This window comes from Misgurnus anguillicaudatus, chromosome 2, assembly GCF_027580225.2.
Source record: "Misgurnus anguillicaudatus chromosome 2, ASM2758022v2, whole genome shotgun sequence".
NCBI classification, from domain to species: domain Eukaryota; kingdom Metazoa; phylum Chordata; class Actinopteri; order Cypriniformes; family Cobitidae; genus Misgurnus; species Misgurnus anguillicaudatus.
Window position 1 is genome coordinate 15,605,651 of NC_073338.2, and position 72,089 is coordinate 15,677,739.

At 38.3% G+C, this 72,089-nt stretch overlaps 2 protein-coding genes and 2 long non-coding RNA genes across 4 annotated transcripts; 1 reads left to right on the top strand and 3 right to left on the bottom strand.

The window, feature by feature from the left end:
* Positions 1–431: 431 nt before the first annotated feature.
* cbln13 (cerebellin 13) lies at positions 432–11,946 on the bottom strand. The gene is made up of 6 exons (XM_073873532.1): positions 11,692–11,946; positions 3,993–4,100; positions 3,838–3,904; positions 1,338–1,433; positions 949–1,080; positions 432–841 (listed from the first exon to the last, which is right to left on the bottom strand). The coding sequence occupies exons 1-6, from the start codon at positions 11,758–11,760 to the stop codon at positions 564–566; spliced, it is 750 nt and encodes a 249-aa protein (XP_073729633.1). The 5' UTR covers positions 11,761–11,946; the 3' UTR covers positions 432–563.
* A 1,098-nt stretch (positions 11,947–13,044) lies between these two features.
* LOC129441905 (uncharacterized) lies at positions 13,045–19,324 on the bottom strand. The gene is made up of 5 exons (XM_055201677.2): positions 19,234–19,324; positions 18,214–18,316; positions 18,052–18,123; positions 15,681–15,971; positions 13,045–14,127 (listed from the first exon to the last, which is right to left on the bottom strand). The coding sequence occupies exons 1-5, from the start codon at positions 19,234–19,236 to the stop codon at positions 13,640–13,642; spliced, it is 957 nt and encodes a 318-aa protein (XP_055057652.2). The 5' UTR covers positions 19,237–19,324; the 3' UTR covers positions 13,045–13,639.
* A 13,036-nt stretch (positions 19,325–32,360) lies between these two features.
* On the bottom strand, positions 32,361–33,783 carry LOC129446339 (uncharacterized). Its single transcript, XR_012371087.1, has 2 exons — positions 33,747–33,783; positions 32,361–32,549 (listed from the first exon to the last, which is right to left on the bottom strand). It is a non-coding gene; the product is annotated as an uncharacterized lncRNA (long non-coding RNA).
* A 2,230-nt stretch (positions 33,784–36,013) lies between these two features.
* Positions 36,014–39,520, top strand: LOC129449923 (uncharacterized). Its single transcript, XR_012372230.1, has 4 exons — positions 36,014–36,575; positions 37,101–37,155; positions 37,272–37,370; positions 39,210–39,520. It is a non-coding gene; the product is annotated as an uncharacterized lncRNA (long non-coding RNA).
* The last annotated feature ends 32,569 nt before the right edge of the window (positions 39,521–72,089 follow it).

Here is a 72,089-nt window from a genome sequence, read left to right on the forward strand (position 1 = left end):
AGTCCAGCTTTTCATCTGATTTCCCGAGCAGTATTCGCCAGGTCATTTAATCCTTCTCTCAGAAGGTATTGTGTGGTAGCAAAGGACAATCCTGCAAAAAAGACCTGGAAAAAGACTCAATGCAAATTCAGCTGTAGCCACCACTGCTAATGATGCAGATACACCTATCCTGGTCACTGCTTTTTCTTTAATAGCAGTAGCAATCTTTGAAGTGCCCAAATATTCTGTCAAGGGGATATTCACTTTCTCTGAAAGTCTGGTCAATGATTTATCATCTACGCCAAATGCATATAGCACCGTACAAAGAACGCTACCACAATGCCTGCATCACATGCTACTGATAGGCCAAGCACAGGGACTACTGCTATTCCTGCAGATGCAAGAGATGCAGCCCAGATTGCCATTACCAAATAAAAAACTATGAACACGAGTCAGATTTCTAAGTAACTTTAATTTTGAGCAAAGAATGTATAAAAAAGATTTGGAAAACTGTGTATATCTGCTGAAAGGAAACATTAAGAGTGTCTGTCCCTCTGGATTCAATGTGCTAGAGGATCTGACATTTACATGGGGAAAAGCAGAAAACCACTGAAACTGGTGTAACTTCCTTTATCATCATAAACCCAGCTGTTCTCCCACAACTGTGTGTAGACTTTATCACCGCTCTCCAGTGTAAGAACAACACCATTGCTGCCATTAGCATTGCTCTCAGCTTTTAGAGAAAACACAGAACACTGAAGTTGATCATTCTTATATAGACTGACTCCCATTTGGTTACCAATGTGAGAATGAGCATAAAATCTGAAGAAATAAACTCCTTTTACTGGTGCTGTAAAAATACCTGCAAGAAAAAAACATTTAAATTCAGGAACCTTGAAAAATGTGTATTTCACTTCACATATACATGTACTTTATATCACACAAGCATGTAGGAATGACATAGATTACCATTGTTCGAGGTATATGCATTTCCGGTGTTAGTGAAGACTTTTTGGTAGACCAGAGTCCTTCGATCATCAAAGGGTCCAGTATGTTGTAATTCAGATGCCAAAAGCCCAGCTGAAAATGCAACCTTTTTGGCTGTAAACAGGTAAGCGGACTTAATGGTTTTATTTAGGGAAAGATTAAAACATAACAGTAAATTTATTTTCAGCTTAATATACATAATCTTATTACATTGCATGTTTACATTGGTTGTAAAATAGAAGTAATTCAATGTCAAAATGATAAAGGTAACTATAAAAGAAAAAGACAACAAATAACTGGAAAAATAAAGAAGTAAAAAAGATTATATTTAGATAAAATCACATGCACTGTTATTGAACTAGAGTTTTAACCTTCATTCTCTTGCTTCAATTCTTTCAGAGTTTTCTCTGTGACTCTCAATCTTTCTTCAATGTCCTTGACTTTTTCTGGTGTAATTAAATTTTGAGCTAGTGAAGAGACACAAAGCAATAAAAAACATCTTTAGAGCTCCAAGCACATTCATAGATACATTCTTACTATTTGTATATCTAATAGTGCTTGTGGTGTAAGTTAACTTTTGTTTGGATCAGGCTTATTCACAATTCAGAATTGAATTGAGAATGACTCCTGAATTCCAATTCAAATCTTGAATTTTAATTGAATTTGAATTGATGTCAAAAACAGGATCTAGAATTACAATTCGAATTTGAATTAAAGGAAGCAGAATTGCAATTCAATAGAAATTCATATACATATTATACAGCAAGTGAAGTGTTAAAAATGAAGCTTTTAGTATATGTCAGATATGATTGCATTACATATTGTATTATATTAGTTTGAACTACTTGTACAGATTACAATAAAATGAAATGTTTTCCCCTTAGCAATTAATGTTAGAAACTCTAGTCACTTAAATAATTAATTTAGATTTTTTATAATTGTAATTTTGTGGAACATGATGGAACATGACTGCATTTTCCCAAAATGCTTTACTTTAACCAAGTATTTAAAATGGTTGCCAAACAATTTTCCAAAGTAACTTTCCTAACGATAAATGTATGTGAGATTCTTTCCGTTGTGTGACTTGTGGAACTTCTTTGAATTGCCATGAATTTAATTCCACTTTCTGTCATTCCAATTCAAATTCAACTTCCTGTAGGGCCGAGTCAATTCAAATTCCAATTCATGAATTGAATGGAGGCCAATTCTGAAATTCGCGTTCCCGTCTAAAGGGTAAAAACACAACAATTCTGCTCACGGTGGCTCTCGTCACTGCACGTGTTTACGTCACAGGCATGCCCCAGTTCAGGAAAATAACAACAAACATGTCAGATTTTGCCATACGTCGGACCTTCAAGTTGCCATAACAGCTCTGAAAAATATACAAGAGTCTTTCCAACAGTTGTACGAAATATTCACAGGTAGTATTACTGATCAAAGAAGGCGCATTCATTTCCTGTATCAAATTGTTGATGCGCCAATTCATCGGAGGCAAACCAGACGGCTTTGGATGAGACCTGGGAGAACAAGGAAGAAGGTTGTACACAGGTGCGTGGACTTGTTGTTGTTGTGTGTCAGTGCTTCACATTGCCACCTAGCCGTCTGGAGTGCATACTACATCGAATAACACACACTTTGTGTCACCATATGCATGCAGATCCAACCCCAAAACGATTGTATAAACATGGAATAAAAAGTGATAATGCAGCGCCTTTTGTGCTTTTTCTTCAGATCGTTTAATGTAAATGTAGCCTAAAGCCCGGGATACATTGCACGATTATTGGCTGTCCCAGATGAAAGATTGGCATCGTGAAACAATCGTCGCGATTTCTGTGATCGTGGTGCCTCTTCATCAGTGATCCTATGTCGTATATTGAGAGAGGGGTTCAAAGGCGCCCGTTTTCCTGGTCTTGCGTCCAAAGATAGCCTACGATAGTTTTCTGACAGTGTCAGAAATTCAGCATGATCAATGCACAGTGTGTTTGCTGCTACGACCTGTGTACTGGTATTTGTTTACCACGAGCGCATGCTGGTGACGCTGCGCTAACGTGTGACGCAGCGTTCGAAGCTTCCGTGTCATCATCGTACAGTCTACATGCCTGTCGTGCCCGAGTTTAAGCGATCCATGTCGCACAGTGTGATAAGTTAATGATCTTATAGGAGTGCAAAAATCTTGCAGTGTATTCCAGGCTTAAGATCAAGTGCTGCATTTTTAAAAATATGTGCAACATCGAAATGTGTTTCTAAAGTAATTCTAGAGACGTTCGTGAATGATTCGGCCATGTCTCAGGCATCCGGTTCCACTTATATAGTGTGCCTCTTATTGTGGCGAAATCTCCAAGCCAATAAATGTGACCCGAAACGTAATTGGTTGCTTTTTGTGTCAGTCATGTGGCCTCTTGGGTGGTCCTTGGTCATTCAAGGCGACCATGGCTCAACTGACCTTCGATATGAAGAAATTTTTTAAAGGTGCAATCAGGGAGTTGTAGCGGCAGCTAGTGGTAAGAGTGTAAATTACAACCAAAGGCTCAGTCCAAAAGTCACCTGTCCTTTTCGAAGTGCATATTAAAGCTATGGTAGCCGCCACAGGACAAACACGTCATCGTCTGAGACAACGTAGGGATAAAACATGCTCTGTAGAACAGTTTGTCCGTTTATGGCTACTTTAGAAACATGACGGCGACTTCCATAAGGGGTTAATTGAACGGCTCATTTTAAGGTAATAAAAACATGTTTATTATGTACATCATCACTGAAAACATCGTTATGTATATTATATTGCATTTCTGTCAAGAGATCCTCTTAAATTTTACACATTAAACCTTTAAAGAAAAATGCTATTCCACAATCATTTGTAGAAGAAAAAATAACCTGGGTCTCCTCTGATTCCTCTGAGTCCAAGTGGCCCAGGTACTCCTGCGTTACCTGGTGGTCCCTGCACTCCTGAGAATAAAATCAAATCATTCTCCAGATCTCTGTGTTTACATGTAAAGCACTGACCCGATCACTTCAGACATTTATTCATTCACTCCTCGATCTCCCTTCTCTCCTTTAGGTCCACTGTTTTGAGCCAATAGTTGTTGTCTGAACTGAAGCAGCAGAAGGACACTGATGTACGGCTTCAACCCCAACACCTGATAGTTCACAGTGGGAAAACCTTAGACACCATTACTTTTAAATAAATAGCATTTTATTTTGTGTTTTTAAAGCAAATATTCGCAAATATTCACAAAAGAAAACTTCATGTCTCATGATAATATTGAGGAAATTAACTCCAGATATGTGTGACTTGTAAACAGGAAACGTCTGTCTCATGGCACAAGACACAACTTACATAAAGTCTTTTCCTTAACAACATTTTAAAGCTTGTTCAGTTCAGAAGCAGCTTTTATACCTTAATTTAGTTCATTATACGTAATTTGAATACTTTATTACTGTTTTATGCATATTTTACTCTTCATCGTTTCATTTAAATATGTATGCAAGTCCTCCAAGATCCTGAAGACCACAACAAACTCTTTGTTTGTGTGTATGTGCACACTTAAGCAAATAAAAGCCATTTGATTTAGATTGTAAAGATGTAATTCACTACAGTAAATTATTCAATGCACAGTCATTTAAATGTATCTCAGATGAGCTTTTCTTTTGTATTTTAACATTACAGTAAACAAGTTTAACAGCACACAGTATTTAGACTGTAGTCATTATAAGTAGGTGTTAGTTTTGCTTATAACAAAAACTTTGTGTTGCAACATTTTGATAGTTCACTTTAATAAATAAGCTCATATAACCATTCCTGTTTTTACTAAATCTTATATTGTTTTCATTTATTTTGAAATAGCATTCATTACATACCATTTTAGTGCAGAAGATCACACCCAACGATAGATGTCCAAGTTATCAAAATCACACAAGTGACTGTACAGAGGAGATTCTTGTTTAAACTGATGTTGTGAGAAACTGACCCACCTCTCAGATACACTCACAGCATAATGTGCACATTGTGCAATGCACTTTTAGACTTGACACCACACCATCACATGATAAAACTACAAAAAAAATAATGAATGAAAAAAAACATCAAGTCCTAAAGAGGATCTAATTGTCATGGTCCGATCAGCCTTGTAGATGTTTTTTTGGTTGAGTGTCTTGTGACAGAGCATGAAGTCTGGATTCAGATTCAGTCATACTTTGGGTCTTGTTGTCACGACTCGGTTAATACCGGAAAGTGGAAACAAAAGGATGAACCCAAACGCAGAGGAATGTATGAAAAATATAACTATGTATTAACAGAAATAAAAGAAACACCCGCGAGGGGGTAAAACAAGGGATAACAAAACAATGTGATGAAACACAAATAGAACACGGGAATAATTGAACAGGTCACTGAATACATCAAGACAGAAATACGACAACGCACGCACACCACACAGAGAATACGAGGGCATTAAATAGACAGCACACCAATGGGGAACAGGTGAACATAATTAATCACGTAAGACACGAGTACGTAAGGGAGTAGGGTGAAAGTGACAAGACACTGGGATGATGTGAAAACACACACGTGTTCCCACGTAAACACAATGCTGCCATAGTCTTGCCCACTAACATCCGACCTGGACTATAACCAAGGTCAGGCAAGACCATGACAGCCACAAAACACTGGGAACACGTGTCACACATACATGATGTGAAACACACGTGTTCCCACGTAAACACAACGCTGCCATGGTCTTGCCCTCTAACATTCAACCTGGATACTACCCAAGGTCAGGCAAGACCATGACAGCCACAAAACACTGGGAACATGTGGAAGCCACACACAATATGCCTCCACATGCTCCCACACAGAACATAGTACTGTCATGGTCTTGCCAGATACACTCAAACCTGAGTCTAGTGCAAAATATCTGGCCAGCCCATGACACTTGTCCGTTGCTTGTTGTGAACACATAGACTTTGAGGTTTCATGATGGCATATGTTCTTGTTTTGTGTTATATTGGAGGATGAAGATTCCAGCACTTATTGTTTGTCAAGTAGTTGAAACTGTGAGAAACTGGCCATAGAGTTGGGGTTAGGATCCATGCTGTCAATATTTGACTATTCAGTGTACGGCTGTAAAAAACAGTAACACTTTAAATGATAAAAAACAACAGCTTATTGCAAACAGTTTTAGTAAAATTTAAAGCACTTGTTTGCAGTGCAGCTGCCCAACATGATAAACATTAATTTAATAAAACTGCTAACACAATGACATAACAAATAAAGGCGATGTTACTTGTTTGTGTATATTTAACTGTAATGTTACTTAATAGTAAATATATATTTGACGGTCAGATGAATGCATTTTGTGTGAATATTACACATATTTCTAATAGTGTATTAATACTGCAGATTTGTATAGTTACTTATATCTTAAATGAAACATTATTTGATTTCTATTTCACATATGATATGATGTGGATCATTTTGGTTACAACCAACATCATCCCAAAAACCTGAATCCACTGTGAGAGCGTCACAGGTCGGGGCGGACCACAGATGTAACAAGCCACGCCCCTTCCTAGTTTCCACCTCGAGGAGGTCTCAAAGCCAACCCAATGACCAGACAACACAAGCGCAAGTATCAATTTAAAATGCAACTTTATTTAAATAAGAATTTGGGGAAAGGGAAAAGGGGGGAGTTAAAAGGTTTTCTCTTCTGTCCTCCAGGTGGGCCGGACAGGGGGAGAGGTGCCAAGTGCCAGGGATCCAAGGCACCGCTGCGGGGCGGGGGGAGACAAGGGAACAAGGCTCCTACGCCTTGTTTTCTTGATCCTGTGGCGCCCTCCTCTTCTCCTGGAGGCAGATTAAAGGAAAAGTATATTACAGGTGGGTTCAGTACAGTAACTGTCCGACACTTATCTCACGTCCGGTCAGTCCGTCCCTCGCCTCTGTCGTAGCGTTCAAGCAAGGTAGGTTCTCCCAGGCGACTGGGCTCGCCCTCTTTTTTTCCGCCAACGTGCAACTGTAAACACAGAGTATTACTTGACAGTGGCTAAGACTTTGTTTCTCTCTCACCCAGATAACTCGTAGCAGTGCGCAAGGTAAGTACTTCACAGGTGCTGAACTCGGACTCTGTCTCCTTCTGCAGGCTTATATCTGTAACACAGAGGATCACTTTGACAGGTAACTGAGACTTTTGTTCTCACCCAGGTATCTCGTAGCAGTGTGCAAGGTAAGTATTTCACAGGTGCTGCACTCGGACTCTCTCCTTCTGCAGGCTTCACTCTGGCGGCTCGTAGCAAAAAGCAGAGGTAAGTAAATAATCAATAACTACGTCTCGTGTAGTCGTTCTCTTAGCTGGTAATAACTTTAGCATTCAACAGGCAATTCGATTTCATTTACGGCTTGTGGATGGTGGACTTACGGCGACTGCACTGTCTGTAACCAGTCGGTAGGTGTACTCACAGACCTTGGTGTAGTAGAACGTTGTGGCACAAGCCTACCCAGAGGCCTCTTGTCCTTCAGGGGGACCCTTTCGCTGTCACGCCGAGCCGAACGCTTCCCTCTCCTCTCTTCCACTTACAGCCACAAAGAAATGGACAGGGACACACCTTTGAAGAGGCTCCGTGGCGGGTAAGGTTAATCCACACTACTCTCTTTACAGCAGTACAGTTTCTTTCTTCGTACACATAAAGCACGTTTTGATGTTTCTTTTATTTACTCACACAGACCAGTCACACAGACCGCCTCCACCGAGTCAATGCAAATCCAAAGAATCACCAAAAAGGGAACGCCACACCTGGTGTGTCAATACAGGGGTCACGAGCAGCATATATTAATAGTTTTGTTTCTCGACTTCCACAGCCTCCCGTTCTCCCACGGTAAGTTCAGTCAAGGGGGCTACTGACAGCGTAAACACAGCATCACACTGCACAAAATTTAAGTGTACACTCACAGCAAAGACACAGACTCACCCACAGCACTTCTCACACTCTACGTGCAAAATAAGGTCGTCGCCCCGTCTTCCTAGAACTGTCCCCGGGACCGGTTGGGTGTTGTAAGAAGGGAAGTCAATAGGTGTACGTCGCTGCCGCGGCTCCTTACTCCTCCCTGGGTCGTTACTTCCCGGCTCTCCCACCACTCTGCTCCATGGTAGGGCCGCTAACCTGATTGCTGAAGACTCACAATACGCATTGCACAGCACACTTTCCACAATAATTCTCTGTATAATAATCCAAGTACTCACAATGAACGATGATGCTCTTCCCTTCGTTCCTTTTCCTTGTATTTATAAAATTCCTTTGCTCACCATACTTCCCGGCTCACCCACCCTTCTGCTCCGTGGTAGGGCCGCTAACCTGGTTGCTCAAGACTCACACACGTTGAATGATGTACGTTCCACAATAACACGCAGTACAATGCCCCAAGTACTCACAGAGGTTAACGATTCTCTTCCTTGTTTCCTTCTCCTCAGGGCGGACAAAATCCTCTTCACTGCGTTCTTAATCCACGGCCGAAAGTCTTCCTCGACAGCACTTCTGGTGAGTCGTTTCCTCAACAAACACTCAAATACATCGATGATGCATGCAGGTTATTTCATTTGGAAACATCCACAAATGAATGATATACTCAGCCCCGTGCTCCGTATCCTTCTCCGCTTCTTTGTTCAGAAAACATCAATCCCTGCCGCTATCCAACGTGACTTCGCCCAGACCTTTACTCTGTACACCGGAACGGTTTGTCAGCACATCCGACCACACCGCAGCACTGCTACCAAAACACAACAACCACCCTTTGCGTGTTTGAAGCTCTCTTTATATCCCACGCCTTCTTCACATTGTCCAATCCCCAGGCGCTACATTTAGTTACTCACACCTGCGTTAAATCCGGCTTGATTTGACTCCCGGCATTTACCGGAAGTTCTGGTGTTTTCACTCTCTCGTCCGGGTGGGAACACCTCCGGGCGGAACCAATCTTCCCTACTTTTGGTTCCGCCCCTTGAAATCGTCACCGTGTGACATCCTCCCACGCCAATCCGTTCTAGTCCCTAGAACGCCTTCTCGTCGTCCACTCACCATAGCGTGTAGGGGGGCGGCTTCGGTTCTCCCGCTGGGATCGCCTAGGGGGCGAATTGGACTCGGCTCGGGCTGGCATGTCTTCAGGTCCCCTCGGAACGGCCTGAGCTGGCACATTCCCTGGATCTCTTGGGACCACAGCCCACCCTCCGATCCAGGGGGCTACTGGCGCTGGCTCCTTTGGAGCTTCTTCCGCAGGGCTCGGATAGTTTGGACAAGGGCGAATCATGTTGCGGTGGACCACCCGGTCGGGCCTGGGTTTCCCCTCGAGCCGGATTGTATACACTGGCAGCCCAGGTCGCTGCTGACTTTGGACTACGTACGGGGTGGTCTCCCAACGATCGCTCAACTTCCCCTTGCCTTGCCGCCGATTGTCCCGTACCAGGATTCTTTCACCGGGAAGTAGAGGAGCGTCCCGGGCCATCCGGTCATACAGTTTCTTGTTCTTGACTCCAGCTGTCTGTATCCGCTTCGTAACCTGCTCATAGGCGAAGTGTAGGCGCTAGTGGTGGCGTCCCACCCACTCTGTCAGGCTCACGTCCTCCTGGCTCACTGTCACTCCCAACATCAAGTCCGTGAGCATCCGGACATGTCTGCCAAACATCCGGTAAGTGGGGGCGTACCCCGTAGTGCTATGCACACTGTTGTTGTAAGCTTGGAGTAAGTTAGGCAAGGCACTCACCCAATCGTCTTGTCGTCTTTGTTCCAGGGTCCCCAGTAGACCTAGCAAGGTCTGGTTGAACCTCTCACATCTGCCGTTCCCCTGGGGGTGATCCGATGTCGTGTGCGTCTTCGTACAACCGTACAATTGGCACAGCTCCCAGATTACCTGTGATTCGAAGTTTGCCCCTTGATCCGAATGCAGGAACTCGGGGCATCCGAATGTCTGAAAGACAGTCCTCCATAATGCCGTGGCAGGGGTGCTCGGCGTCTGATCTAGAGTGGGGATAGCCCAGGCGTACTTTGTAAACAAGTCAGTGACCACAAGGATGTTCTGGTAGCGGTCCATGGGTCGACCCAGCGTCAAGAAATCCATGGCCATGATGTGGAGGGGGGCCTTGGCATTGATGGGGACCATCGGGGCCCTGGTTTCCTGTCGAGATTTGAACAGAGTACATCTGGGACATGCCTGAATAAAGGTACTCACCGACGCCTCCAGTCCCGGCCAGTAGAAATGCCTGCGCAGAAGGGACACAGTCCTCTCCTGTCCCTGGTGTCCCATCTGATCGTGGTACGCCGAAATGATACACTAACAGAACATTTGCATGTACACTTGAAGTATAAGTCTAGAAAACTACTAGTATACTCATGAGTTCACTTGTAGAACAGAAGAAGTAATTGTGCACTAGTTGTACACTTAAAGTTGACTACTCTTACACTTATAGTACACTTAGAAGTATACTTTTATATACTAAAAGTGGGCCAGTTTATGTGGCTAACATAGCAACATTTTTAGGGGGGCTGAGAAGAATTTTGGCTAAAGCCCCCCTAAAAATGGCATACCGACACTCCTGGACTCAAGCATTTGCGTTCTTACCACTTAATCCACTGGCTACTGTACCTACTCAATGCTTTTAGCACTATTTCCTGGCAAAGCAATTGTTCCAATTTACTTTCACCATTTAATCTGATTAGCAAAACTGTCAAATAAGGCCATCAGAAACAAAGTATTTTTGTCCAACCTTTCTGGAAGTAGGCCTCTCAAAACTTGCAACTTTGGCATTCAGATGCTGATTCTCAGATTTTAGAGATGGCACTTTTGAAACTCAATTTCAGGATGGCTGATGGCTGAAACTCAATTACAAGATGGCTGATATTTCCATGTTTAATGCCTGATGTGCATTATTAAAATGTTAAACCCACAAACATTGTGTCCAGGATTGCCTGGTACTCCACCATTAAGCAGGACAGTTTAGGTTTTGAAGTTCAGCTCCATGCTAAAGTCCAGACTGAAACATCAGAACAATAAGGTAAACTGGCTCCATCTGCTGATGTAAAGTGGGAAAATGCTTGTTTTATAAAAAAGATTTACCAATGATCTAGTTAAAGGTGCAATTTGTAGAATGATCAAAACAAAAACAATGATGCAGATTAATGACGCTCTGAAGCAGCCTGAAATTATGGGATTTTTTGTCTTAAACTCAACCGCTGATGGCCATCAATCAGATGGGACAAGAAATCATGTTGACGGATGAGGTAAAGTAATCAAGTTTTATAAATGTTGCGTTTGATGACATCATTTTATTTCATTATGTAAGGTTTCATGTAATGTTCAAAACTAAATTGTTAGTCATGTTACAGTATTAGTCCAACTCGAATGTTGTGTTAACACAGCACAGAATTAAGTGTTCAGATCAACAAACTTACAATCTACAATGATTTTTCACATATGTATTGACAGTACAATTCTTATTGTGAGTTTATGATGTAAAATTATGATAAGTACACTGTGACTGTATAGCAACAAACTCTATCCAATACAGGATTTAGTGACCATTTTGACATGACACCTTTGAGTGTTGTGTATGTTATATTGCAGTACAATACCTCTTGATGTGCACTATATCGTCCACGGGAAGACGCACTGATTACAGTCTACAAACTAATATTGTGATTGATATAATAACAGAAGATTTTTGAAGGGTACGAATCAAAACAACTCACCTGTCGCGTAAAACACAAGCAAGATCGGCATCTCTGTCTAGTTGAAGGTTGCCGTAAAGCTCTCTCCATCCAGATAATGCAACACCGATATTGATCCTCATTCTTTCTCTCTTCTTTGTCCCAAACTCTTCTTGGGTCGTTTGGTTGGCCTGTATGCTTATGGGAGCTCTCTGATGACACAACCAACGGCAGACGGTAAAGAGTAATCCTAGTCCATAAACAAGCGAGTAGCCATAGACGAACATCATAGACGAACCATTTCTCGGGATAAGGGTGTTCGTCAGTTAGGACCCCGATTGGTACCTAGCACTAATGCCTGTTCAAAAATTTGTCATTGCGATATCTCGTCTGCGTTAGCGTCTTAGCGAACTAGCAAGCTAATTATGTTGTACAAAATAGAAGCATACTAATTTTTTTAAATAAAAGTTAACAAAAAAATAATATAATAAACTAATATTCATGTTGCAGACACATCAGTACTTTGTGTCATCATCTGCTTTACAAAAACAAAACTTTTTTTTGTAAATTATTAAGATACCTTACAAAATGCATTTTTTTAATAGTTAAAGTGTAGTAATCGTGGCTTATAAATTATAATTTTAATGTGTGATTCAGCTATGTAGTAATCGTGTTTTGTATAAGTAATTTATTAACTTTACACAGTACAAAAGTTGAAAGGGTACAGTATAATAATCTAAATAATAAAATGACACAAGCAATGTGTAGATCTCCCCCCTATAGCCTTATTTATATACTACTATATGAAAACTAACATTTAAAAGACATCAATTGTAATTTTAACAACGTTCTAACTACATAAATCATAACGCGATTTTGTAAGGCGCTAAGAAAACTACCCATGAGGAGTTTTTCAGCCAATGGAAATTCCGCGGGGGTCCTAGGGGAGACCGAATTGCCAGGGTGGACCGAATTGCTCACGACACCGCCCTTGTTGTCTGCAATGTTAATCTGCAATACTGCGATTATCCACTAGATGGCACTTGCCAAATTTATGAAATTTTTCTACCTCTATATATGTTTTGATAATCATTCTGGATCTGATATCTAACAAAATTCCTTAAAAAATGCTATTATTTCAGCTTTTTGCTAAAAAAATTATTTAAAGACAAATACCCATATTTAAGAATTTATAAGAAGAGAAAAAATATAGATAGGATGGAACTCTCTTCTGTTTTGTTATTTTGTTTATTGTTTGTTTGAAAGCAGAGGGTCTGTTCTTTCATTTGATATATTTTGTATGTTTATATTTGTTTAGAAGAAACTTTTGTAGAAATCACAAAAATGCTGGTTGGCAACATTTCAAAAATATCTGGCAATGAATGAGTTAAAACCTAATTTAAATCCACTGGACGTGTTTTCGGGAACAGAGAAATTCCTTTTACAAAATGTTGCAAATAAACATTGATGTAACTCTAGAGTTTATATACATTTCCTACATGATGTGACACAGCCATACAATTTATCTGTAGTCAGAACTAAGATTTAGATAGATAGCATTTTCTTTATTGCTTAATTGAACATAAATTACCAAAATCCAACATTAGTCCCATGAGGATTGCAATGCTGCAACATATCTGCCTCATGAAAAGGTGAACAGACAAACTTGCATATATTTATGCACAGTAATTTAATAATCTTTTATATAGAAAACTATTTGTTTCAATGAAGACATCTTACTGAATAAAGTATTTGAGCATTTGAGTTGAACTAAGAACTATGATAATTTCAATAACTTAGAGAGGATGCTAATGTTTTGCAAATTCATAAACAAACATTGTTGGGACTGTAAGCAAAATGTAATTATCTTTAAATGTGACAGATCAGTTTTTATCATAATTATTCTAAAGCCCACATGACAATGCATAAAAGCCAGCCAGTTCACTGAAATTAGTTTTCTTGATTTAAGTTTGATGCACACTAAAATTCACTATTCATGTGTTGCTATGCTATTTTTTACTATTTCACACATAATAGGACGTGGTTGATAACAACTGGCAACATCCCAAAGTCCAGACTCCAATATAATTGTACCACAGTGTTGTGTTTTCTTATAATTATGAGGTTGACCAAAAGCCCAGTTGGTAAAAGTCAAGAGTTTACCATCAATGTCCACAAACTGTCCCTCTTTATCTCTGTCTGTGACTCCAATGAATGGCTTTTTACTTAAACCACTGGCTATCACTACTTTATGTAAAGCTTGATTTTCAACAGCATTTCTTGCTAAAGCAATCGTTCCACCAACTTCCTTGCAGATTTGAATCCCCTCATCAAATGTTTTCACAATCCCATCATAAACAAAATATTTCTGCCCGACTTTTCTGAATGTACCAAAACTCGCGGCTTTCTCCATCATGACAATTGTAGCAGATAGATCTTGAATTAGAGATTTTAGGTATGTGAAATCATCTCCATTGCCTGCAAACAGAACAGTAACATTTGTAACAAAATGCTTTTAAAGTCATTGTCTGAAATTTCCATGATGGGATGGTTTTAGTGTGGAACATGAAAATTATCATAATATTCCAATTGTAAAAGGGTCATATTATGCCTTTTTTAAATCTTGAAATGTAGTTGAATACTTTTTTTGGTTGATTGTTTAAAAATGTAGCTTCTCTTTGAGTAAACAGTAGTGATGGTCAACCCGGATCTTTTTAAGGATTCTGGTTATTCTGAGTCACTCACTAATATGATCCGGGTTGTGCGAGTCACTTGAGTCACTTGAATCACTTGGTCAAAATATGCCAGTGCCAATCGCTAATACTAATGCCAACCAAGCAACTCAGATCACGCATGCAGCTACGAGTCTACGACTCCTCTGCTCGCAAAAAAAGGGCTCATGTGACCTGAGGAACTTGTAAAAAAACATGCATGTCCGGCGTGGTAACATTATCAATAACATAATTGTAAAAGTTCGGTGTGTGTTTTTAGTTTCATTTCATAACGATGAATATATCAACACCACATTTAAAAGATGTCAGGCTTTGTTGAATTGGGACGTGAGAGGAACGTGTCCTGTTTCAGATTGACTTACAAGATCCACGATAGGCTTCGGTTAATGCAGCCACACAGTCACTCATCCGTGCAAGGACATGATCTTGTGAGTGAGTCTTTTCTATTTTTTTATTCATCTTGTGAGTGAGTCCCAGACAGAGCCGCCCGCTACTGCATGGGTCCTGTGAGTGACTCAGTCAACAAGAGGGGCCGTGTACGTCCGTCGGTGGCGGATCTTTACAGTAGCACTGCTGCAACAGTCCTCGTATTTAAACATTTTAAACATTTGCAGCTTCTATCCAAAACATTGTGCCAGTCAAATATTGCAACAGATTAGCCTACATGAGTCAGTGGGTTAATAACACGAGCAAGGCTCGTTTCTCCTAGTCCAGGATTCAAGCTCTATGAGTTGTGTCACTCTCTGTGTGAATCCCAGAGCCGCCGACCAACTCATTGTCGCGCGCACGCATCCCTTTGTACTCGAACTCGGAGCTGCAGGAAATTACGATCCAGAATAGCAGCTTTTGGCTCACTCGGTACCCCCAGTCGACATTTGGTGATGTAAATTAACTCGTTGTTGCAAGTTATAGAACCTATGGCAGCTTATGTAGAGTTATGTGTTGTAATTCTGTTGTAAACATTTGAAGAGCTGTGTGTTTGATCCAATTTCTAATTTTTAAAGCAAAATCTGAGAGGACTCAACTGACTTGGGTTAATGGTCACTAAGGACTCATGGTTCTCGAGTCATTTTAGGGATCGGGTTGAATGATCTGAGTTTTGAGTGACTCGCTCATCACTAGTAAACAGCATCATTAACGTTCTCACAAGTAAACACCCCAATCCCCCCAGTTTGAGAACCATTGGTAACTGAAGTTTAAGAAGCATAATATGAGCATTTAAATATCTAAACTACTTATAACTTAGCCATAATGTTTGATACCTATGTGATTCAGGCATGCTAGGTGGTCCCTGCTCACCTATTCGGCCAGGTGAACCAGGGTTACCAGGTGTGCCAGGGTTACCAGGTGTGCCAGGGGTGCCAGGTCTGCCAGGGGTGCCAGGGTTACCAGGAAAGCCAGATTGTCCCACTCCCCGCTGACCTTTAAGGCCAGGTACGCCAGGAAAACCATTTAGACCAGGTGCACCAGGTTGTCCCTGCTCACCTTTTAGGCCAGGAGAACCAAGTAAACCAGGTAGTCCCACTCCTTGTTCCCCTTTTTGGCCAGGTATGCCAGGTGGTCCCTGCACACATGTAAGGCCAGGTGAGCCTGTGAAAGTAGATAGTAGTTTAAACTGGAATCACTACTCAACCAAGGTAGCAAAGTGCAGCTGTGGCCCAATACACACCTGGGTCATCAGTCCAGATCTGGCCCACACACTATTGTTTTATTGAAAAGATGAGTGTGACCAGGATTTGGCCCAGTGATTATTGAATGAAGGGCTGTGGCATGGCATTTAGTTGAATAAAACTAGAATAAAACTAAATCAATTCACATGACTAAAATATGACTAAAACTAAATTAAATTTTAGTCAAAAGACTATGGCTGAGTCCCAATTCGCATACTATCCGTCCTAAATAGTATGCAAAACTAGAATTAGTACATCCCAAATCATAGTATGTTGAAATGAATATCCCTAAGATACCCGGATGGTCTGCTATTTCCGGTTAGAATTCGAAGTGCAGATCAATGCACACTCTAATGGCTAATATTGCCCACAATCCTTTGCATGCGGGAGGGAGGAGCTTTGTGGTGATGTAAACATGGCAGCCAGATGCAGCAGCAGAGATGCGCCCTCAGCTTTTAAGTGTAAGTAGCGGTCATTGACATTTGTATGCTTTTGTAGATGCTGTAGTAACAGTCATGGTGTGCGTAACTAGGCAACCACGTTTTCGTTCCCGTTGCATGACGTCATCGAACTATGTCCCAGAACGTGCATACTCTTTTGCTACACATTTACACGTTTTTCCTCACAAAAAAAAGTTTTTCCTCACAAAAAAGGACATTCTTTTAGGTCGTAGTATAAGTAGGCAAATTGGGACTCAGCATATGACTATGTTTAATCTGTGTTTGTTCTGCCATGTCGAAATAATATTGAGGTGTTTGATTTCTTTTCTATATTAGGAAGTAAAACCTCATAAATAAACGTTCTTGTTTTTCACTGACCTACAATATCTCTTTGTGTTGAGGACAAGTGCATCTTTAAGCCAACATTCAGTACGAGTAAAATACTTAAGTTCTTTTAAATCGGGCTACTTTAATACTTTTACTCAAGTCGTATTTAAATTAGTGACTTGTAACTTGTAGTGGACAAATTTTTACAGTAAGGTATCTGTACATTTACTCAAGTATGGCTTTCAGGTACTCTTTACACCTCTGGTCGGGACTCGAGACACAATAAGCTTGACATATGTCACCCGCAAATACGCAAATGGGGCTGCTGTGAGTGCTGGCAGCATAGGGACAGCAACCTTTAAAACACGGTGGCATGACAACACTGGCCCTTGTGACCCAAAAAAAAAACAGACTTGCCCATGTTTGTCATATTTGAAAAATATGAAATATGTAAATATTAAATGATATTGATAAATATGTAAATAAATAAAAAATTGGGGGGGGTGAAAGTGTAAATCACTTGCTTACAGTAAAGATATCTCAAAGTGATGCATATCTTCAGAAAGTAGAGATTCTAAGCTTTCAGACAGTATCTTATATGTGGTACTGGGTCTATGACAGACCATTAAAAATTAATAGGAATGTTAAATCATAAGTAATTTTGGACCATGTACAGGGTCCGCAGAGTTAAACAAGTTAAAACTTGGATTCTATTGAGTAACTTTTTTATTACTTTTGCAAAACAAGTACATTCCTCACATTCTTTCTTGTAGTTCCTTCTCACATGCCTGACTGGAAGGCTCATTATGCAAGTTTTTGTTTCCTCAGATGTCAATCACAGATTATTCACAGGCTTTCACACCTTCTCCCTAAGCAAAAACTGTCTTAGAATTTCTAAATCAATGTATTGTTTTATGTGAATTAGTAGGCAGAATGATTTTCACATCATTTTAAAGAAAAAAAACTCAAGACTACTAGATCCTGTTTTAAAAAGTCTTGTGAAAACATGTTTAGTATGGGCTTTGTGGACTTATGTCAGTGATTTAAAAATGTAGATTTTTTTCTCAAAAACACAAACATTTGCATACATGTTGCTCACATATTACTGTAGCCCAATCTTTTGCCATCATTACGTTTTTAAACAACAGAACATTTGCTACTTGAGTGGGGCCATCTTGGTATTTACTACTTATAATAACCTAATATAATTCATAATGTTAAATACCGGTTTACCTGGGTCTCCTCTGTCTCCTTTAAGTCCATGTGGTCCAGGTGGTCCTGCATTACCTGGTGGCCCCTGTAATCCTGAGAATAAAAACAAATCAGTCTCCAGATCTCTGTATTTACACGTAAAGTGTTGACTCGATCACTTCACACATTTATTCATTCACTCACCTCGATCTCCCTTCTCTCCTTTAGCTTCACTGTTTTGAGCCAATAGTTGTTGTCTGAACTGAAGCAGCAGAAGGACACTGATGTACGGCTTCAACAGCAACACCTGATAGTTTACAGTGGGAAAACCTTAGACATCATTTCAACTGAGAATATACATATTCAATTTTTATATAGTTATTCTATATTAGATTCTGTGAAAAGACAAAGAAATTAGGTTGGAAGCTAAGACCCCAACAGTGCAAAAGCGACTATTGAAACTAAAGCACCATAACTGCTCTGGAATGAAGCCTCAGCTAAATAAACTGCAACTGAACTTACATGTAGATCAATACTATTATTTTATTTACACTAATTTTAAATGGATTGCATTTATTTTTTTAAAGCAAACATTCACAAAAGAAAACATAATGTCTGTCATATTGAGAAAATAAACATCAGATATGTGTGATTTGTGCTGTAAACAGGAAACGTCTGTCTCATGGCACAAGACACAACTTACATAAAGTCTTTCATAAGCAACATTTAAAGCTTGCTCAGTTCAGAACATTAAAGACAGAATTATCCTAAACAGCTTTTTCTTTCAATGTCTTGTTTCATGTATACATGTAAGTCCTCAGAGATCCTGAAGACCACAACAAACTGCACAGTTACACTATAAAAAAGTGAAAGCTGTTCCACTCAAATGTTAAGGTGTTACTACTTTATGTACATTTTTAAGTTGATCCAACTTTTACTTTTTGCAGTGTATAGGAAAAAAAATCTATTTTAGTTCAGATTAAGAAGAACTTAATTCACCAGTTTATTATTCAATGCACAGTCATTTAAATGTATCTTAGATCATTTCAGTAAACAAGTTTAACAAGTTTTTACTGTAGTCATTAAAAGTAGACATTAGCGTTGTGTATAACAAGAAACATTTTGTGGTTCACTTTATAAGCTCATCACCATTCCTGTTTTTACTGAATCTTAAGATTGCTTGCATTTGTTTTCATTTATTTTGAAATAGCATTCATTACATACCATTATACTGCAGGAGAAGATCACACAATAGATGTCCAAGTTATCAAAATCACACAACTGACAGGACAGAGGAGGCTCTTCTTGCTTGTAATTTAAGGGGATTGTTGTTGTTGATTAAACTGACAAGAAACTGAACCACCTCTCAGATATACTGCCTGCACAATGTGCACATTGTGCAATGCACTTTCAGACTTGACACCACACCATCATATCACATTACACTTCACTCTAAGAGACATAAACACAAATCAAACCAAACTGCCACTCAAAGCGTAAATGGTTTTAATTTAATTTGTCACTCATTTTGCATGTTTGTTATTATGTTCACTGTTTAACTATGTTGCAATGGTTACAGGCAAATATGATAAACATTTATTTAATAAAACTGATAACACAATGATAAAACGAATAAAGGAGATATATTGCTTGTTTGTGTGTATATTTAACTGTATTGTTATTTAATAGTAAATATATATTTTACAGTCAGATGAAAACATGCATTCTGTTTGAATATTATACAGATTTCCAATAGTGTATAAATCCTACAGATTTGTATAATTACTTACAGTTGAAAGAAAAAGTATGTGAACCCTTTGGGCTTACTTGGATTTCTTCTTAAATTGGTCATAAAATGTGTTCTGATCTTCATCTAAGTCACAACAATAGAGAAACACAGTCTGCTTAAACTAATACCGCACAAACATTATACGTTTTCATGTTTTTATTGAACACAAAATGTAAACATTCATAGAGCAAGGTGGAAAAAGTATGTGACACGTTGGGTTTAATAACTGATTGACCCTCCTTTGGCAGCAATAACCTCAACCAAACGTTTCCTGTAGTTGCAGATCAGACCTGCACAAAGGTCAGGAGAAATTTTGGACCATTCCTCTTTACAAAAGTGTTTCAGTTCAGCAATATTCTTGGGATGTCTGGTGTGAATCGCTCTCTTGAGGTCATGCCACAGCATCTCAATCGGGTTGAGGTCAGGACTCTGACTGGGCCACTCCAGAAGGCGTATTTTCTTCTGTTGAACCCATTCTGTTGTTTCTGGGTCGTTGTCCTGTTGCATCGTCCATCCTCTCTTAAGCTTTAGTTGGCGGACAGATGGTCTTAAGTTTTCCTGCAAACTTTGGAATTCATTTTTCCATTGATGACAGTAATCCGTCCAGGGCCTGAGGCAGCAAAGCAGCCCCAAACCATGATGCCCCCTCCATATTTCACAGTTGGGATGAGGTTTTGATGTTGGTGTGCTGTGCCTTTTGTTCTCCACACATAGCGTTGTGTGTTCTTTCCAAACAACTCAAATTTGGTTTCATCTGTCCACAGAATGTTTTGCCAGGAGTGCTGTGGAACATCCAGGTGCTCTTTTGCAAACTTCAAACGTGCTGCAATGTTTTTTTTTGAACAGCAGTGGCTTCCTCCGTGGTGTCCTCCCATGAAGTCCATTCTTTTTTAATGTTTTCCTTATTGTAGATTTGTCAACAAAAATGTTAGTATGTGCCAGAGATTTCTGTAAGTCTTTAGCTGACACTCTAGGATTCTTCTTCACCTCATTGAGCATTCTGTGCTGTGCTCTTGCAGTCATCTTTACAGGACGACCACGTCTAGGGAGTGTAGCAACAGTGCTGAACTTTCTCCATTTGTAGACAATCTGTCTTACCGTGGACACATGGACATCAAGGCTTTTAGATATACTTTTGTAGCCCTTTCCAGCTTTATGTAAGTCAACAATTCTTGATCGTAGGTCTTCTGAGAGCTCTTTTGTGTGAGGCATGGTTCACATCAGACAATGCTTCTTCAGAACAGCAAACTCAAAACTGGTGTGTGTTTTTTATGGGACAGGGCAGCTTTAATCAACACATCCGATCTCATCACATTGATTGGACCCCAGGTTGGCTGACTCCTAGCTCTTGGAGAAGATAATCCTGTAATTTGTAGACTGGTGGATCCCGGAGTATGCACTCTGCGATTGTAAAATACTCTTCTGTGTAATTCTGTTCATAACCTTTCGCGAACAGCCCCCTAACTTTGGAGATTCTAACAACATCACCGATCTTGTATTTAAAACACACAGGCTTGTCTCGTCACACATCTGCAGGTCCATACAGATTTTCAAACACAACGTGTTCAATATCTTTGTTGACATCCACAGGTCTCATCTTAATACTCCTGTGATAACTGGTGTCGTTGCCCCGCGTGATATCTTGTAACACGTCAATATACCTCCTGGAGTTTGTGGCTGTTAAAAAAGCCACATCAAGTTTTTGAGACTGCGATTAAATCTTTCAACTACAGAAGATTTTAAATCTGATGTGACGGCAAAATTATGAATATTATATTTTTTAACAACTTCTTGAAAATGTTTGTTAAAAAACCTCAATGCCAGTTTTGTTCTTTAAGACCCGAGTCCATGCATATTTACTAAATACATCTATGCATGTGAGTAAAAATTTTGTGTCGTCATTTTCCTTGGAATATGCAGACATATCGACCAAATCAGCTTGAAACTGCATGTCTATCCCATAAACAATCACTCTGTTTCTTTTGTATTTAAGAGGAGCCTGTCTGTGTAATGTGTTGGCATCCTGTGAGGAGAGCCATTCTGAAACTTCCTCGTCATTTAATCGTATATCGTAATCTTTTAAAACAGCTTGTTTTAAACAATTTTTACCATCTAAAGACCCGTGGTTGGAGGGTGTGTAATAAACCTTGCTCATGAGTTCTGCTGACATGATGTCGTCTCATCAGACCACAAATAAGTAATGCGTGAGAGTTGGGTAGATAGTTTTTTTTATTCTCACACAGCAACTGTAATACAGAATATATATGCAATTACAGGGTGTCTAAATACCATAAAAAATGTATACATGAAACAGTTTTTTTATCGATCATATATTCAGCAGCTGTTGCGACAACTTCATACACGTTAAATTGCGGATTCTTTAAAATCATAGCAATGCATAAATCAAAATATGTAGACATTGTGATTACATCGCCTATGTAAATATTATCATGGCTTTTATACATCAAATCCAGAGTTTTTTAAAAATAAAAATACAAGGCTGATCTTCGGCATTAACACACATCTGGACCATGGTATCCCATGACGTAGCAATATTACGCACATCAGATATTTGTGGTTTGAGATTGGTCACATGTTTGGTGGTGGTGCTTTCACAAGCATCAGGTTTCTTCATCATGCTTGAGACATGATGCATCGATGTGTCTGGGGTCTGTGCCGGCTCATTTTAATGCTTGTAGTATGTGGGCGGAGACGGCAGCTCGTCGGTCCCCGCCATGCTTCCCCGGGGGTCAAACAATTTAACCCTTACGGAGTTGTATTGGTCGCACATCTTGCAGCATCTAAACATTTTGTCAATGTGTGAAAAAACATCTCCAAGCACACGAACATCACTCCACTGGAATATGAATTGCAGATCGTAGTGGTTGTTGTGCTCATCCTCTGGGATAGGCCATGAACGCTCACAAATCTTTGATGTGTCTCTACAGGTGAAAACATGTACGTGCTCATCAAATTTCTTTTTACAATGGTTTTGCGACCACATGATACACATGCCCCGTGTCACGCCGTTCCACTCTCCAACATACAACGGTACATCACGACATCCTTGCACATCTCTCCAGATAAATTTGTAGAACAAGGTCCAGTCTTTAGCAGGGAGAAAAAGGCTTGGATCGCTGTATGCATGTTTCTCACCAGATTCCACACTGTAAAGCTTTACAGTGCGCAATTTCTTGTCAAACTCGTAGCACCCCACTCGTTTGCCAGCCATTAGAAACTCGTATTTAACCATTTCTTCAGAATCGTGTAAAAACTCAGTCATACGCACACGATGTCCCACACCCCTCTTAGGTGCAAAAGTCAGATCCTCATCCATTTCCAAACCAGAAGCCATAGGGGTATTAAACGAACCAGCCATTGTTCAGTGGTTAAGACAGAGCCAAAGTCTTTTCATTCACTGAAAACCTATAACCTGTTTTAAACAAGCCTATTTTATAACAACCATTTATACAACGGACGCCCGCCGTGAGACACGCAGGGGTAAGGAAGGGAGGGTGAGAAGGGAGAGTGTAAGTGGGGTAACAGAAACTGGACAGCCAAAACAACAAACTTTATTCACATCAATAAATATGACAAACATTCACGCACAGGAAAACCAACGCGCTGATTGACATGTCGTAAAACACGCGCAGCTCCGGACAGCCGGCTAAAAAAACATAAAAACGTCACTCAAAACTGTCCAACGTGTACACCTTTTGATTGATAGCTCCACTACCTGTCAAAACACACTTGACAGGGGGGTCATAAATCATATTTTGACAGATGCTGGCCCGCTACAACTACTAATGACTTATAATCTAAGGCCAGGCACAGGGACTACTGCTATTCCGGCAGATGCAAGGAATGCAGCCCAGATTGCCATTACCAAATAAAAAACTACGAACACGAGTCAGATTTCTAAGTAACTTTAATTTTGAGCAAAGAATGTATAAAAAAGATTTGGAAAACTGTGTATATCTGCTGAAAGGAAACATTAAGAGTGTCTGTCCCTCTGGATTCAATGTGCTAGAGGATCTGACATTTACATGGGGAAAAGCAGAAAACCACTGAAACTGGTGAAACTTCCTTTATCATCATAAACCCAGCTGTTCTCCCACAGCTGTGTGTAGACTTTATCACCGCTCTCCAGTGTAAGAACAACACCATTGCTGCCATTAGCATTGCTCTCAGCTTTTAGAGAAAACACAGAACACTGAAGTTGATCATTCTTATATAGACTGACTCCCATTTGGTTACCAATGTGAGAATGAGCATAAAATCTGAAGAAATAAACTCCTTTTACTGGTGCTGTAAAAATACCTGCAAGAAAAAAACATTTAAATTCAGGAACCTTGCAAAATGTGTATTTCACGTCACATATACATGTACTTTATATCACACAAGCATGTAGGAATGACATAGATTACCATTGTTCGAGTTATATGCATTTCCGGTGTTAGTGAAGACATTTTTGTAGACCAGAGTCCTTCGATCATCAAAGGGTCCAGTATGTTGTAATTCAGATGCCAAAAGTCCAGCTGAAAATGCAACCTTTTTGGCTGTAAACAGGTAAGCGGACTTAGTGGTTTTGTTTTGGGAAAGATTAAAACGTTACAGCTTTATTTTCACTTACCCTTATTTTCAGCTCAAAATAATATACATAATCTTATTACATTGGTTGCAAAATAGAAGTAATTCAAAAAACGAATTAGATAACTATAACATAAAAAGACAATAACTGGAAAAATCTAGAAAAAAACATATTATATTTAGATAAAACCACATGCACTGTTATTGAACTATAGTTTTTGGCTTCATTCTCTTGCTTCAATTCTTTCAGAGTTTCCTCTGTGACTCTCAGTCTTTCTTCAATGTCTTTGACTTTTGGTGTAATTAAATCTTCAGCTAGTGAAGAGACACAGAGCAATAAAAAACATCTTTAGAGCTCCAAGCACGTTCATAGATACGTTTTTACTATTTATATCTAATAGTGCTTGATGTGTATGTTAACTTTTGTTTGGACCATGGGGAAATATTCAAGAAGATGATGATGTTAGAGTAAACATGAACCTTTGGACTTACAAGCTTTGGATTTATTTTAAGATCTTTACAAAAGTTGTTTTACTTTTAGTAAGGATATCTATACTGTACTCCAAAACATTGACAAAATTCACATGTAAAAGATAAGCATTTAAAACAGAGGGCCTTTATTCGCCAATACAGATCAAGAATTTTTGTGGCATCATTCTGCAATAGAGCGTATACATTGAAGTCACTTTTCCACGTGACCACGCCGGAACTCGCCATGTTGAGTTGCAAACGTTCATAAAAATGGCTGGGTTTCATAGCAACTGCTTGGAAAATGCCAGTAAAATGGACTATTATCAGCTTAAATTAAACTTAGTTGGACTTGAAAGCAGAGGTGGACAATACTTAGTTACATTAGTTACATTTTCAAGCATCTGTGCTTTATTAGGGTCTTTGTTTTGGATTTTTTTTTACTTCACTAAAGTTTAAAGCATAGAAATTGTATTCTTTAATATTGCATATTAGAATTTATTTAATACCTAATTACATCAAATTTGTGTACTTTTACTTGAGTAAAAATGTGTTAATGTACTTAAATATTAAATGTAAAACAAAAACTTGTAATAGAGTAAAAATTATGATAATATGCTTTGAAATGTATGTTTCCCAAAGAAAAACACGGATAAAATACAAATACTTGAATAATATTTTAGTAAAACCTCTGCTTGATAGTGACCCTAGTAACTTGTCAACCCACCTGTGATCTGTGGATGTTGGCATGAACGATCAATTTACTTCTCCTTTCAGTGTTTTTTGGCAGTCTGTAAAACGATAGCTCCGAATTCCTGTTAATCTATTTGAACAGTCTATCACACAACTGCTGTTTCCCATTTAGACGCATTTTCGCCCTGTTTTCGCTCATTTTCGCTGATTTCACATTGTACACCCATTTTGACGCTCTGTCTTTCGCCACTCAGTGGGCGTAACCGCAGTTACTTTCGCCGAAGGTGACGTCACGTGCATACCCTCTATTTAGCTTGTCATCAGCATAAACAACGCTATTGGCTATTAGCCATGTAAGTTTAGCATTGCGAATTGTCACATCCATAACAGAGAAATAACGCTGTTTCTTCTTGTAAGATAAACGAATGTTATTTGCCCTTTGAAGAGCCTTCCCTTCTTCATTTGTTGGATATACAGTAGATTGTCACAGGGATGACATCTTTTTTTAATCCCAAAACTTCATGATATCAACGTAAAGGAGAAGATTTTGAAACAATGTTGTAATGCAGCACATTTTATACTGTCAGGAGAATCTGTCAGAATTTGCATTACTAAAACAACATGGCATTACTCAATAAGATTTCAGGATTGGAAAAATAAGGTGGAGTTCCCATAGCATCAGCGTTTGACGCAATGTCAATTGAACTTTTTCAAAAGGAAACTTATAGTCTCAGCCTTAGATGTTACGGCCACAGGTTATTGGCTGAATGTCTGATGCATACCGAACAATTATCTGGAAACACTTTTTTATCGGATGTGGCAAATATTTTATCGGATGTGCCTTTCGTTTACACAGCGACAGTGTTTTTGGGGCTTAAAAACGCAAAAGAGTGAAACCACCCTCCAGGGTGGAAATCTTAAAAATGCTCTACCGTCGCGTTCCCGTCTAAAGGGTAAAAACGCAACAATTCTGCTCATGGTGGCTCTCGTAACGTACGCGTTTACGTCACAGGCATGCGCCAGTTCAGGAAAATAACAACAAACATGTCGAATTTTGCCATACGTCGGACCTTCAAGTTGCCATAGCAGCTCTGATAAATATACAAGAGTCTAGAGACGTTCGTGAATGATTCGGCCATGTCCCAGGCGTCCGGTCCCACTCATATAGTGTGCAACACACCAGTTTCTTATTGTGGCGAAATTTCCAAGCCAATAAATGTGACGCGAAACAAAACAAAACATAATTGTTGCTTTTTGTGTCAGTCATGTGTCCTCTTGGGTGGTGCTTGGCCATTCAAGGAGACCATGGCTCAACAGACCTTCGATATAAGTAACAGATAAATTAGTAATGTTTTCAAGGTGCAATCAGGGAGTTGTAGTGGCAACCAGCGGTAAGACTGTAAATTACAACCAACAGTTCAGTCCAAAGGTCACCTGTCCTTTTCGAAGCGCATATTAAAGCTATACCTAGCTGCCACAGGACAAACACATCATCCTCTGAGACAACGTAGGGATAAAACATGCTCTGTAGAACAGTTTGTCCATTTAGGGCTACTTTAGAAACATGACAGCGACTTCCATAAGGGGTTAGTTTAACGGCTCATTTTAAGGTAATAAAAACATGATTATTATGTAAGGTCTTTACAGATCATTGAAAACATCGTTATGTATATTATATTGCATTTCTGTCAAGAGATCCTCTTAAATTTTACACATTGCAAATGCTATTCCACAATCATCTGTAAAAGTTCTGTAAACTATATAAAAAAAAATAACCTGGCTCTCCTCTGTCTCCTTTGTCTCCTTGGTGTCCACGTGGCCCAGGTAGTCCTGGGTAACCTGGTGGTCCCTGCACTCCTGAGAATAAAATCAAATCATTCTCCAGATCTCTGTATTTACATGTAAAGCACTGACACGATCACTTCACACATTTATTCACTCACCTCGATCTCCCTTCTCTCCTTTAGGTCCACTGTTTTGAGCCAATAGTTGCTGTCTGAACTGAAGCAGCAGAAGGACACTGATGTACGGCTTCAACAGCAACACCTGATAGTTCACAGTGGGAAAACCTTAGACACCATTATTTTTAATTAAATAGCTTTTTATTTGTGTTTTAAAGCAAATATTCACAAAAGAAAACTTCATTTCTCATGATAATATTGAGGAAATTAACTCCAGATATGTGTGACTTGTAAACAGGAAACGTCTGTCTCATGGCACAAGACACAACTTACATAAAGTCTTTTCAATAACAACATTTTAAAGCTTGTTCAGTTCAGAAGCAGCTTTTATACCTTAATTTAGTTCATTATACGTAGTTTGAATACTTTATTACTGTTTTATGCATATTTTACTTTTCTTTCATTGTTTCATTTAAATATGTATACAAGTCCTCCAAGATCCTGAAGACCACAACAAACTCTTTGTTTGTGTGTATGTGCACACTTAAAAGCAAATAAAAGCCATTTGATTCAGATTGTAAAGATGTAATTCACTACACCATATTATTCAATGTATCTCAGATGAGCTTTTCTTCTGTATTTTATCATTACAGTAAACAAGTTTAACAGCACACAGTATTTAGACGGTAGTCATTAAAAGTAGGTGTTAGTATTGTGTATAACAAAAAAATGTGTTGCAACATTTTGGTAGTTCACTTTAATAAATAAGCTCATATAACCATTCCTGTTTTTATTAAATCTTATATTGTTTTCATTTATTTTGAAATAGCATTCATTACATACCATTTTAGTGCAGAAGATCACACCCAACGATAGATGTCCAAGTTATCAAAATCACACAAGTGACTGTACAGAGGAGATTCTTGTTGTTTAAACTGATGTTGTGAGACACTGACCCACCTCTCAGATACACTCCCAGCATAATGTGCACATTGTGCAAAGCACTTTTAGATTTGAAACCACATTATCACATGATAAAACAAAAAAAAAAAAAATGAGTTCATGACACACCAAGTCCTAAAGAGGATCACGATCCGATCAGCCTTGTAGATGTTTTTTGGGTTGAGTGTCTTGTGACAGAGCATGAAGTCTGGATTCTGATTCATTCATACTTTGGGTCTTGTCCGTTGCTTGTTGTGAACACATGGACTTTAAGGATTCATTGTGCCACATGTTCTTGTTTTGTGTTATATTAGAGGATAAAGAATCCAGCACTTATTGTTTGTCAAGTGGTTGAAACTGTGAGGAACTGGCCATAGAGTTGGGTTTATGATCCATGCTGTCAATATTTGACTATTATTCAGTGTACTGCTGTAAAAAAAAACAGTAACTCTTTAAATAATAAAACAGCTTATTGCAAATAGTTTTAGTAAAATGTAAAGAACTTGTTTGCAGGTGCCACAGCCAAACATGATAAACATTAATTTCATAAAACTGAGAACACAATGACATAACAAATAAAGGCGATGTTACTTGTTTGTGTATATTTAACTGTAATGTTACATAATAGTAAATATATATTTGACGGTCAGATGAAAACATGCAGAAAGTGTGAATATTATACAGATTTCTAACAGTGTATTAATACTGCAGATTTGTATAGATACTTATATCTATTATACTTATATGAGGCACATTATTTGATTTCTATTTCACAAATGATATAATGCGGATCAACATCATCCCAAAAACCTGAATCCACTGTGAGAGCACCACAGTCTTGTGCTCTCTTATAATCATCAGGTTGATCTGAACCCCATTTGGGTTAAACTAAAGGGGTTATTTCCATCAATGTCTACAAACTGTCTTTCTTTATCTCTGTCTGTGACTCTAACATATGAAATAAAAAAATTGAACTTCGGCGGAAATTTCGCGCCGCGTTAATCAATTAGGAGCTTGCTTGCCGCTGTGGAGGCAGCCCCGCCGAAGTCACTCATTCAACCTGAAGGGCCGCTTGATATTGTCCGTGAGCAGTCACCTGGAGCTATACGACACAAGTTCTTATTTCTATAGAGACAGGAATAAAAAGGACCTCACTTGGAAGAGTGTCAGTGAGGACTTTGGGCAACCTGGTAAGTTGTAATACACATTTCACTTTTGAGTCACGAGACGTTTATCGACCCACGCCGTTTATTTTCCCCCTATAGTAAGGTTACCAAATACAAACCGGTAACTCTCTTGATAAATGCACAATCAACATCAGTCATACTGCAAACAGACAACCGCATAGCACTTGGCCCTCCCACAAGAAGCGGATTTTGCCTCTGACGTGCGTCAAATGCTTGGTTTTTTCCACGCGTCTACTCTGCTCGACACGCGCAAATGCATTCAGACTGTTCAAGCGGCAAACTAGGCGCCACACATTATATTTCTCACTCAGAAAAACTATTTATCATATATATTTAACATGCCGCACCGCTCTCTCTATTGAGCCCATCTCACTTCAATTCAATTCAATTTTGCTTATAGCGCTTTTCACAATTGTCAATTGTTGCAAAGCAGCTTTATATGAGTAGATGTAGGGGAGAACACTGAAAATCAATAGATAATATAAGTAGAATATAGCGGCTAAGGTTAAACCGTATTAATCAAGCGTATTAATAATGTAACGTATACAGTAAAGTGCTAAGTTTATATATATATTTAAGCAATATCGCTCGAGTAGGAGTGTGATATAGCTCTATATCATCACGGCTGTGATTAGGCCAGAGGCACGAGGCCGCAGGCCGTGTGCCGGAGGCAATCACAGCCGTGATGATATAGAGCTATATCACACGACTCCGAGAGCGATATTGCTTTTATACATCAGTTCGATGGCACACGTTTGAAAAACGAAAACTAGAAAACAACAACGGAGTTATTTTAAAAGCCTCTTTGTTTGAGAACTACTTCTTGAGAACTACTTCTAACTCAATGGATGGAAAAGCCGTTACTTTATATTACCGTTTCTTGGTCACAAAGTGTAGTTTTAAGCAGTGTTGGGTGTAACGCGTTACAAAGTAACGCGTTACTGTAATAATATTACTTTTTTCAGTAACTAGTAGTGTAACGCATTACCCGTCTGAAAATGGTAATATTATTACAGTTTTCCCGAGCTAGTTACTTGCGTTACATTCGCCAGTAGCACCTTCATCACACAAAGGCAAACAACACAGAGAATAAAAGGGAAGTGGAGGAGGGCGTAAATGGAACAGTGATTGGTCTAAGTTTGGCATGAGGTATCATTTACCATCACCGATTGGTCGACACCCGGCAGCCGGCAGCAGAGCGGCACACTCAAAGACAGATCGGGAAAATGGAAGCGTCAACAACGGCAAGCTTTTTTTCAGAGGAAGGTTCGCTAGTTTCGACGGGAGGAGATTCAGTCATTATTTTATTATGTTCAACGGAAGGAAAATAACTTGACGGTGAAGTGCACACTCTTTAATGTTTCTCCGAACGCTGTGCCCCACGTCCGGTAGCGGGTAAGGAAGCCAGCAGTAATTTTTATGTTGTATTAAAATGTGATGTATTTACGGTGGGTTTTCTCGCCGTGGAGACCTTGATGAATGTGAGGTTATGCCACGGTCTCCCGGCGCTCATTTCATTGTTTGTTTGTATGTAAACAGGGGTTGCATGCAGGTTGTTTATCCCATCAATTTTGTATATCAATTTTACCGTAATTGACGAAGGCTCCCAGCAAGCAATAGCCGTCATTTCAACGTCTCGTTTCAGTATAGACCCGATATAGCCGGGCTGTGCCTAGCCCACTTCTAGTCCAAATAAACTTTAATTTGGTTACATGTGGTTTTTGACAAAATAATTTGTGAGGTGTATGCTATTTCGTCATGTAAGCAAAGTTAACAGCGATTACAAGGTATTTCGTTTAATTTCTTTAAAGTGTTTTATGCATCGTCTGTACGTAGTCACAATTTAGCTCATAAATAGACCGACTACGAATAAACCACGTTTAGCCCAGAAATAAACATGTATTTTAATTACATGTTGTTTTGCCAAAATGATTTGTGAGATGTATGATTTTTCATCATGTAAACAAAGTTCAAAGCGATTAAGGTATTTTGTTTCACCCAGCAAACATGTCCCATTGGGCCCCAGGTGGGGCCACTGCGGGCAAAAAATTGGGTCCAACAGCGGGCTGCCCCTGTGAGCCCCGCTGCCCGCGTGGAATGCAGGGCACGTGTGGGCCCCACACTATGGGCCCACAATGGGGCCCCAGTGGGACAGCCCAAAGTGTGGGCTGGGTGTGGGCTTACTGTGGGCACATTGGGCTTACTGTGGGCACATTGGGCAAAGCGTGGGCTAACTGTGGGCAAAGTGTGGGCTTACTGTGGGCACATTGGGCAAAGTGTGGGCTAACTGTGGGCACATTGGGTAAAGTGTGGGCTAACTGTGGGCAAAGTGTGGGTTTACTGTGGGCACATTGAGGAAAGTGTGGGCTTTCTGTGGGCACATTGGGCAAAGTGTGGGCTAACTGTGGGCAAAGTGTGGGCACATTGGGCAAAGTGTGGGCTTACTGTGGGCACATTGGGCAAAGTGTGGGCTTGCTGTGGGCACATTGGGCAAAGTGTGGGCTTGCTGTGGGCACATTGGGCAAAGTGTGGGCTTGCTGTGGGCACATTGGGCAAATTATGGCCTAACTGTGGGCTTACTGTGGGCACATTGGGCAAAGTGTGGGCTAACTGTGGGCACATTGAGCAAAGTGTGGGCTGTGGGCAAAGTGTGGGCACACTGGGCAAAGTTTGGGCTAACTGTGGGCAACGTGTGGGCACATTGGGCAATAAATATGGTAGGCACCCTGGCTGTAAATACATGGAAGTAAAATATAGAAAATTATGTGCAAAACATGTGGATTGAATACTGAATTTCTTTTATTTTACAAAATCACATAAAACCACTTATTACTAAACAAAAGAAACAGAACAATGTGAATCTCCTCAGGGGCACCAGTTGATATTATCTTCTGGTCCTTCTGATTCCTCCCCCATCCTGCACTCTGTCACTGCAGATGTAGTGTCCTGGTTGCTTTTTGGTCACAGCATCTAAGTGAAAACATAAAAAAACAATATAAACATCAACATTAAAACAAGTTTTTTTTTACAAAAAGTCAATCATGATTAATCCAAGTAGGAAACTAATTATAAAAGGGGTTTTCTACATTTTAACATTGTTTTTAGCCCCAATTATTAAAATACTTCAATTGCTTGATTTGAGACCTAGTTATTATGTGCTTAAAGTCTAAGCTATATATATAAGGAATCGTTCAGTGCAAGATAACATTGGTGTAGCATATATTCAGTAAATGTATACTTGTAAATGTAAGCAAAGGGACTTACATTTGCTCCCGCCCGGATTTATGCCTAAAGAATCCGTACAGCTGATCTGTCTTTTATAAGTCTGATAAAACTAAAAGGTCTTTATATATTTGAAGGATGCAATACTACTCTATAGGTATATAAGATTAAAGGAGTAGTCCATTCTTAAAATGGGGCCCATTGAATTTTCATAGTAGGAAAAATTACTATGGTCAAGTCAATGGGGACCATTTTTGAGTGAACTACTCCTTTAACATTAGCAGAAACAGTGTGTGGTGTTTTATGTGAGCTTTAAGGTGGCAATAATAAGATAAGTGCTAAGATACTATAATTTATACAATGTATACTGCACTAGTTTTTCTTACCAAGTATTTCAAGTAGGTTTTATTGCTTTAACTGGATCCAAACGGATGATCTTATAATTTGGGATCTTTAGGATTTTATTGCAGAAAGCTGATGGATATTAACCAGCGAGTCACTATTTGATTTAGGTGAATGAGCTGTGTTCCAATAAAATATAAAATGATGACAGAAAAACATTTTTTATTAAAACTATACGCATCTTCTAATACAGGAGTGGGGAACCCTGGGTCCTGGAGGGCCACTGTCCTGCATAGTTTAGTTCCAACCCTAATCAAACACACCTGAATTTAATTTCCAAGTGATCCTGAAGACTTTAATTAGATTTTTCAGGTGTGTATAATTAGGGTTGGAACAAAACTCTGCAGGACAGTGGCCCTGCAGGACCAGTGTTCCCCACCCCTGTTCTAATACATGATATGGGACTGAGGTGTACATGAAGTCAAAGTGAGCTGACTATTTAGTTGTAGTTAATATTTTGTAGTTATATTTTTTATTTATCCATTGTATTGAGGAGAGCGTTTTGAGCACTTATTTTGACCCATTTATTTCAGTAATACTTACTCTTCAGCCAATGGAAAAGATCAAACACAACAAGAAAATTAGCTGAAAGAAAAGTGAACATAAAAGTACAATAGTTATTAATGCAGAATTGATGGCTTCTGTTTAATTTCTTCTACTGTAAACTGTGTGCCTGTACTGTAAGTTAAGTTATAACCTTATTATTTACGCGTAAAAACCCTACATTGAATAACCTGCGTAATAATTAACTAAACAATGTAAAATACATTTAAGAACGAGGATAACACATTTTATAGAAACTAAAGACAAATAAAAGATCTGCTCTACATTAGCTTAGCTACATCACGAGGTCAGTCAAACTAACAGCTTAAATCAACAGTAAACATTAAAGTTCATAATATTTTAGTCATATCGAATTACTAACAACAAAATGAACATTACTGTGAACTTATTTTAATGAAGTAACCAGGATTTAATAAAAACTTACCTCAGAATTTATCACAGAAACAAAAACTGTCGCCTGAGGTAAACATCTGTTAAATTCAGTTTTTTTTAACTCACGAGGACGGAGGCGGGTGCCCGCAAATAATAGGTGTGTTCGACCTCATGCGGCGCTGACAGTATGATGACGTCAATGTACCGCGAGAGCGGTTCGAAATTAGACCTCTACGTGTAATTTCTTGATTCAGTCTCGCGATACGTTTACGTCATCAACATATGATGTGGGTTCTCGCAGCGCTTCATGAAGTCGAACATGCCTAATAACACATAACAAAAGAGAACATGTTAAAAAACAATAAACATGGTAAAGAAAGTGCTTCTCATAGCGAAGCACTGCGTTCAGACGGACTGAAAATTAGAACTTGTTTAACATTAAATATTTATTGTATTAAAATAAACAGAAATGTTGTGCTTTAAAGCATAGCTTTTAAGAGCCGTATCCGGGGGTGTGTTCAATTATTTCTACATAAACATGCATGCACATTTTGTTCTAAATGGACAGACCTTCATAAAAATTTATAAAAATGGTTTTATTATAGCAAATGTGTAGTAACTATGGTTTTTGATTTAACAACAACAATTAACATCAAAAGGAAATGATCTTTTACATTTCACTGGCGGTTGTACTCTGTATATAACTGTGTATGTGACAAATAAAAACTCTTGAATCTTGAATCTGCTAAGATAATAACAACCAATGATAATTATTTTAATAATTTTATAATAATTATACTTATTTTAATAATTCAAATATTTAAAAAAATATTATTACTATGATAAATGAATCAGAAATCAGAATCAGAATCAGAAAGAGCTTTATTGCCAAGAATGCTTGCACATACAAGGAATTGGTTTTAGTGACATAAGCTTCCAGTACAGAAAGACACCAACACACAGACAAAAATTGTAGGCAAATAAATAGGTGTGTAAACAATTGTGCTATAAATGACAATTTAATAGGATTAAATAAGATGCAGGGATGTACTAGAATGGAGGGGTAACAAATAAATATAAGGATATTGCACTTTTTTTGCATGAGTGGGGAACATTTAACTGTTCATGAGGTAGATTGCCTGGGGGAAGAAACTGTTTTTGTGCCTTACTGTTCTGGTATTTGCGGCTCTGAAGCGCCGGCCAGATAGCAAAAGTTCAAAATGGGGTGACTTGGATGTGAGGGATCCAAGAATAAATGGCAAAATAATGGGGGCTAGCTCGAAAATATGGGGCTTGTTTGGGTTTTTTTGTGGGCAAGCCCACAGTGGGATGGCCCACAAAAAACCTCATGGGGCGCAAAAGGGCAAAGTAATAGGGGGCCCGCATGGGTTAGCCCATATGGGCCCTGCTTGGGTTTTTCTGTGGGCAAGCCCACAGTGGGTTGGCCCACAAAAAAACCCTCATGGGGCACAAAAGGGCAAAGTCATAAGGGGCCCGCATGGGCTGGCCCATATGGGCCCTGTTTGGGTTTTTCTGTGGGCAAGCCCACTGTGGGTTGGCCCACAAAAAAACCCTCATGGGGCCCAACAGGGCAAAGTCATGGGGGCCCGCATGGGCTAGCCCATATGGGGCCTGTGTGGGTTTACTATGGGCAAGCCCACAGTGGGCTTGCCCATAGTAAACCCATATAGGGCCCCCAAAGGGCAAACTACTGTGGGCCCCACATGGGCTAACCCGCATGGGGCCCATTTGGGGTTTGGTGTGGGTTTGCCCTGCCCACAGTGTCCCACAGCATTCCCACAGTGGGCCCGCACGGGCATGTTTGCTGGGCATTTCTTTAAAGTGTTTTATGCACCGTCTGTACTTAGCCACTATTTAGCTTTCAAATAGACCGACTACGAATAACCCACGTTTAGCCCAGAAATAACCATTAATTTAATTACATGTGGTTTTTGCCAAAATAACTTGTGAGATGTATGGTATGTCATTGTGTAAGCAAAGTTAACAGCGATTGCAAGGTTTGTTTAATTTTTTTAAAGTGTTTTATGCACCGTCGTACATAGCCACTATTTAGCTCATAAATAGACCGGCTACGAACAAATCATGTTTAGCCCAGAATAACCTTGAATTTAATAAAATTTTGTTTTTGCCAAAATAACTTGCAAGATGTATGATATTTCATCAGGCATGCAAAGACACCAGTGAATTCAAGATGTTTGGTTTTATTTATCTTATCTGAATATCTGCTGTCACGCATAACATTCATTATTTGACCGTATTTCAATGATAAACAAAATCCAGTTACAACTCCAAACCGCTAGAGGGCAGCAGTACACAAACACGAGGCCAAATCTCGCGAGAAAGATTTCCGCTGTTTGAAAATCAACACCAGCGAGCAGCCAGAAGGAAAGCAATCTTCCACACTCGTTTGGTCTTGTAAGTGCTTTTAAATATTTTATTTTACATTTGTTTAAAATGTATTTACTTTATTTGTTGTAGGAATCGTGACATTCTTGCGGGTAACTTAACAGTATAACGTTAGTGTAAGTAACCCATGTTTTATAAAACATAAACAGTATAAACTGAACACAATTTAATAAAACAGTGAAGGTAAATGTATTAGTCTATGTAACGTTACACTGAATATTAACATGAGTATTTTGTATGCTGCTTTTTAGTAACAGCAGTAACTTAGCTAAGTTATCAATGTGTTGCTCACAGTATAATGTAGGCAGTTGTGCTTTACAATTATGCATACAGAGATAGATTGTGGGGGGGAAAGCATATGGAGTTAACTTACAGCCCTTCAGTCTGTTGGAATAAAGAGTTTTATTGTGTTAGTGAGGGAAAACTCGCAGGTCACTGGGCATTCACCTTTTAAAGTTGGTAAACACGTGTACACTAAAGCATATAATACTGTACAATACTATACAAGTACTGACAAAGGCATGTGCTATTCAGGTGTCAAAGCTGTGCGAAATTGGAGGGAGAAACTTGCCTGAAGAATGCTGGACAGGTAAATTCTATAAACATGCAGTAATCAGACATTGTGGTGTCAACACAGTCTTTCATGTATTCACAAAAAAATATGTCAGTCTGCAACTGTTAACAACATTGTCTTTTGTATTTTAGAGTTCACTAAAATTCACTAATGTCAAAGTTCAACATGAATGGTGGTGGTCCACTGCAGAAGCAAGCATTTAATAAAACACCAGTTCTCAGTTATTAAAGGTAAGTGTGTTTGTATGTGTTTTTAGGCTGAATGGTGTTTCACAAAATAGATCTTGTTTTTTTTACTGGTTAAATAATTTCTTTTAATATGGCATTAGGCTATGTGAGGAGTAATTGACGACAGTCCGGTACTGCCTTAAAGGTGGAGTCCACGATGTTTGAAAGCCAATGTTGATATTTGAAATCACCTAAACAAACACGCCCCTACCCCAATAGAATCTGGACCTTCTGTTGATAGACCCGCCCCACACATACGCAACCCGGCAAGTATGTCGGTTAGTAGACACGCTCCTTACTGCTGATTGGCTATAAGTGTGTTTTGGTAGTCGGCCCGTCTCCTTTTCCAAAGCGTTTTTCAAACATCGTGGACTCCGCCTTTAATATCTTCTAATCATTAAAAGCATACCCATACGGTATTGTTTAATTTGTTTTATTTTTAGACATTTGACAGGTTTTTTTCCATAAGATTGTATTGTGAATATTTTTTGCTTGGCATCTTAAAGGGCAGGGTATTTGATTTTGAAAAATACTAACTTTAGCCTACACGCACCGACCAGAAGCACACTCCAATCTCATTAACCAGTAAGACTGACAAAGTGAATAACATTACCAAAATAACCAACATAAAAACTGTTTTTAATCCGAATTAAATACAGCACGTTTACAAATTTGAAAAGATAAATATCATTACACTAATTTGTAAAGGAACACAAACTACATAAGCAACACGTTTCAATAAAATACAATCTGAATCCATCAAAATAGAATTACACCGCACCCCTACCTGTCCAAAAGAAACACTGCAACGACCCTTTCAGACCTGTAGCTGTTTTTCATCTTGCGGAAAAGCAGTGAAGTTACCAATGTTAATTTGGGTTTTTGCTCTTTGCTCATCCAGATGTTTTTTGTTATTTCAAAATGTCTTTCATTTTGCTGCTCCTGTGCAGGTTGTCAATTCAGCAGGAAAGTTTGTTTGATTCTCCCTATGTTTACAGAGCATGAACAGGGTGTGAAGTGGCATGCAAAACATGTTCACAGAAGAGGGGCAAAAATTTTATGCGTCACATTAGGCATGGGCCGGAATGAGATTCTGGCAGTGTGATAACCGTAAGCAAAAATACCACGGTGTTGCGGTATTGCCATTGTGACACTAAAATGTGTTATTTTCAAATGTCTGCGTATTAAAACATCAACTTTTCAACTGGACACAATACATTTTATTTTTAAGCAACATACAACGTTTATGCCAGATAAAAATAAAGCCTTTAAATGATAATATTCTTTCAATTGTAAATGTAAACATGAATTCAATTACATGATTTAATTCATTTTGTGTAAAAACACAGTTCATACATTGAAACCGGTATCACAGAAAATTGTTGTGGTTTTTAAAACCTTGACTCTGAAAATCTCGGTATACCTTGAAACTGGTAACTGGCCCATGCCCACGTCCAATTATTGCATTCGGTCGGAGTTCAATGATTTGTTGAACGTTTTTTGGTGCTATGCCTTTAACAGATGACACAAATATATAAAAATACACATTTAGACAACTTAACATAGTGATTCCTATCAAGACTTCAGGAGACTTTCAGCCAGCATAACTAAAAATGTTTCTGGATCAAAATCAGATACCCTGCCTTTAAGCCTCTTTTGCTAGTTCCAAAATGTCATTAATCACGCAGAGAAACATGCACTTGTGTTTGTAGTAATGAGAACGGTATGATTACTGTTGTTGACCTGTCAATATTTATATTAGACTTCTTCAAAAGAGAATGACGATCACATTTAACATAAAGCAAAAATTCTTGTCTCATGCATTCTTTTCATATTTGGCAGATGCTGTGTTGAACAACTTTCCAGCAGCAAGAGAACTGGAAGTGAAGGATGCAATGGGGGGCATTTCAAACAGGCACCAGGGAGGACGTGGTGTATAGAAATTAGTACAATTAATAAGTTGAAGTGAACTGAAGATAGTTTTTTAATGTTTAGATGTTATTTCATTTTTAAAATTGTATTTTGTTATTTATGCTTTTATTTTGTTACTGTTTTTATTCTTTTTGTTAAGTAGTTTTTCTTCATTTTGTCTTATCTGAATTTCTATTGTATTAACAATATATATTTTTAATAAATTTGCATAATTGCATGTTTATGAGAACTTGTTATATTGGATTAAAAATTATTCCTTAGCCATTACTTTGTTGTTTATTAGACACATATGTGTAGTCATTTAATAGCCGTCTATTTAACGGCTAGTCTATTCTTGGGCTATGATAGACGTCTACTAGATTTTCACTGACAGCCCAAAATTAGCCTTTTATTAACCTAGACCCACATTCACCGTCTATTAGACGTATATATGTAGACGTTTAATAGCCGTCTATTTGATGACTAGTCTATTCTTGGGCTATGATAGACGTCTACTAGATTTTCACTGACAGCCCAAAATTAGCCTTGTTTTAGCCTAGACGTCAGGGGGGTGTTTAGACGGCTACTAGACGTCTATTAGACGCAAAATTGCTTGCTGGGCTGTGTCTTTAGCTTGAGTGATTTTAATGATATTTATTGAATTGATTGTGTATTTATTACTTTGCGGTGTTAAATTGATATATTTATATGTTTGGGTGTTGGATGAATTTGCTGTGCATTGCTGTGTATAGTGGGTGGGTAAATAATGTGCACTAACATCATGGTATCCCCCTGCTAAGAATACAGAACTCTTGGAAGTCTTAATCAGGAAATAATTTATTGTGAACCGTCATTATTTTATCAGCTGTCCATTTAAAGGTGTCCATCTAAAAATAATTGCAACCTGTTGTCATCCCTGTATTTTGAATGAGTAAATTGTTATCAAATTTAATCTAATAAAATTGTAACTTTTTATTGATTTGGGAGTTTTGTGTTTGGATGTTTTCTTGGCCGTGGCTTGCCCAAATAAACATTCTTGCCCAGAAAAAAAATGTAACTAGTAATATAACTAGTAATATAACTAGTTACTTGCTCCAGGGAGTAATAAAGTAAAGTAAGGCATTACTATTTTTGAGAGTAATATGTAATAAGTAATATATTACTTTTTTGAGTAACTAACCCCAACACTGGTTTTAAGATTAGTTCAGTTGAGAATGTATATGTATTATATTTAAATCTGCAGTCGATTAGTAAAGATAGCGCCTGTTTGAATGTTTGCTTAGTGAGATTCGGTACGAATGAGAACCAAAGCATGAGCGGACGTCAGTGTTCACTCGCCCCGCTGACCACCGCCCTCTCTGGGCTACATCTCTGAAAGGGATTCCCTGGCTCTCATGTTGGCCTTGTTTGTTTATGATCGTCAAAATGAGATCAAATCAGCAGTATTTGGTGTCATGATCAAACTATTACTTGTTTTTTAATTCATATTTAGTGTCTTTTGTGTTGTTATTGTTTTGGCGTGAGGTAAACGTGAATAAAACTATACTTGTATAACGTTACTATTGCTTTCTCATTTATTCTTAAAGCCCCACTGTGTAGGATCTACTCCCATCTAGCGGTAAAACTCTATATGACAACCAACTGATTATTAGTTTCTAGCCCCCCCCCCATTCTGAACGCGTTTTAACTAGTACGGTGGCCCTGTCATGCCAAGGTTAACATGGCTTCCAGTAGCTAAAGCAAAAGCAATGAAAAAAAAGAACAATTTGCATTGTCCTTTGCCTGTGATCCGTCAAAGCATACAGATTTATGTTAAACATGTAAAAAGTCTGATTGTCATGATATATCCGCTTAAAATCACATAAGTTACAAAAAGCAATCATAAACGTAGCTTAGACACTCCTTTTTTATCCACGCGAGGAAAAATATCACAGGGGCTGTTAAACTTGGTATTAAGATGTGTTTTCGTCGATCAGATCACAAGTGGACGAGAGAGAGACATTACGTTTACACTTGGTGTTTAAATCTGTCTCTTTTTGTCCATTTTCGACCGCTTCTCTTCAGATTACTGAGGAGATGGTCTGTGGACCAGTTCCTCTCCTGTCATTTACTCATGAGCTGGAGTAATCACAGGTTTAAATGGACGCGAAACTAATATGTCAGAGTCCAATGCTTATGTTTTAAGTAAACGTTACATGTCCGTGTATATGTAAGAGCTTTCTCTGATATTGGTGAAATAAGATCGCTCAACTTTCACACGCTTGTAAAATGAAATGAAAGACGCACAGATCAGCGGCGTTTTATCAATGAAAGGCTAAAAATAGCGCTGTCACCGTGTGTTTGTGCTACGTTAGAGGTCAGAAAAGATGAAAAACATTTATCTCAGTACCTCAGATTACATAAATGGGCGGAGAGACGGCGTGTGGCTGTTCGAACCACATGCGTGTTTACACTAACTGCATAATATGCTATAGTTAGCCAAAGAACTATAAAACTTCAAGTTTACAACATAGACTGTATAGATGTAAACGAATATGCTGAATTACCTGTGGTGAAAATAGAAAGTAGCAACTTCATTGTCCATTGAGCCCCATCTTGGAAAACTAACTCCAATATTGACTTTGGTCTTGATGTTTTTCCTGTCGCGTTGTTGTTTAAAATCCCCGTTTCGCTTCCTTGGCGACTTGTTATAATGTCCTCGAGAATATGTCTTCAACAGGCTTTCAAATCAAAGCATTAGATCGCAGGTTTATCACGGCGTGCGGCCGAAGGATTCAGTCTACGCAGGTCGCAGGCTGCATACGTCACCAAGCCTGGTTTATTTAAATTAACTGAGCATTACATTCGCAAGTCATAAGCATATTACATCAATTTACAATTAACTAAGAATAATTGTCAGCTTTATAATTGTTAATATTCTGAAATAAGTCTGTCTTGATGACATATACCGCCTACACATGCAACCTCCGTAGGCTTCAGCTCGCGGCCAGCTTGAGTGTAGTCTGAAAGCGCGAAAGGCGGAGCTTGAATTTCAGGAATGTCCCTCGTCGGCTAATGTATTTCAAAGATGGAGGCACAACATGGATTCAGCCAGAGAGCGACTCGATCGTATGTATTTTAAATAGCAGATTCTACACTTACGAGAATACTTTGATTAGTGGGGTGGGCGTAATTACACATGAATGAGCACATACTTTTGAAAGAAAACATGGGTTTTTGCTAAGAATTAACTAAAAATAGTACACAGTGGAGCTTTAATGCGATACGAGCACTCGATTATTATTATTAAACTTTGTTCTTTTCAGTACTATACAAAACGGTTTTTTATAAGTGTCAGAGAGATGTTTTTGCATGCTGCTTATAAATAGGGTTGCCACCTTTCTGAAATGGAAATAAGGAACGGGGGGGGGTTGTGGTTGCCTGGGTCCGGTGACATGCCCCCACGGAAGAGAATTTTGAAAAAAATTACCCCTGAAATGAAGACTTCTGATGAAAATAGTGAAAACTAATTAATAAATTTAGATAAATATATTTCATACAACTTCTTACGCCTAAATATTTAATTAAAAGCAAAGTATGCCTAATAAGTATACAAGACTGAACCACATGTGAAATATAAAGGCAATCATGATCATTTTGCCAACAATGAACCATGGTTTTGTTAAGTTTATAATAAGACCCCACCCCCTTTTTAAACCTTGCGCAATCTAAATCCATAATTATTTAATAAGAAACCTATCAGAAATGATTGACACATTGAGACGGGAGGGACCGGTGTTGTGTCGAAGTCTGTTCCCCCTATGTTCCCCCTATTTTTCCCTTCAGTGTAGTGTTTTTATGGCGTTTTTATCACGTTATAGGTTTTATTATTTATATATTTAAAGTTTTAATGGCTACTGAGATGTATATGTGTGCATTTCTGTAATGTATCTGTATTGTTCTTAATGGTAAGTCAATTATTTTTACAGTATGAATTATATTATATGTATAATATTTATTTAATTATGTATGCAAACATTACATTTTTAAAACAACCAGTAAAGGAAAAAAGAAAAAGACAGGCTATATTTTAAAAGAAATACCCTAATAGAAAACTGTCAAATGTATGAAATATTTAATAAATTGTATTATAAAATACATGATATCATGCCTTTTTAGTATAACCAATTCAAATCTTTAATCTTTCTAAATGTAACGTGGTGAAGGCGCTATGAGGGCACTACACTGAGGGGAAACATGGGGGGAACTGCAGTTCGACACAACACCGGGACACAGGAACAGAGGGAGAGCACTGAGATAGTACAGGTTTAGCCTATCTCTTTTAATATAATCACTTTCTTATCAACTATATTTGAGTTTTAAAAATCCACATAATTACATACCATATGAGCCTCTGGAGCAGTGGCGGATGCAGAACGTGACATATGGGTGGGCATGGATTAAGTCCGGGTGGGCCTGAATCTATGGGTGTCACTTTTGAATAAGAAACTATAACAAGTCTATAAAATTTGTCAAGACTTCAGAACACTAATTTAAACACCATACACACAGACCCGAACTGCACGTCACATTTTTGACATTATTGATATTTTAAATTGTAATGCAACGTGACATGAATTAATACGGTGGCTCATTTCTGCCACATACATATTATTTTTTTCACTCAGTTATGTCGTTATAACGACATCTTTTCTCGTTATAACGATATATTATGTCGTTAAAATGACATCTTTTCTCGTTATAACGAGATATTATGTCATTAAAACGAAATGTTTTTCTCGTTATAACGCGATATTATATCGTTAAAACGACATCTTTTCTCGTTATAACGAGATACTATGTCATTAAAACTAAATGTTTTTCTCGTTATAACGAGATATTATGTCATTAAAACGACAACTTTTTCTCTTTAAATTTACATATTTTCCGTATTAAGGAGACTTTAATTTTATTTAAATTACACATATTCTCACGCACGCTGTTTCATTAATCGACCCTTCAATGCAGAACTGCTTTTTGCAAGATCATTGGACATTTAACTCACCTAATTCATTCTAACTTTATTCTTTTCATTTTTACTTTTTTATTAATTTATTATGATTAGGCAATGTTGACAGGATGCTGCAGACTGTACGTTCAGGGCCGTATTAACCATAGGGCTAGGCGGGGCTAAAGCACCGGGGCCCGAACAAGAAGGGGGCCCGTGATTGGCTGTGAAGCAGATTGACTGCTACTAGACATCTGATTGCCAAAGCCTTAACACGCCCACTACAAATAAGGTTTTTGCCGCCAGCCGCAGCACGCGCTTTTGAAGAAGCGCTGAGAGCGGAGAAGCGCCCGACGTCATTCGCGTCGGGCGCATTGTCCAATCGAATGAGGGGAGAGGCGGGCCTTACGTTGTGATAAGGGAAGTTTACAAGGGCTTTGAAGAACCGGACTCCACTCGCTCACTTTCTCCTGCGTCTTTGTGCACCTCTCACCCTCAAACAAGGTCAGAGCAAGCGTCCTCTTTTTAAAGTTTCTGCTAATATGACAGTTAACAGTAAAAGAGCGCTCACGCGTCAATATTTGATTGACAAGACAGCTTACTCGGTGGTTGCTTAGCAATATAAAAAGCCCCGCCGCACTGTATAGGCTGTATAGTCGCAAAACGTAGAACAACATTTGGTCAGACATCACTTTAAAATGGCATAAAATGCTGGAATGCTTTACCATCAGAAATTAAAACACTGAAAGGACTCAAGGTTTTTAATACACATTTAAAGCAATGGCTAAAACTGAAACAACTTTGTGAACGCTGATTATACAGGCTACAACTTAATGTATACATTTGTTTAGATTCTGTGTTATAGTGACTACTACATCTATTTAAGCCCACATCTTATTTGATGTATTTATTGTATATATTTTAATATTTAAATTTGTGCTTCAATACTCTTTAATCTCTGTTTTAACCTTACAAGCCTAACCAGGGACAGGGGTTGCAAATTAGTCTTGGCTATAAACCTGTGGAATCTACTTTGTATTTTTTATAAAGCAATGTTTTATCCATTTGTCTCTGTCAAATAAACATTAAATAAATATAAATAAATAAATAAATCAAACATCAGAAATTTACTGCCATTGACTGAATCACTTTTGTAAAATAAATAAGAATGAATGTTGAATTTATAGTGAAAGATAGGTACTGTATATTTGATTACTTTACACAATATAATATTATTCAGTGCTTTAAGTTTTTCAAGTTGGTCGATTTCTTGTGTGCCTTTGTTCTATTGTTATTAATTGTAACTCTTGTCATCAGTAAGCTTGAGATTATTTTCTTAAGTGACTATTATTTTTTTTGTGATATGGAAATTGGTCAAAAGAATTCTGAAATGTTAGTGGCATTAAATTTCCATATGATAAAATTCTTATTAAAAGTAATATAACTTGACTGTGAAGTATATCATTATTGTTAGTTAAAATGACTCGTATAATGATAAAACATTTAGCTCATCGCCCACCCCTATATTCGCTATTAGCAAGCCATGTTTACAGGTTTGTTAATCTAATAGCTTTTTTCGTGCAACTGTTATTCTGAATTATTCTAGATTATATTTACGTAAAACAACTTCAGCAGTGTTTTAGAAAAATGTATTCTCTCTGTAGTTGGTGACCTAAAGTGGTGTTGGGGGGGGGGGGGGGGGCTGCAGTAATTCATAGCCCCGGGGCCCAGTGAGCTCTTAATGCGGCCCTGTGTACGTTGGAACTTCACTTTCACAAGAATCAAACGGAGCAATTGGAGATGGCACTGTTCTTTGTGCACGAGCTTGGCCGTTGTGGGAACTGCAACATCTGAAGTGTATTTAGGCTGGATTTTTTGTCCAAGTGTAAATCGACCCAAGATAGCAATATACTCCGGGGCGGATATGCCCCGATGTCGCAAAATCTTTTTATATTTCTATCTGAAATAAGTAAAACACTGCTCCATATAATACAGAGGAATAAAAAAATTAATGTAATAAAAATCTATAATAATTAAATAATTTTATTATATAATTGTCTATTGAAATATTATATGAATGTTTTACAGGTTATTTTAAATAAAAATAGTAAATTGTACAACGCACATAGTATTTATATAACATTATATTTTTTCAAATATATACATAACCAGTGACTTCAACAATAGATGACTTAAAACAGATATTTATTTAAAAGAATAAACATTTTAGTCATTTAGTAACAGATCTTACCAAAGTCGCCTCTCTGTTATTTAAATTTAAAACAATCAAGCTTCTAACATCATCTCTTCATAGATGAAAATCACTAAAATACATTTTCGTTTTCACATAAGTTACTAAATGAAAAAAGAGAAAAAGAAATTGCTAGAATAGTGTTAGACTCTAGGGTGAAACGAAATGACAAATAAATAAACATTTCATTTACTTTACCTTAACATATCAGTTTAGCCGCCTAGCTTTCAGTTTTTACAACAATCAAAAGCTTCTTATTCTCTATTGGAAATGACTAAATTATATTTTCGTTTTCACATATTTAAGTCACTAAATGAACAAAGAAAAAAGAAATCGCTAGAATAATGTTAGACTCTGAGGTAAAAACGAAATGACACATAAACATTTTATAACAGATCTTACCACAGTCTATCCGTTTGTACATTAATCAAAAACTTCTAACATCATATTCTCCTCATATAGACGTGTCAAGTCGATCAAAAATAACTCAAATATTCCTTCTCACATATTTAAGTTACTAAATGAAGAAAGTTAAAAAAAGCTAAATAAAGGGAAGTCTCTGAGAGGTAAAACGAAGACGTGCACACTAAATAATCGATTTAATTATGATTTCACTTCATTTCCTCAAATAAAATAAAAAAATAATAATAACAACCATTAGAGAAGGTTCTGTATAAGTTATTTTTAAATAATCACTTTGCAACTTTATGGGACCGTTATTTTATGGTTCCCAAAAATAAAACATAAAAAGAATATTCCCAGAACATTATTATTTGGTTCCCAAAAAATGACCGAAAGATAACCAAAAACTAACGTTAGGGGAACGTTTTGTGTTAGCTGTGACAGTCTGTTTTCTGGGTGGGACATTAAATTGCTTCTGCAACTTTTTATATGAATTGAACATAATAAATAGTTGAAATGACTTGGGCAAATTTTTATTTCTTTAAAAACAAAAATTTAATGAGCAAAATATTGCACAAAAAAATAAAAATACAGCTTTGATCACAGCATAAAATTGTAATTAACTCGGGTTTAATGTTTGTAACATTGTTAAGATAAGGCACCACACCATCTAGGGTCGAATTACACTGACAAAAAACCCAGCCTAAATACATTTGAGATGTTGCAGTTTACATATGAATAGCTTCCCATAACGGCCAAGTTCGTGCACAAAGAATAGTGCCATTTCCAATTTCTCCGTTTGATTCTTGTGAAAGTGAAGTTCCAACGTACAGTCTGCAGCATCCTGTCAACATTGCCTAATAATAATAAATTAATAAAAAAGTAAAAATGAAAAGAATAAAGCCAGAATGAACTAGGTGAGCCAAATGCCCAATGATCCTGCAAAAAGCAGCTCTGCACCGAAGGGTCGATCAACGAAACAGCGTGCGTGAGAGTATGTGTTATTTAAATGATATAATATCTCCTTAATACGGAAAATATGTAAATTTAAAGAGAAAAAGATGTCGTTTTAATGACATAATATCTCGTTATAACGAGAAAAACATTTCGTTTTAATGACATAATATCTCGTTATAACGAGAAAATATGTCGTTTTAACGTCATAATATCTCGTTATAACAAGAAAAGATGTCGTTTTAACGAGAAAAGATGTCATTTTAATGACATAATATCTCGTTATAACCAGAAAAGATGTCGTTTTAACGACATAACTGAGTGAAAAAAATAATATGTATGTGGCAGCAATGAGCCACCGTAAATTAAGCCTTTTTGGTAAAAAGCCTACAAAAAAGAACCTGCACACAGTGACAAGAAATATAAATGAACCCCAAAAAACCTTATACTTTTTTAAATAGCCTATTAAAGTGTTTAAATAAATACGGCTACTAAATGCTTAAAATGAAGCTTCTAACATCATATTCTCTTCATGCAAATCACTAAAAATATATTTTCGTCACATATTTAAGTTAACTTACTAAATAAAGAAAGAAAAAGGGAATTGCTAGAATAATGTTAGACTCTGAGGTTAAACGAAATGACAAATAAATAAACATTTAATATACTTTTTGATGAGCACAAGAGCAAGCCTACTCGTGAAGAGCGGAGCCGAGGAGCGCGCAAATCAGACGTGAACGAAAGGAATAATGGGTTTAATTATGCGTTCATTTCCTGACAGTTTCACTTGTTAGTGAGGATATTAATGACTAACAAGATGACGCCGAATTACATACAATATAATTACCTAACTAAATCTGAGAGAATGCAAACACATTACAATATTTTTTCCTCCGCCCGACGGGCAGGGCGCATAATTTTTTTTTAGCCCGACAGAACGGGTAGATTCGCCATAGCCCCGGGACTTCGGGGTAGCAATTTTGCGAGTCCTGCATAGGTTTGTTTTGTTGAAAGACTTTCTTTAAAGTGAATTTCGTTTTGTATAAATTGTATCTTAATATTAATCAATGTTTAATCAAACAATTGCCTCGATTTAATAAATAAGAAGCAAACCAAGAACGTCTGTGGTGTGGATTGAAGTGAACCCACTATAATTCCGCAGCCTACACGTCTTTCTGCTTTTAATGCATTTCTTAAATTAATGTCTCAATTACACAGTAGGCTTATAGGTTGTTATAATAGGCTATATTGTATAAAGTGTAGCAAAAAACGTGGCGTGACTTATAGTGCTGAGTTAGAGAGCTGGTATGGCTCTCGGTATAGGCTATCAAACAACATCACTGTGATCAGATGTTTTCTTTCTATTTTTTACCCCGCTGTCATATTTGTTGTGTGTTTATGTTATTGAGAGGAAAGCGCGCAGCACATATTTATAACGTGTTGTCATTCAAAATACGTTTTCCACTTGCTTGCAAAAAAGGTCTCAAAGTGATGGCTGAAAGCTGCTCGAGAATATTTTTCTCATTAACCATAATGTAACGCAACATTCAACTGCTTTATAATAGTTTTTAGTTATCAGGCTTACTAATAATTTTACTGTTTTTAACATAACATGCAATAGATAAAATACACCACATAAAGAAGTATACATGTCTAACTATACAGAGTAGTATTTTTTAACATTTCTGATTGGGCGGGCCAGCTGTCAATCTGGGCGGGCCCAGGCCCGCCCATAGCTCCGCGCCTGCTCTGGAGACGACTGACGACCAATGAACCTTGACATAGCTCCATCCTGTGCCCGCAGTCTCTCGCTCCTCTTGTGATTATCTCCTCATGCGTGCTGCTTTATATCACACACTCCGCCGTGACAACCAGAAAAAACGCGATGGCATATGGTATAATTGGCCGTGTATTCATTGTCCCTCACGCATTCCAGCCACGGGTAGTAATTTTCTCATTCAATTCTATATTTTTGTGCTCGTTTCCTTTTCGCCGGCTGCTCGGATGCAGTCATTTTTACATTTCCCGCTGTTGTCACTTGTCGTCATCGTTGCTATGATACGCGACATCACATGACTGAAACGACCAATTAAAAGGGCATTCCCTGATGTGGCTGCAGGATGTTAAAAAGGCTACGCTGATCATAGACAAACAGAGGGAGACATTACCGCACCGTCAGGGTTTTCTTATACAAATGACGCGGTCTTTGTTCATGGCTGACATATTATAAGCTATGTGTCTGTCATGTATTTGCACTGAATTCATTTTCATAAAATACGGAACAAACTGCGTTCCGTATCAGTTCAATACGGAACAAGAATTTTATGTGTCAAATACGGGACGATTCCGTATTATACGGAACGGTTGGCAACCCTACTTATAAATATACCAGTGGCGATATCTCATAACAAGTTTTAATAGTCACGTCACGATAAAGTAAATGATCAATGTCCACATTTAAAAGCTGCGGGGCTTACCTGCAGTTCCACTGTGTTTTCGCGTTCTGATAAGAGATAATAGGTCCTGAAAAAAACGAGTGTTTATATTCCCCTTTCCAAGTGTTAATCGTCCACACGATGTGACAAGACATTTCTCCCATTAACTTTAAAGAGTAACTAAACCCTAAACCAACTTTTTTTAGTTAATGATCTGTAAGAATGATCCTTTATTAGTGCTGTTCATTGATTTTAGTAATTTTTTTACATTAATATATAAAGTGTTTCAATACTGCAATATATGGTGTAAAAACGTCTGAGTGCTGCCCTCTTCAGGTTGAACGGTGGCTACTGCAGTTAAATTTTCCTATTGGATGTTGGGTCCAAAAAATGACTCGTGACGTAAGCAGGTTCAAGCTCACCACGCCCTTGTTACGATCTCACCACATGCTTGGTACGAGCTTAGTTCGTCCACTCTATCTCCGTTGGGATCTGCCCACTTTTCTCGCATTTTTCAAATATTGCCAGTGGGTGGAGTCAGGCTTTGACCAGGGGTTTAGTTACGCTTTAACGTAACATCCAAGAGCGCTGATCTTTGGCGGAATAATAACTTCCTATTGGGGATTCACAGACTGGTTTATGAGCTAGTAAAATAACGAGACACACGGAGAGTGATTCAAAACAGGGCGTCTGCTTCTTCTTCTTTTCGTTTAATGGCTGCTCACTCCTTGGGAGTATTACTGCCACCTACTGTATACCTTGCGCATATGTGTAATGGATCAGGGCGTCTGTTTTTTTCCATTCAGAGATGAGCCTGCTTAGGACCTCCATTTACTAGTTGGCGGTATGATACGAAAGGTGAAGCGGTTACAGTGCCGTTATCAGCACAATATCGCATAGCTCTTAGCCAATCAGATTCGAGAACCAGAAAGAACTGTTGTGTATATATATATATATATATATATATATATATATATATATATATATATATATATATATATATATATATATATATATGAAGAGTTTGGTTCCAAAACGCGATAAACGCCATTTTTTTATGAGTTACTGCCAAAATCAGTATTATATCAGGTCAGTAGTTAAAAGTAAATTCTTAATTTTACGTAAAATCCAACACCCGCCGTAATATTCTGTCATCTTTTCTCCCTTTTCTCCCAATATGCGACAAACGCCACTCCTCCTTTTTTACAGAACGCAATAAATCCATTCCTGATATTACAGCCCACCAGTCACGCAATGTAAACAAACAATGGCGGCGCGCTGAGTACACAGAGTCCTAGTTTTCCTCATCTACTTTGTTCTTCGTGATCAACAAACAAAAAAAATAATACTGTAATTGCATTGCTAAACCTGTGATGGTTTTCTGTGACGGGAAAGAAACGTAAGCCATCAACATCTAATAATTTCCGTGAGAGGCACTCGGTTGCTTGTTCTCCAGACAGCATCAAGCCTATCATGCTAAAACATTGACCCCAGAGGATCTTATGAAAACTTTACATTATTTTACTCAAAGTCAACGAAAATCGAGACGGACCAAAATATTTTACAGCTGATCGCTGTGAAAATGTAAAGAGACGACGCCAAGTATATAACCGCAGCAATGTGTTCTTAATATAACAAAGTAAGTGTTTTGGTTAATGCCATTAATGTTTATTTTTTAATCATTGTATACCACTAGTCAACTAAATAAATATAAAATGGTAAAGATGAATGCACATTTGGATTTATTCATGGATTTATTGCATTTTGTGGAAAAAAGAATTAGTTTTTATAATAAATCTTTGAAAATCAAGTTATGGATTAGATTTTTTTAATAACCTAAGATGTTTTTATAACCTAAAGATGCTATGTGAAAGTTTGTATCAGAAAATAGTGGGTTTTATCTTGACACTTTCTTGGTATAGAAAACACTTTTTTACCGAAATTTGTCAAAATGGACCAAACTCTTCATATATATATGTAACCCCTTTAAATTGAACACTATTTTCATGTGTAATTTACTTTGTGAAACATTTTTGATCTGTACATTTTCAAAGAGACTCATGTAATTAGTGCAGTACCGTTCCAGCCCACTAGGGGGAAGTTGACTTAAGTGTATTGAGTGAACTGGCTAGTGATGGCAAAATGAGGCTTCCTGAACCACCGACGCTTCACAGCCCATTGCTTCACCCAAAGGTTCATTACCCGATGCTTCATTCAACATTGCTCCCTAGTGACATCTAGCGACTGTTAAAAGAAATAGCAGATGAATAAAAAACATTTTATGCACTGACCTAAGCAAAAATGTGTTTATTGTCTGGTTATAATATATAATAAACGTTTTTAACACTACATAAACGTTGGGATAAAATAACCCAACAGAACATATAAACCTGAATTAACTGAAGTTAAACAAACATCTTAAAGATAATAATATATGTGAAATAAAAAAATAACTGTCACAAACTGAGTGTTGTTTACATCATTTGAACTGGTCTATATGTATGTATGTATGTTTGTATTTCTGTGTCAATTTTTTGAGATGTCACACCACAGTTAAGTAATAATTTAATTGTTTGAAGAATAACAGTATGACCTATTCAAGTATGACTTTTGTACAGTCTGGGGTATGAAAAATTAAAAAATAAAATGTGTGTGTGTGTGTGTGTGTGTGTGTGTGTGTGTGTGTGTGTGTGTGTGTGTGTGTGTGTGTGTGTGTGTGTGTGCAGAGATGGGCATAAATACATGGAAATGTATTTCAAATACAAATACAAAATACTGTGTCGAAAAATTTATTTAAATACAAATACAGTATTTTGTATTTTGAAAATACACAAAAAAAATGTTAAATTGGTGATTCTGTGCAAGTATCCCTATTAGGCTGAAATCTATCTGGGTCTATTTCTGAATGCCAAAAAGCATTTAGATGTGTGCAACTACTTAGAAACTTTCATTTTATTTTACGTTTCCCCTGCCCTGTAAAAAATAAAAAACTAGAAAAAAAACTTGGTAACACTTTACTTGAAGGGGTGTGCATAAGGCCGACATGACACATTCGTAATCATAACATGACACGTGTCATGAACATGAAGAAGATTTTATGCACATTTATGACAACTGCATTAAGTGTAATTTACTCAATTATGTAATTTTTAATGCAAAGATGACATTGTTTGAGATATCTTTGTTATGACAACTTGACACATAAACCAATACAACACAACTTGTTATAAATTATAAACAATAATTATCAAACTTAAGAAACTACCTAGCTTTGTGGGTTAATATTACATTAAACTGTGATTTAAATGGCATTATTGTTAATACTATGTCAAATATTATTAATACTCGGTCAAATAAACATTATGAACTGAAGAATATTCATGATGCTGTTATAAAAACTATTTAACAGAGTATTAACACTTAATGCCATTTTAATGACAAATTATATTTGTATCACTGGTAAAAAGTGGTCAGTTATGTTGTCTTGGTTAATGTCAAGTTGTTATGGCAAGTTATGATGTATGGGTTAAAGCAACACAATGTAGTTTCCATGTAAAAATGACTTACAGCTCCCCCATGTGGTTGAAAAGTGCAACAGTGCCTAGTATCAGACACTCTTCTGCAGGCAGGGGGAGGGACGGGGTTGTGTGCTCTACCCTGCACCACCACTTTCAGAGTGTGCTTGTAGCAGCTAGGAGGCTGCCCAGGTTGCAGCAACAGTACAATTTCTCCAGTTAAAAGTTGTTCTATCACTGAAATAATTTTAGAGACATTATTTAAAGGTATAAAAACTACATAGTGTTGCTTTAATGTCAAGTTGTCATAACAAAGACATCTCAAACAATGTCATCTTTGCAATAAAAATGACATAATTGAACAAATGACACTAAACATCCATAAAATCTCCTTCATATTCATGACACGTGTCATGTTATGGTTATGAATGTGTCATGTCAGCCTTATGAACACCCCTTCAAGTAAAGTGATGTTTTATAAAAACATCATAAAAACTTTTACATGTGTCGTCAAAATGACCTATAACCTAATCAGTTTATATATTAAGAAATCCATGCATTTACAAACGTCTCACGAGACAAATTATTCAGCAAACTAATTCCTCTCATTGCTGCTTTTTTATGGTTTTGAGAACAATTACTCACGAGTCGCCCTCTGTCATTTCACAGAATTATACAATGGAAAGCACGTCAAGCATAAAAACCTTTTAGGTTTACACAGTTTTTCAATATTTTACTATGATGAATTAATACATGCCTATCTTTTTTCAATACTGTATGTGCACTTAATCTTTGCACAGCATGTCATGAATGTGTTAGCATTTAGCCTAGTCCCATTAATTCCTTAGGATCCAAACATGGATGAATTTAGAAGCCACCAAACACTTCCATGTTTTCCCTATTTTAAAGACTGTTACATAGTTACACAAGTAAGTATGGTGGCACAAAATAAAACGTGATTTTTAAGTGAATAAAAAAAGAGAACTATATTGTATGGCGGAAGAGCACTTAGTTTGCAGCACTTCAATCTCTGGTGCAGTAACATCATTACTCCTGTGACGATGTTACTGCGCACTGAGGTCGAAATGCTGCAAACTATGTTCTTTTTCCATGCATTGAAAAAAGATAGTTATGTATTAATTTGTCTAAGTTGAGGTAAGAACATAGTAAAATATAAAAAAAATTGTGGTTTTCCTTTAAGTCAAAAGTGTAGGCCAATTTGTCAGCGTTCCGCACTCTGTCTCAGTCGTGCAATGTGCAAGTGCAACTGTAGCGTGCAACTGCATGCCAACGTGCAAGTGTGAATTTGAATTTCCTTTTGCGACAGTTATAACACAAATCACATCACACCCAATAATTCAATCGCGTTTGCTTTATTTCCCACTCCAACATTTCAATTATTGCCCACTAAAAGCTGCTCAGATATATTTGCTTACCTGAACTCTGTTGTCTGGTCTGAACTAGTTGATGCATGAAAACAGCACCCTGACTGGTTGACTGGCTCAAAGTATTTTGAGTATTTTAAAAATACAAAAATACTCATCTTAAATGTATTTAAACACAAATTACATTTCATTTTTTTCAAAGGCTTTAAAATACAAAATACTATTTTGTATTTCAAATACGTATTTTAAATACTGCCCATCCCTGACTGAAGGGCTAGGGTTAAGATAAAGACAACTGAAACTCAACTCAACCCTACAAAAAAACCCATAATTGACAACGACAATACTTAATGATCACAAGTAAACATTAGTGTACCTAATATGAAGTATGGGTATGACACTTACACCTAAGCTTACACCTGCTTTGCATACCCCACCCACGCCCCCAAAAACAGGCTGCTGCTTGATGTCATGTTGGTAGTAAAAAATATTTTGGAGGTGGTAAAAAAAGGTAGTAAAAGGTAGTAAATTCATATCTATGATTCCTGCATATACCCTGTAAAGGTTATATAGTAAAATAGCGTAATACATATTACAAAAGGTAGGACAATTTTTCATTTCACTCAACAGCCCTGACCCATCGAGGCATGGACTCCACTAAACCTCTCTGATGGTGTGCTGTGGTGACGTTAGCAGCAGATCCTGCTGCACATTTTATGCAGCATTTTAGGTTTTAACGGTCACATAACACACACAGTTTCTGCCAATCTTAAATTAATCTTGGGTACCTGTAATTTGGGAGACCGTATATGGTTGAACTGAACTGGCTTTTACTCATGTCTGCCTATATAATATGGTAACGCCTCTCAGCGTTCACTCAATTACATGCCAACATGCACACATACATGACTCCTCCCCTTTATGTATTTTTTTTTAAACATTACTAGAGGAAAAATGTTACTGTGTTAATGCTCCTGTACAGCTTAGTAATAAAGCATTGTGTTAGCAACGCAAAAGGTCATGAGTTTGAATTTAGGGAACACACATACTAATAAAAAAAGAAATGTATTCTTTGTAATAAGTCGCTTTGGATAAAAGTGTATGCCAAATGCATAAATGTAAATGTATTACTTCTGGTACCTACCACTGTTAAAAATAAAGGTGCTTCACGATGCAATAGATCAGGGGTGTCCAATCCTGCTCCTGGAGGGCCGGGGTCCTGCAGAGTTTAGTTTCAACTATAATGAAACACACTTGAAGCAGCTAATTAATAGTGATGGGCAGTCCGGCTCTTTTCATAGATTCTGCTCTTTTGGCTCCGGCTCTTCATTTAATATCACTGTGAGACTTCATTTTTAGGCCAATTTAGAAATTGAGAATGGTTTGTGTGTTTGTATGCAATTTTTGTATTAATTATTTTTATAAAATCCTTATTTTGTTTGTTACAATAAAATAATTAGTTACTGTTCTTTAACATTATATTAAAACTTTTAATTAAAATATCAAACACAGCGTTGCAGTCTCCATTATTATTAATTTGCAGCCAGAGGCTGCTGCTTTTTCGGTTCCCTTTCGAGGAACTCGAGCTGCGTCGCCATAGCAACGCTTTGGGGAACGCCTCGGCGTGACTGATCTGAAGCACGTGTAACACATAATCAATAATTTGATGATTGGATATAGGCTGGATGCCGTGCGGACCAAGGGTATAAGAAGGCATCCCACACAAACACACTCGCTTTTAGTGCCTCAGCAAGTGACTGCGTGTACGTTTGCATAAATCTGAAGTATGTTTTATGAAGTTCAAGTATGTGTATCTCCCTGTCGGCGCGATATCACAGACAAGGATACACATTTATATGTGTCTAGAGCGCAGCACGCACAGTTGGCTTTTGAGAAACCTGGCTGTGTGCACTGTGAGCATTCCCGTGCACGTGTTGCGCTCCAGCTTCGCGCTTAGAGAAGAATATATCGGGCTCGCGCCCTTACGGATCCGGTCCCGCTTCTGTCGAGGCAAAGCGGTGACTGCACTCGTGCGTGCAGGCGGTGGTAACCCCGCCTACACCCATGACATCTGTCTTTCGCTTTCTAGGAAGCTTGGGCTCGCGGCTGCGATCCCGCTTCTCAGCAGCGGTTGCACTCGTGGGAGTCGCCATATGATTTCGTGCAGGCGGCGGTATCTCTGCTTGCACGTAACGTCCGCTCTCTCTCTCTCTCTTTCGCCGGATCGGGAAGGCGCCTTGCGTGAGAGCCACATATATTTCAGCTATCTGTCTCTGGAGAGATGAACCATCTTCATAATCCGCCTACTGTTTAAGGCTAAACGTGCAGTCTCCACGTGAAGCCTCCTCTCTTCTTACAGTATGGAGGTATTATATGTATGTACATACACATAATAATGAAAATAATAATATTTTTCGTTTTCTACACCTGTATGTGTAGGCTATGTATGTATATATGCTTGTCACAGCCTGTGTGAGCTGTGTCAAACAGTTATTTTGTGTTTATGCTGAGTGTTGCTTGTACAGCTATACACAGCATATTCTCCTGATCGTCTGCTGGTCAAGATATGATCTTTTGTGTTACGATTCGAGTCCTTCATCCGCTGAGGCGGGTAACGTCTTCGTTCGTGGCACTCACTATTTCTTATTGAAGCGAAGCAGCTCACACCCCATTTATGGTGCCTGCTTCCCTTCAGTGCCCTCGCAGGGCACACTCACTGCTGTGCGTAGTACCACAGGCAGCTGCAATTAACCTTCACCTGCACTGGTGGAACTGCATACAGCCGGCTCCAGTGGGGAGCATGTATACATTCTTGTGCAGGAGGCTGTAGAACCTCCACATGAGAGAAATGATGACCTACAGCCGTTGCTTTATTGTTTCAAAAGGAGGGATTTGTAATTGTTCAATGATGCAGCTCAGTCCTATCCTGTGACTGAGACAGACTGTGATTTAATCAGATCCGAGGACTGATTCCTTACATTAGAGCTTATGTCTTCATTCCACACGGGAGGGTTTCCCCGAGGGGAAACCCGTCTCGCATGATCAAAGTCACGCACCGTTTTTTGCGTGCTGTGGTAACAGGAAGAAAGCATGGCTTCTGTCCCAAGGTCCTGTGTTGGGTGCGCGTTGTCGATGTGTGACGCTGACAACAGAAGCGTCCCTCACAGGTTAGTGCGATTATGGAAAGCCAAAAGGGTCAAAATCGCTGAAACTCATCATCGGCTATGGCACTGAAATTGCCTTGGAAATGATGATGGTATGGGTTGGACTCCCATTTCCTTCTAGACCAGAGGAGCCATCATGTGTTTGTCTAGACAGACATCACATCGGTGGTTTCTTAAATGAATCTCTAAGGAGGTCTGCAATCAAAGTCACGCATCGTTGTCTGCGTGCTCTGGTGGTGTGAAGAAAACCTTGGTTTCTATCATAAGGACTGTTTTGGGTGTGCGCTGCTGGCGTGTGTTGCTGACAACAGGCACATCCCTTACAGGTTGGAGTACAATTATGGAAAGCCGATAGGGCCAAAATCACAACATTGTTGATTTTGGGATAATGGCATTTGTGGTCTCTGGACAAACTGTACTCGTTGACGACAGTTTAGACCCAGGCCACTTGCATATGGCAGATGCCCTGTAAGGCAAAGCCCATTCCCGGGGAGTTGAGATTCCAGCCAGATGTAGTGAACCACATCTGGAGAGTATTTGGACGCGCAGAGGTGGATCTGTTTGCGTTTCAGGACACCACGCACTGCCTAATGTGGTTTTCTCTTCTTTCCCCCAATCACTCTGAAACAGAAGTTCTGGAGAAAGTTTGCCAGAGATCTGGTAGCTGTCAGCTTGGCCTCTGAGGGGGCCAGGCTCGCAGGCTCAGGTCTCCCAACTGAGGTTGTGTAGACCATTATTTACTCCATACAGTCCCAGTCAACTGCCCTGTTGTTGTGGTGCTGAAGTTTCTGTAGGAGCAAATCTCTGCTGGCTTATCTCCTTCCACTCTAAGGTTTAGGTGGCAGCAGTCTCTGCCTACCATATTCCTTTGGAAGGATGTCAGGCTCCCAACTGAGGTTGTGGAGACAATATGATTACTCCAGAGCTTCCTCAAGGAGAAAGCTTAGGCCTTAAGTGGAGAAACTTTACTTCTTGGTGTTCAGCTAACCTGTCAGACCCAGTCAACTGCCCCTTGACGTGGTGCTGAGGTTTCTGCTGGAGCAAATCTCTGCTGGCTTAACTCCTTCCACTCTGAGGTTTAGGTGGCAGCAGTCTCTGCCTACCATACTCCTTTGGAAGGATATCAGGCTCCCAACTGAGGTTGTGGAGCCCATATGATTACTCCAGAGCTCCCTCAGGGAGCTTAGGCCCTAAGTGGAGAAACTTCACCTCATGGTGTTCAGCTCACGTGACAGACCCAATCACCTGCCCTGTTTATGTGATGCTGAGGTTTCTGCAGGAGCAATTCTGCACTGGCTTAATTCCTTCCACTCTTAAGGCTTAGGTGGCAGCGGTTTCTGCCTTCCGTATTCCTTTTGGAAGGACCTCATATCTTGTCTGGACAACCCTCAAGAGAGCTTTATGCTCTTAAGTGGAGAATCTTTCACCTATTTGTGTTAAATTCCCCTTACAAACCCAGTCAACTGCCGTGTTTATGTGGTACTGAGGTTTCTGCAGCAGCAATTCTCTGCTGGCTTAACTACTTCCACCCCTTAAGGTCTAGGTGGCAGCAGTCTCTGCCTACCATGCTCCTTTGGAGGGACCTCATGCTCCTGAATGAGGTTGTGGGAACCAGATGATTACTTCAGAGCTCCCTCAATGAGGAAGCTTATGCCCTAAAGTAGAGAAACTTCACCTTTCGGTGTTCAGCTCACCTGACAGACCCAGTCAACTGCCCCTTGACGTGGTACTGAGGTTTCTGCAGGAGCAATTCTCTGCTGGGTTAACTCCTTCCACCCTAAGGTTTAGGGGGCAGCAGTCTCTGCCTACCATACTCCTTTGGAAGAATGTCATGCTACCAACTGAGGTTGTGGAGACCATCATTTCTCCACCTTTAAGGTATAGGTGGCAGCAGTTTCTGCCTACCATACACTTCTGGACTCTCTGAGGGCAGTCTACATACCAGGCCACCTGAATGTGGCAGATGCCCCTTCGAGACATCTCCGGTGGAAATTGAAACTTCATCTAGATGTGGTGAACCACATCTGGAAAAGGTTAGGACGCGCAGAGGTAGATCTGTTTGCATCCCAGGACACCACACTTTTCCCACTGTGGTTTTCCATGGTACAGGCATGGCCGAGGCTACGTCTGTATGCTTTCCCCCGTGGTTGTGTTTATCCCTCCACGGGGCAACTTTATTCCCTTAAGTGGGAAATGTTCACCTCTTGGTGTTCAGCTCATCTGACAGACCCAGTTATAACTGCCTGTCAACGTAGTTCTGAGGTTTCTGCAGGAGCGTTTCTCTGATGAGTTTACTCCTTCCACCATTAAGGTTTAACGGCAGCAGTTTCTGCCTACCATACTCTTGTGGAAGGCTCGTCAGTGGGTAGACACCCATTAGTGGCTCGCTTTCTTCGTGGGACTCGTAGGTTGCGACCTGTTAGTCGCTCCAGGGTGCCCACTTGGGACCTAGCGGTCGTGCTGGGAGGGCTCTCGTTGGCTCCGTTCGAGCCTCTTGAGACTTCGCCAGATAGGTTTCTGGCCTTTAAGGCTTCCTTCTGGCTATTACTTCTTTAAAGCGAGTGGGGGACCTTCAGGCCCTGTCAGTATCCCCTGCAGGTCTGAGTTTGCACCAGGGATGGCTAAGGCTTTTCTACACCCAAAGCCAGGTTTTGTTCCTAAGGTGCTGAACAATGTGCCGAGGCCCATTGTTCTGCAGGCCCTTTGTCCTCCCCCATTCAGGAGTGCGGACCAGGAAAAGCTGAATTTGGTGTGTCCTGTGCGAGCACTGCACTGGACACATACGTTCACAGGACTGCTTAGTGGAGGAAGTCCGAGCAGCTATTTGTGTGCTTTGGTTCACCCAGAAAAGGTTTTACCGGCGACCAAGCAGACTTTGAGCAGATGGATAGTAGATGCTATCTCACTGGCTTATGAACATCAGGGCTTACCCTCACCTGTCGCTGTGAGGGCCCACTCTACCCGGGGTATGGCTGCCTTTAAGGCCTTAGGGTCAGGCGCCTCTCTTGACGTGTGTAATGCGGCCGGTTGGTCTTCGCCGCTCACCTACGTCAGATTTTATGGTCTAGACCTAGACCCCTGTAGGGTCCCAGGTTCTTTGCCTTGACTGTGTTCAGTTATACACGCTACAGGCATTTGGTAGTATGGAAGCGTGGGCATCTCGTTCCCCAAAGCGTTGCTATGGCGACGCAGCTCGAGTTCCTCGAAAGGGAACGTCTCGGGTTACGTAGGTAACCCTGGTTCCCTGAGAAGGGAACGAGACGCTGCGTCTCCATGCCATACTCCCTGCATCCCTGTAGGCACTTGCTTCGGCACTGGTAGCGAGTGTGTTTGTGTGGGATGCCGCCTTATACCCTTGGTCCGCACGGCATCCAGCCTATATCCAATCATCAAATTATTGATTATGTGTTACACGTGCTTCAGATCAGTCACGCCGAGGCGTTCCCCAAAGCGTTGCTATGGCGACGCAGCGTCTCGTTCCCTTCTCAGGGAACCAGGGTTACCTACGTAACCCGAGACGTTTCATTGTGTCATGTGTTCTTGTTTTGTGTTATATTGGAGGATGAAGATTCCAGCACTTATTGTTTGTCAAGTGGTTGAAACTGTGAGAAACTGGCCATAGAGTTGGGTTTAGAATCCATGCTGTCAATATTTTACTATTATTCAGTGTACTGCTGTAAAAAAACAGTAACACTTTAAATAATAAAACAGCTTATTGCAAATAGTTTTAGTAAAATTTAAAGAACTTGTTTGCAGGTGCCGCTGCCAAACATGATAAACATTAATTTAATAAAACTGATAACACAATGATAAAATGAATTAAGGAGATATTATTTGTTTTTGTATATTAAACTGTAATGTTACTTAATAGTAAATATATATTTGAAAGTCAGATGAAAACATGCAGTGTATTAATACTGCAGATTTGTATAGATACTTATATCTATTATACTTATATGAGGCAGATTATTTGATTTCTATATCACAAATGATATAATGCGGATCAACATCATCCCAAAAACCTGAATCCACTGTGAGAGCACCAGAGTCTTGTGCTCTCTTATAATCATCAGGTTGATCTGAACCCCATTTGGGTTAAACTAAAGGGGTTATTTCCATCAATGTCTACAAACTGTCCTTCTTTATCTCTGTCTGTGACTCTAACATATGAAATAAAAAAAATTGAACTTCGGCGGAAATTTCGCGCCGCGTTAATCAATTAGGAGCTTGCTTGCCGCTGTGTAGGCAGCCCCGCCGAAGTCACTCATTCAACCTGAAGGGCCGCTTGATATTGTCCGTGAGCAGTCACCTTTAGCTATAAGACACAAGTTCTTATTTCTATAGAGAAGGGAATAAAAAGGACCTCACTTGGAAGAGTGTCAGTGAGGACTTTGGGCAACCTGGTAAGTTGTAATACACATTTCACTTTTGAGTCACGTGACGTTTAACGACCCACGCCGTTTATTTTCCCCCTATAGTAAGGTTACCAAATACAAACCGGTAACTCTCTTGATAAATGCACAATCAACATCAGTCATACTGCAAACAGACAACCAAATAGCACTTGGCCCTCCCACAAGAAGCGGATTTTGCCTCTGATGTGCGTCAAATGCTTGTTTTTTTCCACGCGTCTACTCTGCTCGACACGCGCGAATGCATTCAGACATGCCGCACCGCTCTCTCTATTGAGCCCATCTCACTTCAATTCAATTCAATTTTACTTATATAGGGCTTTTCACAATTGTTAATTGTTGCAAAGCAGCTTTACATGAGTAGATGTAGGGGAGAACACTGAAAATCCATAGATAATATAAGTAGAATATATCGGCTAAGGTTAAACCGTATTAATCAAGCGTATTAATAATGTAACGTATACAGTAAAGTGCTAAGTTAAGCCAAAGTTGGCTGACTCTCCCGGGGACGAAAAAACCCCCCTAGGAGAAAACCCAGTGGGAAAAACACCTGGAAGGACAAAAACCATTGGAAGAAATTAATATATATATATATATATATATATATATATATATATATATATATATATATATATATATATATATATATATATATATATTAGGGCTGTCAAAATTAACGCGTTAATAACGCGTTAACGCAAATTCATTTTAACGCCACTAATTTTAGATTAACGCAACGCGCAATTTCTGTTTGACCCTTGGTCCAGCTCATAGTTGAATGAACAGAGACGCAGACAAAAGTGACTCTCTCTAAATGAGTAAAAGGTTTTCATAGAAATAAGAACATTAAGCAAATCGTCTACCAAATCCAATGCTCTAAATGCTCGTTGGACATCTGATATGATCTTTATTTATACGTCTGAGAGGTGTAACGTTACCGTCCTCCTAATGCTTAATCTAATACAAAGATGCGGCTCAATTCATTTTGGTTTCGCTTTTATGCATGACTTAGAAAATAGACTGCAGGACTTGCTTGATGTTAAAAGAGTCATTAAGAGAGATAAAGTTCGGTACCTGATTAATGTTAAAGAGTTATTAAGAGCGACAAGACTCAAAAGCGATCCCCTCACGCTGACTGACTGATATCTGAAGCGCGTGCACACAGACGCGCGAGTGCGCGACCCGGATATATAGACATCTACACAAAATTACAGTTTTACAAATATCTGTTTTGATAAGAATTCACGCATGTAGGCTCTATAATCTGTTATGTTTTAAGTAAATGTTTGGTTAACTGTTGGGTAAAACTATCTGATGTGTAACATTATATTAGATCACTTAGATTTTAAGCAGTCTGTCTCAATGTCAATCAAACAAAAGGAAAAACAGTTGAACATACATTGATGATGTTTTTGCTTTGTGTGTGCTAAATCTATTAGTTTTACCAGTGATTTGAAGGTATTGATGTGGTAATATAATGTATGGATGTGGAAATGTTTGTGGTAATTTGACTCTTTCAACTTCAAACACGTGTAGTTCTGTCATATTTTGTTATATTTCAACAAATCATGCATTGTTCTATGTTTTAATAGAGAATGTCAAAATATGAACAACTATTTTTTTTAAATTTGCTAATTCCGACTCAACTTGCCAGCACAGGTCACAAATGATGCAGCAGCAAACAAAAATGGAGAAAGAAAATTTTCTGAAAGGAAAATTCATATACAAAACAATGGCTGGTGATTCTGTTAAAATGTAAACAGGCTGTTGTTAACATACATTTGCATAAAGCATCTATATATGTATATATGATTAGAATATTAAAAACCTGAAAAGTGTTAAATTAGGGTAAATTTAGAATGGATAAAAATGTGCGATTAATTTGCGATTAATCGCAGTTAACTCATGAAATCATGCGATTAATCTAGATTAATTTTTTTAATCTATTGACAGCCCTAATATATATATATAGTAGGGCTGTCAAAATTAACGCGTTAATAACGCGTTAACGCAAATTCGTTTTAACGCCACTAATTTTTTTAACGGAGATTAACGCAACGCGCAATTTCTGTTTGACCCTTGGTCCAGCCCATAGTTGAATGAACAGAGACGCAGACAAATGTGACTCTCTCTAAATGAGTAAAAGGTTTTCATAGAAATAAGAACATTAAGCAAATCGTCTACCAAATCCAATGCTCTAAATGCTCGTTGGACATCTGATATGATCTTTATTTATACGTCTGAGAGGTGTAACGTTACCATCCTCCTAATGCTTAATCTAATACAAAAATGCGTCTCAATTCATTTTGGTTTCGCTTTTATGCATGACTTAGAAAATAGACTGCAGGACTTGCTTGATGTTAAAAGAGTCATTAAGAGAGATAAAGTTCGGTACCTGATTAATGTTAAAGAGTTATTAAGAGCGACAAGACTCAAAAGCGATCCCCTCACGCTGACTGACTGATATCTGAAGCGTGTGCACACAGACGCGCGAGTGCGCAACCCGGATATATAGACATCTACACAAAATTACAGTTTTACAAATATCTGTTTTGATAAGAATTCACGCAGGTAGGCTCTATAATCTGTTATGTTTTAAGTAAATGTTTGGTTAACTGTTGGGTAAAACTATCTGATGTGTAACATTATATTAGATCACTTAGATTTTAAGCAGTCTGTCTCAATGTCAATCAAACAAAAGGAAAAAAAGTTGAACATACATTGATGATGTTTTTGCTTTGTGTGTGCTAAATCTATTAGTTTTACCAGTGATTTTAAGGTATTGATGTGGTAATATAATGTACGGATGTGGAAATTTTTGTGGTAATTTGACTCTTTCAACTTCAAACACGTGTAGTTCTGTCATATTTTGTTATATTTCAACAAATCATGCATTGTTCTATGTTTTAATAGAGAATGTCAAAATATGAACAACTATTTTTTTTTAATTTGCTAATTCCGACTCAACTTGCCAGCACATGTCACAAATGATGCAGCAGCAAACAAAAATGGAGAAAGAAAAATCTTCTGAAAGGAAAATTCATATACAAAACAATGGCTGGTGATTCTGTTAAAATGTAAACAGGCTGTTGTTAACATACATTTGCATAAAGCATCTATATATGTATATATGATTAGAATATTAAAAACCTGAAAAGTGTTAAATTAGGGTAAATTTAGAATGGATAAAAATGTGCGATTAATTTGCGATTAATCGCAGTTAACTCATGAAATCATGCGATTAATCTAGATTAATTTTTTTAATCTATTGACAGCCCTAATATATAGACAAGGTAGGGATAGGAAGCGGGTAAGCGGATTAAACTGGTTCAGCCGGTGGTCGTTGGTCGCGCATCGGCTGGGCATCACGTTGAAGGACAGCCAGTACATCAGTGGTGCGATGACCTTCACAGCAACAGGAACTGGGTCTGTTTGTCTCATTGTCTTCGGGGTCGAGGATGAGACAGGGAGACAAAAACAGAGTTCTATTAGCGTAGGGGCCGTTCGCCTGTAATGCAAGTGTCATACATTATAGTGGTTTAAGTCAGCTCGGTTCCAGACAGGCTAACTATTGCAGCAATAGTATATTACCCATATGAGGTATGTGAGTGCTTTGTTCTTGACAAAATAACTACTGCGGGAAAAGTACATTTACTGGACATTTTATGTGAATGCTTTGTTAAAGAAGAATGTCTTAAGTTTTAAATTGATCGACTGTGTCTGATACTCGAACATTATTTGGTAAATCATTCCAGAGCTTAGGGGCTAAGTAGGAAAAGGATCTACCACCTTTAGACACTTATGATATTCTAGGGATAATTAAGCGACCAGAATTTTGTGAGCGCAGTTTACGTGGTGGATTGTATTCTGATAGTAGTTCTTTAATATACGAGGGCGCTAGGCCATTTAAGGCTTTGTAGGTGATTAGTAATATTTTTAATATTTTATAATAAGATGAAAAAATAGGATTTAGCTGATAAGCTCAATGGAGCTCCTGGCTTGCGACTCCTCGTCTCTCTCTCAGCGTCTCGCTCTCCCCTGGAGTTCTAGTCGAGCATGCCACTTATCAGCCAATCAAAAAAAAGAAAGAGGCTACACAAAATAGCACTGTTTTATCTGGGTAAGATTTAACGAAACAACCAATAAAAAACCATATCCTCGTTCACCCACAGAGTAATGGAGCTCTGAGAGCATCACTTTGAGCACAAAGTAAGTCTGATCTCCTGTTTTAAAGTTACAACAAATGCACATCTTGACACAAACAATAACAACTTATTTCCCAGATAATCAGCATCAGTTTTTCAAGAGTTTCTGTAACTTAGCCAACAGTTTTACAGCCTGTTCACTGACAACCCTGCTCAGAACATGTAGTTTAGGACTCGTTATATTTCGTTTAACACAATGACTGACATTTTGTCACATTAAACATCCCTCTCTAAATAGGCTTAATAATTATATAAGCAACTGCTTTGCATCCAAATTCAGTTTTAGCTTCCCTGAAACTAGGAACTTTTGTTGACTTCAACATCTTTTAAATAATAAATATTACACTTGGTATTTCATGCTGTTGTGTAGCCATTTAATTGTAATTTTAGATTTCAGCATTTGCTTATTTACATGAAACCATTTTCTTTTTTTGACAAGGGAGGGCTGGTGGTCTATGGAATTTCCCGGTAGATTTTTTTGATCCCACTCCACCCCTGGTGGGGAACCCCCATAAGACTCAATTTGAGCACTGGTAAACCTTATTCAAAAAGCACAAACATTGTGTTACTACTGAGAAATTAGTGGACCAGTGGATTGTTTTGATTCGTATACAAATGTATGAACTTTTAATACATCTATACATCTAAAGACAAAAGAAAACTGATTGCTTGATGTTTACATAAGTGACAGTGTTTTTGTGAATATTAGTTAATGATTGCTTGTATTCTGTTTAGACCATCCAAACTCTAGAGCAAAATCACAGTTCATGTTAAAAGCTAAATCATTTGTGAAAGTATATGCTGAGATTTATCAGACCTTTATTTCACACACCACATGCCACTTTAAATCACAGCTAACATCACTCCATTGACCATCAGTGTTAAGAACACCACAGTCCTCTACTCCTCCTAAATTATTAGGCTCATTTTTCCTCCAGTTGCTGAAAGATAGCGGTTGATTGTTCAGATCCACAAAAGTCCCCTCCTTCTGTTTGTCTGTTGTTCCAATCATTATGTAGGAAGAGCCAAGGACAGCATGCATTGATTTCAACATTATATTTTCAACTTCATTGGTCGGCAGTACCATTGTCGCTCCAGCATCTGTGCAGCGCTTCAATCCATCATCAAATTTTTCCATATGTCCAAAAGACGCATAATATTTCTTTCCAACATTCTTGAATATCTTGAAGCTTGAAGCTTAACATAAAGGATTGTTTTAAAATGAGATCATGAACAACACAATATTAAATACTGGTTAATTAATTCATAAATGTGATGTGTTTGGCATCTACCTTACTCTATTGCACTGAGTCTGGCTGTCAGATGTCTGACGTCTGACTCAAGTTTTTTATTTATTTTGTCAGCAGCATCCAAAGCTGTAAAACAAACAAACAAACAAACAGAAAAAAACAAACATTAAATTCTGAAACATAATAATAATGCCTGTCCTAACAACAACAACTTTTTTATTTGTATAGCAATTTCATTTTTTCATTTTTTACAATGTTTATTTCTTCAAAGCAGCTTCATGGGGAAGTTATAAAATATATTTAACAGCAAGCAATGATCGTCATTTCATTGTGAAATATTGACCCAATATATTCCAGCTACTACCAGCTTTGTCAAAATAACTTGCCAAATGTATGATATTTTGTCATGCAAGCAAAGTGAGCAGTGATTACAAGGTGTTGGGTTTTATTTATTTATTTTATTTCATTTATTTTTGAGCTATATGGTTAGACGTCTATAAAATTTTCACTCACAGCCAAAGTTCCATGCGCCCGGATTAATAAACTGTGAGCATGAGGTAACAATCTGTCCTCTCAGATTTGTAAACCGTACTCTCAGTTTTTGCAATCCGTACCCACGACTTTAGAAACCGTGCGCACGCTTTTGCAATCCGTACTCACAGTTTTGCAAACTGGATTTGTAGCCCCTCCCTCATTTTAGAAATTGCTTTTATTCATGCTTTCCAAGCTTCCTATTAATATTTGATATTTTCAGAAATTAAAGTTTTAACTGTGTTAAGCTGTTTTATACGTTCCTATCTGGAAACGTGCTTTAGTAGTGTTATAGTTTTAATACCATAGGGTGTTAATATGGTAAATGTAAAGACTGCAACATATTACTGTACTTTTGGGACAAAAAACTTTATTTTTTAAATTTAACAATACATCAGTATCATCTATCATCATCTCATTATTAAGGATTAATTAAGGATTTTAAAAAAAAATGTCATTTGATCAAAATATTTGACACAAAATTTTTCCTCAAAATGTCATGCATTTAAGTGTTCATTACATATATTAACTAGACAACTAAAAAGCACATTCAATGTATAACAACAGTACAGATATTTATAAACACATGGAGTTCATGGGGTGATTCATTACATACAAAAAAGTTTGACTTCATTTTAATCCAAAAGCCATGTTGGTCTTCACTTTATTTTCACACAATAACAATAGAAAATGATGAACCAGGAGTCTAAGGAGATAAGATAAGATCCCCGGTCAGACCTTCATACTGGATATTGAACTTTTCTGTTCATAAAACAAAAAATAAAAGGGAAAATGCATTATTAAAAAACAACTTATAACTAAGTATAACATCGCAGAAACTAATATTTACAGAATACATTACAGAATTCACATACAGAACCCATTACTTAATACTTTGAAATCAGCTATACATTTATGTTTTGTACTCACTTTGTTATAAAATTGCTCTTCAGTGTGACGAAATTTCTCTACTGGACTGTCAGAAAAAAAGGTACAAAGTTGTTCCCCATTCTGTCGCTGGGGTGGCACCCCAAACGGTACCGCCCTGCACCTCCACGGGTACAAAACACATTGAACTGTTGTACCTTATGGGGTACAACATTACACTCTAAGGACCTTTTGTGTACCTTAAGGAACAATTTTGTACCAGTTAAATTTTAGGGGTACAAAACAGTTAACTGTACCTTTAAAGGTACAAAATAGATCCTTAAGCAACAGTAATGTACCCCAAAAGGTACAACATTGTATTATATTTATATACCTGTAACGGTACAAAACGGTACCTTGGGGTACCACCCATGCGACAAAAAAGGTACAGTTTTCTACCTTTTTTTCTGACAGTGTGTGCACCTTCAATATCCACTAAAGCAAATATAAAGAAAATATTTTTAAACTAAAACAGCATATAAAGCAAAAAACAACAAAAAATATGACTTTGAGCTGCCGCATTCATGTGCTGACAATAACACATGACTCTTAATTTTAAACTTGATACTAACAGCAGTATAAAACATAACACCTCACAACTCTCAAATGTTATTGATCAAAATTTTATTTATTGAACATTTTTTTACCATTTACAGTGAAAGAGACAATCTTCTTCTTGCATCATCCAAAAACACGGTTCGGTGTGTGCTGTAAAAAGGGGGAGGTCTTCTCTATTTAACACCCTAAGAGTTAACACACACCACTAACAAAACACTGTAGGAGTTGATTTTTTTTTTTTTATTGTTTTAACTCAATACAGTGTTAAATTAACTCTGCTAAATTTGCTGTGTATGTAACATCCTGTTAGGCAGTGGTGGAATGTAAGTTAACGAAGCACAAATGTATTTAAGTAAATTTTCCACGTATTTGTACTTAAGTAGAATCTATAGTGCATACTTTTGATTTTACTTTGTTACATTTTGCAACAAATTATCTGTACTTTTACTTTACTACATTTCTACAACACCATTGTTCCTTTACATACCTTTCTCAACAATTTTTCTGTTCAATCTGGACCAGCAGAAATGGCATTACGATCCACCGGAGGTGGACGTGCACAAAGAATGGACCATGATTTCATTAAAATTTTACTCACAACTACAAATGTTTTATATTTAACATCTTCCAGTTCACTACAAGCTATAATAATCTCAACAATAATTAAACGTTTTAAATCATTTTCTATTGAAATGAGCTAAAACTTGCCCGATATATTAAACAAACTGAAGCATGACTTATTTAGGATTCATTTACCTCTTTCTGTGACTGTGATTCTGTTGATAAGTTTTTGGTTTTCTGATTGAAGACTTGTTATTAAACTGATGTCAGTAGGAGAGCCTGTAAAGAAAGATTCAGATTGACACGGTAGAGTAACTGCCACAAACCAGGGGTGCAAACTCATCAGGGATGAAAAAGGTAACAACAGTTTTTTAGTTGCTGTCCGATGAAAACCATGCATGTCCATTTTGCAGATTTTGAGATTTTCGACTGATTGAATGGTCTCGGTACGCTTTCAAACGAACTCTAGAGCGGTTCGTTTGTGGTGAGAACAGGATCCAAGATCTAACCGACCTTCTGCAAAAGTACTGGGGATTTTGGACTAAACCAGCTGCTGTAGTCAGCTGCGCAGTGCATTATCAGATGAGGAAGTGTTTGTTGACAGTTTCTATTAGCAATACTAGCACAATGACAGATTGCGGACATACCTGGAGTTGCGAGGAGGTGCGGGCGGAGCCTCAGAAATTTGATGTCTTCGCCGTTTGTGGTGCATTAAAATGTTATTTTCAAGCTGCATCCGCGATTCATTCTGAAAATGAACGGTTTGTCTAGAGTGCTGTATACAAACTATGTATAACAACCATGGAGACATAATTACAGCGCGCAGCCGTCTGTCCATGGTGTCTGCCATGTATAAAGGCTAGATGGCCAATTGAGTGGAACGTCCGCATTTTGGCGGCCATCCTACCTCGCTCGCTCATTCGCAGCATTGAGTTTTAATGATGCAGGTACTTCTAAATGACCATAACTTGCTTAATTTTTTACCGATTTTCAAACGGTTTGGTTTGTTATAAACGTCAAAGATGTACCTATGACACTGCATACTTATACTTAAAATAAATAAAAAAATCATGAAACATGTTAAAGCATCCAGAATTATAGCCACGTTAATAACGTTTGTAAAAAACCAAACCGTTTGAAAATCGGCAGAAAACCGAGCAAGTTATGGTCATTTAAAAGTACCTGCACTCAATGCTGCGAGCTGTCTGAGGTAAGATAGCCGCCAGGTGATGACGTTAGAGACTCCGCCATAAGACATCTAGCCTTTATACATA

Bases quoted from the DNA above. Each gene is read 5' to 3' on its own strand.
- cbln13 (XM_073873532.1), bottom strand. From the start codon at position 11,760: ATGGAGAGAGCTTTACGGCAACCTTCAACTAGACAGAGATGCCGATCT. The intron at 3,905-3,992 runs AATGAATAAATG...TTCTCAGGAGTG, and splicing joins AGAAGGGAGATCGAGGAGTG to CAGGGACCACCAGGTAACGC. The intron at 1,434-3,837 runs GTTATTTTTTCT...TCTCTTCACTAG, and splicing joins AGGAATCAGAGGAGACCCAG to CTCAAAATTTAATTACACCA.
- LOC129441905 (XM_055201677.2), bottom strand. The intron at 18,124-18,213 runs GTGAGTGAATGA...TTTTATTCTCAG, and splicing joins AGGAGAGAAGGGAGATCGAG to GATTACAGGGGCCACCAGGT. The intron at 15,972-18,051 runs GTAAACCGGTAT...CTACTTTCACAG, and splicing joins AGGAGACAGAGGAGACCCAG to GCTCACCTGGCCTTACATGT.